At 42.4% G+C, this 52,439-nt stretch overlaps 1 protein-coding gene across 1 annotated transcript; it reads right to left on the bottom strand.

Annotated features, from left to right (window-relative positions):
• Positions 1–19,250: 19,250 nt before the first annotated feature.
• Positions 19,251–44,631, bottom strand: LOC113405153 (palmitoyltransferase ZDHHC3). The gene is made up of 7 exons (XM_026646072.1): positions 44,539–44,631; positions 38,564–39,005; positions 36,059–36,183; positions 30,135–30,231; positions 27,769–27,850; positions 23,113–23,243; positions 19,251–19,898 (listed from the first exon to the last, which is right to left on the bottom strand). The coding sequence occupies exons 2-7, from the start codon at positions 38,867–38,869 to the stop codon at positions 19,740–19,742; spliced, it is 900 nt and encodes a 299-aa protein (XP_026501857.1). The 5' UTR covers positions 38,870–39,005; positions 44,539–44,631; the 3' UTR covers positions 19,251–19,739.
• Positions 44,632–52,439: the final 7,808 nt, after the last annotated feature.

The following is a 52,439-nucleotide window of genomic DNA, read 5'->3' as shown; positions in this document are numbered from 1 at the left end:
TGAGGGTGGGAGGGATCAGGGGTGCAGTGAGGAGGGGGTAGGTCCCCCCTTGGCCATAGTTGGGGAGGGGAGGAGCAAGAGGTCCCCGCTTCTCCAGCAGGAGGGGAAATGGGTTGAGAAAGGTCCATGCAACCTCCCTAATTTTCTTCATAAACATCCCTAGACGGGGGCGTGCGCAAGGGGAAGGCAAGCAGGGGCACGGCCCCACCAATAATCGGCAGTGGATGCAGAACTCCTCCTGCCTGGGGCTGTGGCAGGGAGAGCAAGAGAGCTCTGCCCACCGCAGCCCTGGGGCTGAGGAATTCTGTGCCCCTAGCCGGGACCCCGGGGGTGGAGAATTTCTGCATTCTCCACCGGGCCCTGGTGCCAAGCTCACTCTCCCCGCTGCAGCCCCAGGGTGGGAGGAGTTCTGGGCTCCGCACCTGGGCCCTATGTCTGGAGGAGCTCTCTGCCCCACCCCCATTTTCTACTGTTTTTTTCTCCTAACATGCAGTGCGCAAACTCAGTGAGGTCATACATGTAATCCCATAACATGAGGTTACGGATGCACATGTGCCTACTTGGTTTGCATATGTTTTCCCCATAAGGTTAAGGAACCTGTATTCCAGGTGCATTAAAGGTACAGTTCATTGAAATGGTGAATATACTGCTGTTTATTTATTTGCATATGATGTATGTGCATGTGTTGACAGGGTGTAATGTGTATAAAATGTGTGTGTTTAATGTGCCCACTGAAAAGCAGTAAAATTTAAATTCCCGCACACGCCCCTGTCCCTAGAAGTCTCAGAGCAAGGTTGGCATCTCTGTTTGTCTGTTCAGCCTTGCTGAAGGAATGATACACTGAATCTAAATTGTGTATAGAAATGGGTGAAAAATGCTGAGTAGTTTTCATGGAAAAAATTGTCAATTTTGAAAAGAAAAATTTTTTTTTTGCAAACCAGTTCTGTATTGTGAACTGAGAGCTCAAGATGAAAGATCACTTCCTACTTCTGCAATCCAAACTATTGCCTAGGAGATGCCTCCCCAGACACGGAGAACAGGTAGGTTATCTAGGCAGCATCTGAATGGTTTAGAATATTTGAAAACACAAATCTGAGGTGGATGGAAATATTTAATTCTTTAATAAGTATAACATCTATTGAAGGCACAAAATGGAGTTACAAATAGCAAAACAGAACATTTTTAAATGCATACATTCCTTAACTGCATAGAACAGCTGCTTAACAAGACCCACAGATGTATATGAAATATAGGAGTACTTTACCCAGCTGTCTTATCCCTATCCCTGATATATTAAACATTTGTGCTGAAAAATCTAACATTTTTCACTGTATCATGTACCCAGAAAGCTGTATAACTCATTCATTTAAAAACACATTGTTGGTGAAATAGATCACTACCATAGGCTAATCAGTAATAGATCACTACCATAGGCTAATCAGTATTTTTATAACACTGTAAACATACAGTAGGGCTTTTCAGAAAAAAGACAACATTCCTACTCCAAAGACCTTACAATTTAAGGGACAGATCCTGCACATGCTTACCACTGGACATAGTGCTTTCTTGTGGAGCGTAGACCTGTTGATTATAAGGGGACTACTCTCAGTAGCAGTCAATACGCTCAGTAGGATTTGAAGGATCAGACACCAAGTTAAGACACAACTTGACAAGGGATGGTAATACACATTGGAAGGGGAAGGAAAAAAAGGGTTACAATGATAAAAACCTGTGGTTTTTTTGGTTAACCGTGAGTGTGTCTGGACAATTTGGTAAAAACAACAACAAAAAATTGTCTCAGATTGCCAGATAATAATGAAAGTACAGGCTGAGACAAAACAAGACTTTCCTATTGATTGTAGGAGACTGATACCGTGAAGATATTCTATCACTAGCTGTCTTCTTCAACAGAATCTCAGCTGGCTTTGAAAACACTTACATCACCTTCCATTTGGGTTACAGTAACTCCTCGCTTAACGTTGTAGTTATGTTCCTAAAAATGTGACTTTAAGCGAAACGATATAAGCGAATCCAATTTCCCCATAAGAATTAATGTAAATAAGGCGGGTTAGGTTCCAGGGAAATATTTTTCACCAGACAAAAAACTATATTATATATATATATACACACACACAGTATAAGTTTTAAACAAACAATTTAATACTGTACACTGCAATGATGATTGTGAAGCTTGGTTGAGGTGGTGAAGTTAGAGGGTGGGATATTTCCAAGGGAATGCCTTACTGCTAAATGATGAACTAGCATTTGGCTGAGCCCTCAAAGGTTAACACGTTGTTAATGTAGCCTCACACTCTACAAGGCAGCACGAATGGAGGGAGGGGAGACAGCATGGCAGACAGAGATACACACCCTGTGTGTCGGAGAGAGAGAGAGATGTGCATTGCCCCTTTACGTACGCTGACCCCACTCTAAGTACATTGCCTTTAAAAAGATCAGGAAGTTGAGACAGCAGCTGGGGCCAGCAAGCTCTCTCTGTCCTGAGCCCTGTCATGTCCCCACTCTGCTCTATATGGAGACGGGGTAAGCGGGGGACAGGAGGAGGGGGGAGGGAGACACCCTGACATTAGCCCCCCGCTACCTCCGTCCCCTGCACAGCAAGCAGGAGGCTCCCGGGAGCAGCTCCAAGGCACAGGGCAGGAGCAGCACACGGCAGTGGGGGGAGGGACAGCTGAACTGCCGGCAATTGGTAGCCTGTTGGGCGGCTGCCGCACAGGCAACTTAGGGAAGCAGAGAGCTGATAGGGGGGCTACCGGTCCATCCTGGTTCCAAGCCCCCACCAGCTAGCTCCAACGGGCTGCTCTTCCTGCCAGCAGTGGACAAAGCAGGCGGCTGCCAAACAATGTTATAAGGGAGCATTGCGCAACTTTAAACGAGCATGCTCCCTAATTGATCAGCAACGTAACAACGAAACAGCGTTAACCGGGAGGACTTTAAGAGAGGAATTACTGTATTTGCTTTCGTGCACCCCTTCGTTTTGCTTCTTAGTTTCAGGTAGGCCCAGAAACAGACACAACCACATAAAAATAATAAGGGGAGGAGGAAACAGAAGTAAAAATTAGGGCTGTCGATTAATCGCAGTAAACTCATGAATTATTAATGCGATTAAAAAAATTAATTGCAGTTTTAATCGCACTGTTAAACAACAGAATTCCAATTGAATTTTTGGATGTTTTTCTACATTTTCAAATATATTGATTTCACTTACAACACAGAATACAAAGTGTACACTGCTCACTTTATATTATTTTTATTACAAATATTTGCACTGTAAAAATGATAAACAAAAGAAATAGTATTTTTCAATTAACTGCATACAAGTACTATAGTGCAATCTCTTTATCGTGAAAGTGCAACTTACAAATGTAGATTTTTTGTTGTTACATAACTGCACTCAAAAACAAAACAATGTAAAACTTTAGCGCCTACAAGCCCACACAGTCCTACTTTTTGTTCCGCCAATGACTAAGACAAACAAGTTTGTTTACATTTACTGGGAGGTAATGCTGCCCACTTCTTATTTACAATGTCACCTGAAAGTGAGAACAGACGTTCGCATGGCACTTTTGTAGCCGGTATTGCAAGGTATTTATGTGCCAGATATGCTAAACATTCGTATGCTTCATGCTTCAGCCACCATTCCAGAGGACATGCTTCCATGCTGATGATGCTCGTTAAAAAAAAATGCGTTAATTAAATTTGTGACTAAACTCCTTGGGGAAGAACTGTATGTCTCCTGCTTGATTTTACCTGCATTCTGCCATATATTTCATGTAATAGCAGTCTTGGATGATGACCCAGCATATGTTGTTTGTTTTAAGAAAAAAACGGTTACTCACCTTCTAGTAACTGTTGTTCTTCGAGATGTGTTGTTCACGTCCATTCCAATCACGTGTGTGCGCGATGGCTGGAAGATTTTTCCCTTAGCAGCATCCGTCGGGTCGGCCTGGGCCTGGGCATCCCTGGAGTTGCGCCTTCATGGCGCCTAATATATAGCCCGACCCGCCACCCCTTCAGTTCCTTCTTGCCGGCTACTCCGACAGAGGGGTAGGAGGGTGGGTATTGAAATGGACATGAACACATCTCGAAGAACAACAGTTATGAGAAGGTGAGTAACCATTTTTTCTTCTTTGAGTGCTTGTTCATGTCGATTCCAATCAGGTGACTCCCAAGCAAAATTAGGAGGTGAGGTCGGAGCTGTCCACTGACTGTAGTACTGCTCTACCAAAGGCCGCATCATCTCTGGCCTGCCTAGTAATTGCATAGTGTGCGGCGAAAGTGTGTATCGATGACCACGTCGCTGCCCTGCAGATTTCCTGGGTGGGGACTTGAGCCAGGAAAGCTGTTAATGAAGCTTGCGCCTTTGTAGAGTGCGCCGTTATCGGGGGCGCTGGGATTCCTGTTAGATTGTAGCACTCGGTAATGCAGGCCACAATCCATGATGAAATGCGCTGTGTCGAAACAGGCTGGCCCTTCATCCTGTCCGCTACTGCGACAAAGAGCTGTACAGACTTCCTGAGCGGTTTCATCCTCTCGATGTAAAAGGCCAGCGCTCTGCGGATGTCGAGAGTGTGGGAGCCTCTGCTCCCTGCTACTCGCATGAGGCTTGGGGTAGAAAACCATGAGGAAAATGTCCTGGTTGATGTGGAACTGTGATACCACCTTCGGGAGAAAGGCCAGATGGGGCCTGAGCTGAATTGTGTCCTTAAAAAACACGGTGTAGGGCAGCTCAGACATTAGAGCCCTGAGCTCAGACACCCTCCGGGCTGAAGTTATTGCCACCAGGAATGCGACCTTGTAGGAGAGGTAGAGCAGGGATCATGTTGCTAGAGGCTCAAAGGGATGCCCCATGAGCCTAGAGAGGACCAAGTTAAGGTCCGAAGCAGGAACCGGTTGGCAGACGTGCGGGTACAACCTGTCGAGGCCCTTCAGGAAGCTACTGACCAGGGGGTTAGCGAAAACCGAGCGGCCCTGTACCCCCGGATGGAAAGCCGAGATGTCAGCCAGGTGTACTCTTATAGAAGACAGGGAGAGACTTTCCTGCTTTAGGTGGAAGAGATAATCCAAAATCTGGGGCACTGAGGCTAGCGCTGGGGGAAAGTCGCGCTGAGCTGACCAGATTGAAAATCTCTTCCACTTGGCCAGGTATGTGGCCCTAGTGGAGGGTTTCCTACTGCCCAAGAGAACCTGTCTGACTTGTTCTGAACAAGAAAGCTCAAATGTAGTCAGCCATGGAGCCTCCAGGCTGTGAGATGCAGTGACTGCCGGTTTGGGTGCTGGAGCTGCCCGTGATCCTGCGTGAGAAGGTCCTGGAAGAGCAGCAGGATAATTGGGGCTCCCACTGACATGTCTAGGAGAGATGTGTACCAATGCTGGCGGGGCCAGGCTGGTGCTATGAGAATGACCCGAGCCTGGTCTCTCTGGATCTTGAGCACGGCCTTGTAGACGAGCGGTATGGGTGGGAAGGCATATAGAAGTGGTCCCCCCCAATGGAGGAGGTACACGTCCGCTGTGGAGCCCGGACTGTGATTCTGGAAGGAGCAGAACTGCTGACACTTCCTGTTGCGTCGTGTGGTGAAGAGGTCGATCAGGGGACAACCCCACCTCTGGAAGAGCGAGGTGCGACGTCCGGGCAAAGGACCACTTGTGGCTGTGAAAAGACCCGCTGAGGCAGTCCGCCAGCTCATTCTGGACTCTTGGAAGGTACGATGCCTGTAGATCGACTGAGTGCTCTATACAAAAGTCCCATAACTTGAGGGCTTCCTGGCACAGAGGAGAGGAGCGTGCACCCCCATTTGTTGATATAGAACATCGCAGTCGTATTGTCCATCACGACCGATACACATTGACCTGCTAGATACGGGCGGAATGACTGACACGCTGGGCGTACCGCCCTGAGTTCCCTGACATTGATATGAAGACGGAGATCTGTCTGTGACCAGAGGCCCTGCGTCTTGTGGTCCCCCAGATGAACTTCCCACCCCAAGTCTGACACGTCCGTCACTAGCGTCAGGGATGACTGTGGGGCGGCGAAGGGCACTCCTGAGCACACCTGCTGAGTGTCTGTCCACCACAGGAGCGAGTTGAGGATAGGGCGAGGCAGGGTCACGATCCTGTCCAAGCTGTCCCTGGCAGGTCTGTAAACTGACGCAAGCCATGAGTGAAGCAGCCAAAGCCTGAGTCTGGCATGACGAACCACGTACGTACAAGCCGCCATGTGGCCGAGAAGTTTGAGACAATTTCTCGCGTTGGTGGTGGGGGACTGCCTGAGTCCCTGGATCATGACGTTGAGGGCCTGGAATCTCGCCTGCAGGAGGAATGCTCTGGCTTGGGTTGAGTCCAGAACCGCCCCTATGAACTCTAACCTCTGGACTGGGGACAGAGTCGATTTCGCCTCATTCAGTAGTAGGCCTAGATTCTCAAAGGTGGCTCTGATGAATGCCACCTGAGCTTCCACCTGAGCCCTGGATCGGCCTTTGATCAGCCAGTCGTCAAGGTATGGGAACACCTGTACCTGATGTCTCTGCAGAAAGGCGGCGACGACTGCCATGCACTTGGTGAAGATTCGAGGTGCTGCTGACAGGCCAAAAAAGAGGACAGTAAATTGGTAATGGGAACCATTGACCACAAACCTGAGGAACTTTCTGTGGTTGTGCGTGATTGCTATGTGAAAATACGTGACCTTCAAGTTGAGGGCGGCATACCAGTCTGCTGGATCCAGTGAAGGGATAATGGAGGTCAGGGAGACCATGTGGAACCTGAGTTTCCTCATAAACTTGTCGAGGTTGCGCAGGTCCAGGATAAGCCTGAGGCCACCTTTGGCCTTCGGTATTAGGAAATAACGGGAATAAAAACCCTCGCCTCTGTGCTCCAGTGGAACCTCCTCCACCGCCCCCCGTGCTATGAGCGACTGCACCTCCTGAATGAGAAGTTGCTCGTGAGAAGGATCCCTGAAGAGGGACGGGGAAGGGGGGTGGAAGAGAAGGGGAGGGAACAGAATTGGATGGAGTATCCCCTCTCTACCTTGCGAAGCACCCAGTGGTCCGAAGTTATATGGGGCCATGCATGGTAGAAAGGGGATAGTCGGGAGGAAAAGGTAAGGCAGGGTGAATCCAGTCTCTGGTCTGGTGCACTGTCCTCGACCGCACCTGCAAAAGGCTGGTTTAGGGCCAGAGGGCAGTTTGGGCTGCCTTGATTAGCAGAGGGATGTTGCCTTCTCCTACCACTCTGGTTCCTCCTCCTAGAATTGTCCTGGCGGTTCTGCTACTGGAACCTTTGAGGAGGTTGCGGGGGAAGTGTTTCTGCTGTGTGGCGGGGGTATGGAAGCCCAAGGATCTGAGGGTGGCTCAGGAATTTTTTAGGCTGTGGAGCCGTTTGTCCGTCTTCTCTGAAAACAGAGTCTCACCCTCAAACGGGTGGTCCTGAATTGTTTGTTGGACTTCATAGGGTAACCCTGAGACTTGCAACCAGGCCCCCCGCCGCACCATGTCACCCCTGTCGCCATGACTCTTGTGGCAGCGTCTGCAGGGTCTAAAGCTGCCTGCAATGAAGCGCAGGAGACCAATTTCCCTTCTTCCACCAAGGGGGTGAACTCTGACCGAGAGTCTGAAGGGACGAGCTCCGTGAACTTTGCCATTGAAGCACAGGTGTTATAGGAGTACCAGCTCACAATGTCCTGCTGGTAGCAATACGGAGTTGCAAACCACCAGTGGAGTAGACCTTTCTACCCACGAGGTCCAGCCATTTAGCGTCCCTATTCTTTGGGGAAGGACCTTGGAAACCCTGTCTCTCCCGCTGGTTAGCTGCATCGACCACTAGCGAGTCTGGAGGCGGATGGGAGTAGAGATGCTCAAAGCCTCTGGAGGGGACGAAATACCGGCGCTCATTGCATTTGGCAGTGGGTGGCAGGGATGCCGACGTCTGCCACAGGGTCTTAGTGGTGTCCACCACCATCTTTATGAGGGGTAACACTACCTGTGAAGGCCCCGAGGGTGCTAGGATGTCCACCATGGGATCTGTGTCCTCTACCACCTCCTTGGCCTTGATGCCCAGACCTTGGGAAGCCCTGCAGAGCAACTGCTGTAGGACTCTGTTATCCTCTAACGCAGGAGCTATGGTCGTCTCTGCCAACACTTCGTCCGGCGACAAGGAGGAGGAAGCGTGTGCCGGTAGTGGAAGCTCCCTACCGTCTGCCCTGGAGGTGACTCCCGGGGCAGCATTGGAGGAGGTTTGTTAGTGCATCTGGTGCTGGGCCCGTAGGCGTCGTAGCAAACATCGGCGTCAGCATCAGTCTCACCAGAGGCAGCTGCGTCGGCATGCTCACAGGAGCCACCGGAGTCGGGGGGCCCTGTGCAGACATTGGCACCGGGGCTATAGGTGCCTGCATCAAGGTCAACGTCGACAATGGTGCAGGCATGGGAGATGAGTGCATCGACATCGTGAAGGCCTGTGCCAAAGTTGGAGCCGAGCACAGTGCTGGAGTCGACGACGGGGCCGGAGGCAAAGGCGTCGGGACCGTAGGCACCGAGGGGTGGATTCACAGCGGAAGGTGGCACGGAAGTGGCAGAAGTGACTGAAGATGTCTATGAGCGTGGGTCCTGGGTTCCTCCCTGGCCCTGGTGATAAGCCCAGGGAGTCCAGAAGGGCCAATGAGGCGGGTTCTGCCACTGCGGAGGCCACGCCTGATGCTCCCTTCTGTCTCTGCCTGACCTCGCTCTACGGCTTCTGCTCCTACTTGAGCGGTAGGAGTCGGGCTCCAACTCAGAGGTCTCATACACTGAAGACCATGGAGGAGCTGATCCTCGGTGCCTCGAACGTCGAGAGCTCGGGGAGCGGGTAGGCTCTCTGTCAGAGCGTGTAGGCGCCGATGGACAAGGCGAAGGGGAGTGCCTCTACATCATAGCCAGCTTTCCCTTAGAGTGCACCAGAGGACGGGGCTCTGTCGGCGCTGAGGGTTCCTCCCTGGCAGGCGAGAACGGTGCCGTCAGGTGGAGGAGATCTCTGGCGGCCTGGTACGCTTCCGGCGTGGACGGGAGCTGGAGCTTTTGCGTAGGTGCCAGTGATCGAGGTGGGGTCAGAGTCGACTGCCTCACCTGGACAGGAGTCGACACGGCCCCGGAAGGAGACGCCCACCTGTGGTTGCACGTCTCAAGGCTTAGCTGGAGGAGAACAGTCGTCTGGCTTTTTCTTCTTTTGAGGCACTGGCGAGTGGGAGCGGTGCCCACTATCAGATGGGCCCCGTGAGGAGCCATGGTGGTGCCGAGTGTCCCTGGAGGAGTCCTTCCTCAGCGCCAGGGCGCTCTGTGTCGAGGGCGCCACCGTAGGTGTCAGATCTCTTGAGACCTGGTCGGAATGGGGGCGTAAGGCTGCCTCCATGAGGATCACCTTCAGCTGCTGTTCCCTTTCTTTAAGTGTACTTGGGTGGAACTTGTGGCAGATCTTACAATGATCTTTCTGATGGGTTTTCCCCCAGGCACCAAAGACCCGACGAGTGCAGGTTACTCTTTGGCATGCGCTTGGCACAAGCCAAGAAGTTCTTAAAGCCCGGGAACTGTGGCATACCACGGTGCCGGGGCCAGAGTGAGGGGGGGGGAACCCCACTACTATACTATACCAAACTATTAACTGGAGTACTACTAGGAACTAACTAACTATATACACGGAATAGAGAAGAAAACTTGCTGAGCAAGAGCCAAGGGAAGTTCCAGCCACCGTCACTGGCGGTAAGAAGGAACTGAAGGGGTGGCGGGTCGGCAGGGCTATATATTAGGCGCCATGAGGGTGCAACTCCAGGAGGTGCCCAGGCCGACCCGACGGATGCTGCTAGGTGAAAAATCTTCCAGCCATCGTGCATGTGTGCGCACACACACACCTGATTGGAATCGACATGAACAAGCACTCAAAGAAGAACACTTTCACTGCAGATTTGACAAAACACAAAGAAGGTACCAATGTGAGGTTTCTAAAGATAGCCACAGCACTGGATCCAAGGTTTAAGAATCTGAAGTGCCTTCCAAAATCTGAGAGGGATGAGGTGTAAAGCATGCTTTCAGAAGTCTTAAAAGAGCAACACTCCGATGCGGAAACTGCAGAACCCGAACCACCAAAAAAGAAAATCAACCTTCTGCTGGTGGCATCTGACTCAGATAATGAAAATGAACGTGTCAGTGGTCTGCACTGCTTTGGATTGTTATCGAGCAGAACCCGTCATCAGCATGGACGCATGTCCCCTGGAATTGTGGTTGAAGCATGAAGGGACTTATGAATCTTTAGCACATCTGGCACACAAATACCTTGCGACACTGGCTACAGTAGTGCCATGCGAACGCCTGTTCTCACTTTCAGGTGACGTTGTAAATAACAAGCTGGCAGCATTATCTCCTTGGCTTGCTGCAGCATGGTCTAGTGGCTAAAGCACTGTACCCGGCGTTTGGAAACCTTGGTTCTATTCCTGCCTCTACTATTGTTTTGGGGGGAGTGATAGCTCAGTGGCTTGAGCATTGGCCTGCTAAACCCAGGGTTGGGAGCTCAATCCTTGAGGGGGCCATTTAGGGATCTGGCACAAAAATCTGTCTGGGGATTGGTCCTGCTTTGAGCAGGGGGTTGGACTAGATGACCTCCTGAGGTCCCTTCCAACCCTATGATTTTATGAAATGTAAACAAAGTTGTTTGTCTGAGCGATTGGCTGAAGAAGAAGTAGGACTGATTGGACTTGTAGGCTCTAAAGTTTTACACTGTTTTATTTTTGAATGCTGGGTTTTTTTGTACATAATTCTACATTTGTAAGTTCAACTTTCATGATAAAGAGATTGCACTACAGTACTTGTATTAGGTGAATTGAAAAATACTACCGGTATTTCTTTTGTTTTTTACAGTGCAAATATTTGTAATAAAAATAAATATAAAGTGAGCACTGTACACTTTGTATTCTGTGTTGTAATTGAAATAAATATTTGAAAATGTAGAAAACATTAAAAATATTTAAATAAATGGTATATTATTAACAGTGTGATTAATCGTGATTAATTTTTTTAATTGTGCAATTAATAGCGATTAATTTTTTTAATTGCTTGACAGCCCTAGTAAAATACAAGAGTCCTGTATTCATACTGAGCAGGAACAGGTTAAAAAAAAAAAAAGGTGGGAAGAAATATATCCCCTTCAAACGGTCACCACTCCCAAAGAAGCTGTGATTGTGCTCATGTCCAAGAAGCAGCAGCACCTTCGAAACCCAAGAAAAAATAAGTCTGTCTCACAAGGTGAAGTCCTAGCACCATTGAAGTCAATAGACGTTTTACTTTCCCCTGGTATTCTCAGGCAGGTCAGAAACAGTAGCTGAAATCTCATACTAAAGCCTGTTTTTATATGATGACCACTCTGACTTCAAAAAGCTGAATGGCTTGTATCAGCACAGTCAGAGGCTTATCCAAAAACATTTATTTTAACAAATAATTAATGTACAGTCCCTGCAATCATTTTATTTCAGCAAATACGTAACACACGTGTGCCAGTTGTTCCTATTTTTCCCCAAGCAAAACAGATACTATTTCCCATTCTAATAATCCTCATTAGCCCTGATTTAACATTTCAAAGTAATTTACATTGCAAACATTAATTAGTCCTCAGATAACCCAGTGTTGCCATGGCCTTTTTACAGCTAGGGCAACTAAGGCCATGTCTACACTAGCACTTATGTCGGCAAAACTTTTGTCACTCAAGAGTGTGAAAAAAACACCCCCGAGTGACATAAATGTTGCCAGCATAAGTGCTGGTATGAACAGCGCTGTGTCAGCGGGAGACACTCTCCCATCGACATAGCTATCGCTGCTCGTGGAGCTGGTTTTATTATGTTGACAGGAGAGCTCTCTTCCGTCAGCATAGAGCGGCTACACGAGCACTCTTACAGCAGCACAGCTGTATCGGTACAGCTGTGCCGCTGTAAGCTTGTAAGTGTGGACATGGCCTAAGACAGAAAGGTTAAATGACTTACCTCAGGCCAAACACCAAGCCAGAACTACAATACACGAGTTAAAAGGTCCAGTCCTATTTTCCCTCCTTAAATATTCCCTTCCCCACCCCCATACTAACTCCCCATGTAGCTTCTTAAGTGTCCCTATTTGCCCTCTTGCTTTGAAGCACTGCTAGATACAAGTGCACTTTGGGTGCAGAAGAGTGACAGTTGCTCACTTTACTATAGTCAGCTACAACTATATCCTGATCAGTTTACAGAAGAGACATTCTGTTTGTTTCTGATGACAAAACAACAGCTTAGTATACAGAAGGGCAGATTTTCTTTTAAACTAAGCTGTAGATTGAGGAACAAACCCGATTCTTAATTCCTGTTGACTAGAGCACCTAGAAAAGTTTCAGATTTTCTCAATTTAAAAAAAAAAAAAAAAAAGAGGGGGGAGGGACAACTTTTCTGAAATATTTGCTCAAAAAGTTTTCCTGTTTTTCAACAAACTGCTTGTAGCAGCTGCCAGAATCCGGGCATACTAATCCACATCAGATAATAAGGGGATTAATTTATTGTGACCCTCACCCACGGCAGAGGACTAGAACAAAGAGAGTCTCTTTTCAGTACTCCTTAGTGTGTCAAGTCATTACACACTAAGGCCGTGGGGTTTTGTTTTATTTTAAATTCTGAACATTTTTCAAATCAGGTTGGTTGGTACAGGTTCCATCTGGTATCTCTTTAATAAATACAAATATCACCTACCTCTTACATCATAATGCCTTTCATCCATAGATTTCTATGCACTTCAGAGAGGAGGTATGTTTCATTATTCCTGTTTTAGAGAGAAAAACTGAGGCACTGAGAGGGGGAAGCAACTTGCCCAAGGTCACCTGACAGGCCAGTGGCAGGGCCAAAATATGGCTTCCCCAGGTTCTGTAGAATTAGATTGACAGTAACTAAAGTATCTGTTTTTATAAGGAAAAGATGACAGAAAAAGACCATTTAAAAAAAAAGGCTAAAATATTCCTAAAATAAACTTTTCTTCATTCATATTCATTTGCAATATAGAATCTGTGTAGGACAATGTAGTTTGATATAAAAGATTTTATTGGCCTCCTTTTAGGATGGCTCATACAACTCATTTATGACTTTGCCACTCATGAGCTGTTTAACCATTTCAACTCATGGTAATAAAGCTTTTATATCTAGCATGTATTCTCATGTAAACATTTACTAACTACAAATGTGTAACTATCTAAAGTATTCCATAGTGGTCACCTTTAAAAAGTCAACTTCTACCAAGAATTGACAGCTGAATATTTAAGATATTGACATTTAAGGCAATATTACAGCATATCAGATACACTCTTTAATGGAAGCTATTGTAACTAAGCAGGTTTCCTTCTTAAAAGCAATCCTGCTATTAACAGTAGAGTACAATTTCATGACACACTGATGAAGACTTGATCTGGCAGATTTACTGTGCTACCAAGATTCACATATTCATCTGTTGTATTTACCAAACAGTAGCGATATACCAGATTCACCTATTGTGTCTGCCACCGTTGCAGACTTAGGGCCTGATTCAAAGCCCATAGAAGTCAGTGGAATGGCCCCCATTGACTTGAATGGGCATTGGATCAGGCCCTCAAATAGAAGAATCTCAGGCAGTAGCTGGAGTTACACTGGGCTAAATTTATCCCCAGCACAATTCCAGTGATGTCAGTGGAGTTACACCAGGATGAATTTGCCCATCTGTTGTATCTGCCCTGAACTTTAAGACAGCTGAAACCTGAACTGGGAACCTCATGAGTCAAAGGCAGCATCAGTGCCTGTTGAGCCAAAAAAAGGAATCACTCCTTGAACAAACAATTGGGAACTGTGCAAAGCTGGGCAGTTGCTCTTTACTTAATAAACCTTTCCAATGGTAGAAATAGAGCTTATACGTTTCATCATTGGTTGGGCATTCAATAGAGATTTGCATTACTTCTACTAGGACTGCACCTGACTTCTGGACAAATATGTCCAGATGTTTTCTGCACCATGGCCCCTTAAAGCGAAATCTGGGCTGCAAACATTTAATTAAAACGGAGAGCTTGTGGACATTTTGGAGAGGATTTTGCTTATTCATTTAACACTTGGACAGCAGCCTCTTGTTCCAAGAATTGCTCAAGAGCCTCTTCAGTCACTATTTCAGGTGGAGGAACTGCTGCCACCCCAGAGGGTGGAGCCTTTTTGCAACTCAGGCCTGAAAAAGGATTGAACCAGCTCAGGGAGAAATCGCCACCAAAAGCCAGTTTCATCCCTTCCCAGCTTCTGACTTTTTCCCAAGTAGGCGTCTGATTCTTAAGGCGCTCGATACCCTGTAGACGAAAAAGAAGAGATTTTTATAATTTATTACTGGCCATTATCAGCACCCATTACTATAGGGGGGGCGCATGCATATGCATACATAATATCTATATCCATAGTACTGACTGTGTTGCAATCTCCGTTTAAGGCAGGGCAAAATGTTTTGTTTTATATTTTACTGATTGAATTCAGTTTCCAAGTTTGGCGCGCGTACACACAAATCTTCAGAGGAGAACAATTGTCGATGCCATTCTTGCAGTAAAAGATTCTTAATTTTTTGAGCACTCTCCCGTCGGCATGAGGTGGCTACACAGGAGACTTTACAGTGGCGCAGCTGCAGCAGTACTGCTGTACCGCTGTAAGCTCTCTAGTGTAGACATAGCCTTAAATTGTGAGTTCTTTGGGCCACAAACTGTCTTTTTGTTGTGTGTTTGTTTAGTGCCTATCACAACAGGGCTCTGGTCCATAAATGGGCAGCCTAGGCTTACTGAAACAAATAATAAATCTAGAGTAAGAACTTCCCCCATCCTTAATTAAATATATTGGGTCTTTATTAAAAATCTTCTCTCAGAACTCTGCTAAATACTTTCTTCTCATTACTGTGATGTTATAATTCTACTGGTTCTCTAATTATCCATAGATTCTTTCAGGAGAACTTGGCCGAAAAATCATCTCAGGCTTTGCTTTTATATCATCAGAGTGTAACCACCACTTTACAAGTAGTAGGCCTGATAAATAATGGGATACAGTAACTCCCCACTTAATGTTTTGATCTTACATCCCTGCTCAATTACAGAATATGCTCCATTGAAAGTTGTGCAATGCTTCGCTATAACGTCATTTGGCTGCCTGCTTTGTCCACAGCTGGCAGCCCTCCTATTAGCTCCCCTACACCACCCCCAACAGTGCCTCCCGCCCACCGACAGACCCCGCGGATCAGCACCTTCCCCCTCCCCCTGCCTGTGGCAATCAGCTGGCTTGCGGCGTTCAGGGGGGAGGAGCGAGGACTCGGCACGCAGGCTCCCCCTCCCTCCCCTGCCTCCCAAATGCCGCAAACCAGCTGATTGCCACCAGCAGGAGGCAGGGGAAGGAGGGGGGAGGTGCGCCGCATCCTCGCTTCTCCGGACCCCTGAATGTCGCAAGCCATCTGATTGCCGCAGGCAGGAGCGATGGGGGAGGAGCGAGGACACAGCGCACCTCCCTCCTCTCTCCCCTGCCTGCGGCAATCAGCTGGCTTGCGGCGTTCGGGAGGGAGGGGGAGCCTGCACGCCGAGTCCTCGCTCCTGCCTCCTGAATGCTGCAAGCCAGCTGATTGCCATGGGCAGGAGGCAGGGGAGGGAGGGGGGAAGAGCGAGGATGCGGCGTGTGGAGTAAAGGGGGAGGAGGAGGGGGAGAAGAGGTGAGTTAAGGGTGGGGGCTTGGGGGAAGGGGTGGTGTGGGCAGGCTGAGGGTTGAGCTCCCTGCCCCTGGTGCTTGCAGAGTAGGGGAAGCTGCTGCTGCTGCTGCACAACGTGCTTCTCCTAGCCTACAGCACCTTCAGCCTCCTTGCCTGCCTCATCTCCAGTGCCAGTGGGCTGTGCCTGTGTGGGGTAAGGTGGGGACACCTCCCAATTATAGTACTGTATTGTACGGCAAAAAAAAAAATTCCCTGGAACCTAACCCCCCCATTTACATTCATTCTTATGGGGAAATTGGATTCTCTTAACATTGTTTCACTTAAAGTCGGATTTTTTTAGGAACATAACTACGTTAAGTGAGGCGTTACTGTCTAGGTTTTCAGATAGCGGCAGTTGTAGTTTCAAAATAGAGATTTGGTATAGGCAGGCAGGAGAGGAAGATCACCATGCAATTCTGTGCATTAAACTGGAACCTTTTTCAGAGTTCATTTAGAGAAGTTTTCCATTTGTTGACACAAGTCCATAAGCCAGAATTTTAAAAAAGACTTTTGAGAATGCCCGTGGCCTAAACAGCTTGCAGAAGGGATGAGGAAATGTGTGGCTTTGACAACATATTATACATTCCAACGTGACGCCCTTGCAAACATAGGCACCATTACTATTATTGCTGCTTGGTGAATATGGTGCTCAGCTTCTGTTCTTCTGTCAAGCAGTACTGGAGACAGGCAATAGTCACACAGAAAAGCAATGCCTTTCTAGCCCCATTTAAAACTATTGTTCGTGTCCCCGTGAGAAACTAAGCAAGTCTGCTTCGGCGTCCTGCAATTGCGCTATTGGGGTGGTGAGCTTGAAGCACTTTTCAGCTTAAAGCACAGAAGCAGGTTTAGGTTCTCTGCAGTTTGCTAACAAACCCGGAAGCTATCTGCAGAGTTAGAACCAAACCATTACTATCCTCACTGCTGTTTATGGCATTTATTTTTAAGAACTAGTGCAAGTGTGTGTAAGAGGAAGGGAAGAGATGGGAAACCAAGCTCTTTTTCTACTGCTTAAACTGATTCCCAAACAGCAGAGCCTATAGGCCTGATTCACCATTGTGTTAATTCCTTTTTCACAGTTTCTATGGTGAACTGGAGTAACAGCCCTATAACTTTTCGGTAGCATTTTTTTTTTAACATTTTAGATCCCATGCATTATCTAGTAATTTAGGCTGTCATACAGTACACAAGGTCAACAAGAGGTTGTGCTAATTAGAGTGCAGTTAATCAGATAATCATATTGTGCAGTGCCCAGCAATCCATTTAACATTTGTATTCAAGACATGGAGATCACTGGACTATTAAAACTCTGTGTCCTGGTCTAATATGGTGTCACCTGTGCTGCTGTCAGGATGGTCTAAAGCAGTAGTTTCCAGTAAAATGACAGACCATTGGTCACTGTTAGATATATATATATATACACACAGTTCTGGAAATAGAGAAAACCATGGGCATTTCTAAAAGGTGTTTTGAAATTTCACTTAAAAGAAAAGTGTACTATATTAGAAAAAATATACAATGTAATATTTAAATTATTATATGTAATTACAACAGTTATCCTCAAAATAACCATTGTCTGACAACATTTGGATTTGGGAGAAAAAAAGTTTACCAAATTTAAGTCCAATAAAATGTTCTGGCATTTTAGCCACTCACGTAAACAACGCTGTGGCATGTAAATATAATTTCTATAATGCATGAGAAAGGCAGAAATGAATTCAAACTGGAACTTGCCAGTCAGAGAAATGTTAAAAGGTAAACTAATTTAGCAAAAATACGTGTTTTAATTTTCAGTTTTAATAATCTGGATTAATGTACTTGATTGTGTTTTTAAAATGTTACAGGGCCAGAGTCTCAGCAGGTGTAAATCAACAAACCTCCATGCTCCCACTGGCTAAGCCAATTTATACCAGCTGAGGATCTGGCCCATGATTTTTAACTAGACAGCAGCACTAATCAAATCCCCTATCATACCACAAATTAGAATTAAAGTAGTAAACATATTCTGGGGGTTTCAGACACACACATGACAATGGCTTTCCCAGTAGAGATCGATCATAAAGAAAAATAAGGGACAGTTGCAGGAGCAGAAAGACTTTTTTTAAGAACTGTGTGCATGCTAAAGGCATCTTTCTTCCACCAATGTCTCCTATTGCAGCATACAATGAGATCATATAATCCTGTGTGCATTCCTATAGCAACAAATTGAGATGATATGAACACTATTGTGGATTTACTCCTCAGCATGCAAGAGGAAAATATGGGGACTGTTTACCCTCTGGATGCAGTCAATGATAGCAATTTAACCACCTAAAAGTAGTTAAATAGCTAACAGTGCATTACTGATTAACTAATTTTTAAACTTTAAAACTGAGCACCAAAGTTACTTAACCTTCATGCTTCTCCCAGCTTAGCTGAAGATGAAAATTTAAAGAGGCACTACAAATTGTGCAAACATTTAGAGTAAGAAAGGGGCAGAAACAATTTTTGGAAAAGTTTTATTGCATTTGTTTTCCATATGGAAGCATTGACAGAATTGAAAAGATGCAGCATTCACATTACTTTCAAAGTGAGACAGATCCACTAGCCTTTTCCTCCCCATATTTCCCTCCCTCCTCCCCCATGGCTTCGATTCAGCCTAATAGGTCATTTTCTAAAATAAAAGTGTTTTTAAAAAATGAAAAGGTTACACCGGAATCCATGGCTACAGCTTATTTACATTTTTCCTTTGTTTATGATTGATTGATGGGTCCCACTGGCACTATGCTAACTGCCCCTTTTCAAAATGATTCAGAATATAATAAAATTCCTGCCCAGATATAAAAAAAATTAGTTTCAGTCACATAAGATTTAGTTTTACCTGAATTTGTTTTTGATGGAATGCCCTCTGTCCCTCCCCCTGTCAACCATTTACTGCACATAGTTTACTATCCACACAATCATGACAGTAGGCATGCATACTCCTTAACACTGACATTTCCCAATTTAAAATATTTATATGTATAAACATAAGAAGAGATTTACAAAGTTGTAAAGATGGAGGGTCCTAAGAACAGAAAATTAATTGCTCAGGTAGACCTACACAAACCATCAGTGCTACGCTTTTATGGCAAGTTGTCATGTTCTACATGTTCACACTGTTGAGTAGGCATCACTTCAACAGCTTATTTATCAAAGACAGACATACACAAACAAGATGATCTTAAGAGTTTTAAAATGAAATTTCTTTTTTCCTCTAAGTGTAAGGCATTTAACTGAGAGTCTTCCACCAAAGTTGCCATATTTTCCCCTAGAGGGGAAACATTTCCTACTTACAAGGGAGGGAGCAGACAAAAGAATGCCAGAAAGATGGAATCAATTTTGTCTCTGGAAACAAAAAAGGTGGTATTGGCAACATTTGTTTTAAATACTTTAACTGCATGTGACCACATTATTAATTGGCTCTCGCACAGCATCACACCCTCGTCTTCTACCTTTCAATGCTCAGTAAGCAAAGTGTCTATTTCTCAGCTAACGTCCTCTTTTATGAAAGAAACTCACTGCCCAGTCAGAGCTATACACACCATTAGGAGGTCCAAAGATGTCTGTGTAGGAAGATGGCACTGTTGGCACTTACACAGATACCCTCACAGTCTAGAGACAGCATTACAGTCTACTCGGTTAGCAGAGACAGGCACAACAGAGAAAGAGGGTCTCCTTCACATTAATTATGCCATACAGGAAGCAGATAGAAACAAAGGCCAGTAAAGTTAACAAGTTAAAAAAAAAAAAAAAAAAAATCAGAAAAAAAGAAGACACTTCAGCCACCAGAGACATAGTATTATCTAAAATTGCAGAATACAGGGCTTTTTTTTTTTCTCTGCAACGAACAGCCTTTAATAGACATAAAAAGAGTTTCTGTTTTACGTTTTGTTTTAAACATTCATATAAAAATTATATAACAGTAGTGCTGAAATGTGGTTTTATTTTAGTGGAAATTCTTCAGACCACATACTGGTATGGGTCTGCCTTTCCTTGGTCTGGAGTAGCAAATGGGCTAAGCCATGCTATAGAGAACGGATGGCCAAATACTGCTTTCATGTTCATCCATTTTGTTTTTTTAGCCCATCTTCTCTCTTCCTTTTTCAATTGTTCTATTCCCTGAAAACAGAAATATCACACTTTCAGTCAAGCACTTAATTGCTGTGGTTCTGCTTTCAGGAAAAGGATCTCTCAATTACCCCTATCACATGGATGGAGTAAGAAAATACAAATTTACCTATTGAGAGCCTTTCCTTTAAAAAAGGATAGGAAATATTCCTTGGGAAAAAAAATTATTGCCATTTTTTAAAATCACATTTAAAAATATGCTCAAACCTTTAAAAAATACCCTACAATTGTCACATATGTCAATTTTAAAACAGAAATACAACATGTACTTTTATTGGATGAAAGCATTACATATGCCTAAGTTGGATAAGGGAAAGTTTTATATGAACCCATTTATATGTTTGCAGACAAAAAAAACCCAAGATAATCCCTATAATGTTCCCAGATTCATCATGCAAGTTCAGGAAATGGCCTATGTTCAGCATGGCTGAACGTACCCAGTGCCTCTTAAAACTGCTACCATAACATGCATGGGCAGACAGCAGGGCGAAAGAGTTAAATAAGTATACTGAACGGAGAGAAAAAATGGATATTGGTTTAGTAAAGATTAGAGGGAGAGCAAAAATAGGCTTTCAAGCAATCAGTTGAAACAGTTCTGAATCAATCACGTAAAAAAATCCTTATTATATTTGCAATCCATAAAATAAATTAGGTCTTAAACATACAGCTCTTGTTGCTATAAATGCATTGTTTGGTTTTGCTTTCAGTAGAGAATGATAATCCTTGATTCTAGCTGTCTTTAATTTAGGGCCTTTTCGCAAAATCATCTTCTTCCCATGTATTGTCAATACATGCATCCCCTGCACTGCAGCTCAGTGCACTGTAGAACAAGTGTGTGTCTTGAACTCCCAGTCCTGGAAGTTACGTGCAAGCAGGAGTGTGGGCAGCTCCAAAGAGGTGATGCCATCTCCATAGGTAACACAAGGAACAAAATTTCAGGTTCTGTCAGAAACTGATCTAGTCCTTTTCTAGCAGAGGAGAATCACCACTGTGGGGTATATATGAGAGGGTGGGGTGAGGAGAGGAGATTCTCAGAGCTTGAGTCTGTATTGGAGGAAACCTGCTCCACCCCAACAAGATGCAAGGTGAAAGAAGTAAAAAAGACCACATTTAATAGCATTTCATTTCTAAGTGTTCCTCAGCATAAGAATCACATGCCAGATAGACGCAACCTTGATGCTAACAAATTGACAATGATGTGTAACACGGGTGGCATAGAAGAAAGTTGTAAAAGAATAAAAGCCTGCCCCTACCTTTAAAAACTCAGGACTCTATATTCAGGAACCTATATCCATATGTACAAAAATGATATATGTGACTATTTCTAAAGATGCCCAGCATGTATGAAAATCCGGGCACTTATTTAAGTGCCTAGCTTTAGGCACCCAAGTTTGAAAATTTTGGCCTGTATTTGTTGAAAATTCAGTAATGACTTCACAGACACCACCATTAATTTATATAAACTGATAAATTTTAATCTTGGTAGGAGCTAGTTGTTCAGCAATATACTCTCCTGGACCCTACTCAGCAGAAAATATCTGCAACTTTCCCTGGAACAAAGTAGACCTGAATGCAAGTGTCATGAAGCTAGCTGGGGAATGAAGACCTGAGAGAAGCAGACTGCTCTTGCATGGTCCTGAATGCCAGATTCTAACTTTGTTTAAACTCTCCTTAGACTTGCCCACTAAACACAGGGGTTCCCATACTGTGGGCTGCGGCCCATCGACAGTCCCGGGCAGTCTGCCATGGGTGGAGCTTGGGAGGACATTGCCCTGCAAACTGTATACGTTGGTGGAGTGCTGGCTGGTGATGACCCCTGCCCAGGGCTGGAAGAGCCCAGTGCCGCTGGCGGGTGGCAGAGGGCAAAGCAGAGCCGCCAGGCGATGGGCGGAGGGTGAGGAGAAGGGGCCAGCTCTGAGAGGCGACCGGCTCCCCGGGCAGTTGGATGGCTCCATCACTGTCGGGCCCCCTGGAGAATCAGGCCTTCGCCCTCCCCTCTGCCCCCGGGACTGGGGCTCGGCAGTGCTGCTCTGTTCCCACTTGGACAATGCTGTGATCGGGACCATCAGTTAATGGCTGGGCCCAACCTGAGCTCTTGCCTCTGCCCAACACAGGCAGCCCCTGAGCTCTTCCCTCATTCCCGGCAGGGGGTGCCTGTGAGGCACGACAGGGTGTTGGGTGGGTGATGGGGCAGGGCTACCAGGTGATGAGCTCAAGGCACTCAGCAGGCTGCTGAGGCAGAAGGCGTTGGCAGGGGCTGGCAGTGGCCCCTTTGGCCTCTTGCTGGCCCTGGTCCCTGCTGAGGCGAGGGACCCCGCGGTGCCCCTCTCTCTGACAGACACGTGTTAACAGAGGGCCACAGTGCCCACTGCAGCTGCCCAGGTGGGCCTCAGGGGAAAAAAGTTGGGAAACCCCTGCACTAAGACACTCAGCAGTGGCCCCTTTAAGGTTGTCACTTCCCCCAACCTACCCAATTAGGGAAGGGCTTAGACTTCTGTTAAGCTATGACAGATACCCTGAGCACGATTGGTGAAGTCTGATATCATTCTCAAGGGTAAAAATACTATTACCAGTCAGGGACTTCACCTTTGTTGAAGAGGGCAGGATGCAGTGCTGAACAAGGGACTCTAGTGTTTCTGTGTAAGCTCCACATTGTTGCCTTAGCATCCTGGATAGCTTTCATGGCTGTGGAGCACAGCAAGGGTGCTGAATTTCTGTGTAGCTGCAGAGAGCTCCCGATTAAGTAAATTATAGAAAAGCCTAAACTGGAAATTTACAAAACAAAATTCTTTTTTCCACCTCATTGGTCTCATCTTTGCTTTTTAACACTTGAAGCTGTAAATAGTAACATTAGGTACTACCCACTGGAATCTTTAATGATTTCTTAGCAGCAAACACTCCACAGGGAGTCTGTTGTCTAAGATTCCCCATTCCACTGGGGTGAAACTCTCTGCAGAGTAATCCCAGTTACTTATGCTTGTTAAGATAAAAATATCACTCACTGTTGCTATAGTTGCAACATCCCCACACTACTCAACTTCTTATGCTAGCCATCCAGGAGTGACCTCAGCCACTGTGCAGGCTTAGTCTGCTTTATATCAGCAACAAAGGCTCCATGCATGCTAGGGCAGTGAAGCAGAACCACATGACATTTCACAGATCTTACAACTGTGAGCAGGGGAACGCAAGACCACGGAGAACTCACCGTTTCATCAGTGCAGATGGAGTGTACCTGGGTCCCAAACATTACAGATGTGAAGATGAGAAACAAGAGAGCCTCAAAACACAAGAGGATAAGAAGGATCACTGTAGTTGGTGGAGAGAAGGAGCTGCATTCTGTGAAAACATATGACAAAACAATGAATACTCAAAAATAAGGGACTAAGGAACAAAGCCCACACGTAAAACTACAAACACGTGTTACTAAGCAGTAAATTCTGCCATTGATATTACGTATCAGATTATCTCAAGTTCTCAACAGTTCGTCAAACAAAGTTCTTCTATCAAAATAAGAAACTGACATGACCGCCATAATCAGAGGCCTACAGAAAGGGTATGTGATTCCCAAGGAAGTGGGATACTGAGATAATTAGTACTGTTAATTTGAAGAAAAAGAAACTTGTGCTGTGATATGTATGGCATGCAATTTTCTTTTCCAACTAAGCCCCCCTCCAGTGCTCTCACCTGGACCCTACCACTTGCACATTCTATCTGTAGAGTTTTTACTAATTTTCTCTATGATGAAGTCAATTAGGAAAAGGCACCTCAAGTTAATGGTGAGGACACAGAGGAAACCAGAGAAGATTACTTCTGTAGCACCAATTGTCCATTATAAAAAGCACAGCATGTTCCTTTCATAACTGACTTTTGAAGACTGAGAAGGGTTATATATTCTTGGTTCTCTCAAACCCATCCCCTTTCCCCCATAAGGTTTATCTATACTGCAATGTCCCTGCAAGGTTAAGCAGGGTTTAAAAGGATAGCTGTGAAAGTCTTATGACTGGAATACTGGTATAGAGGGATATAGCTTGTTCAGGAAGAACCGGCAAGAGAAACAGGGAGGTGGTGTTGCATTATACATCAAGAATATATAAACCTGTTCTGAGGTTCACAAGGAGATGAGGGGCAGAAAGTCTCTGGGTAAAGATAAAAGAGGTAAAAAAAATAGGAGTGATGTCACAGTAGGGGTCTACTATAGACCTCCAAATCAGGTAGACAAATATCGATGAGGCATTTCCTGAACAAACAATAGAAATATCCAAAACACAAGACCTTGTAGTAATGGGGGACTTTAACTACCCAGACACCTGTTGGAAAAGTAATACAGCAAAACACAAAATTTCCAATAAAGTTCTTGGAGTGTACTAGGGACAACTTTTTGTTTCAGATAGCGGAGGAAGTAACCGGGGGGAGGGGGGGAGGAAGATGGAGGAGGGACAACCATTTTAGCTTAATTCTGACTAACAGGAAGGAATTGGTAACGAATCTGAAGGTGGAAGGCAATTTGGGTGAAAGTGATCATGAAATGATAAGTTTTATAATTCTAAGGAAAGGAAGGAGTCAGAGGAGCAAAATAAGGAAAATGGACTTCAAAAAAGCAGACTTTAACAAACTCAGAGAAGTGGTATATAAGGTCCCATGGGGGAAAAAAAAATCTAAGGGGAAAAAGTAGTTCAGGAGAGCTGGAAGTTTCTCAAGGAGACATTATTAAAGGTGCAACTGCAAACTATCCTGATCCAAAGGAAAGACAGGAAGAATAGTAAGAGGCCAATATGGCTCCATCAGAAGTTGTTTAATGACCTGGAAATCAAAAAGGAATCCTACAAAAAGAGGAAACATGAACCCATTGCTAAGGAGAAGTACAAAAGAACAGCATAAGAATGTAGGGACAAAATCAGAAAGTCTAAGGCATAAGTCCGTAGTGAGGGACATAAAAGGCAAAGAAGAGGAGGTTCTTTAAATACATTAGGAGCAAGAGAAAAAAATGAAGGAAAGTATAGGTCCTCTATTTAGTAGGGAAGGAGAGCAAATAACTGATGAAGGCGGAGGTGTTTAATGCCTATTTTGCTTCAGTCTCCACTAAAAAGGGTAATGATGAGCAGATACTGAACACAAGTAATACTAACAACAATGGGAAGGAATGCAAGCCGAATAGGGAAAGAAACGGTTAAAGAAGATTTAGATAAGTTGGTTGTATTCAAGTCAGCAGGGCCTGGTGAAATTAATCCTAGCATACTTAAGGAACTAGCTGAAGCAATCTTGGAACTATTGGAATTGTCTTTGAGAACTCATGGAGGTTGGGGAGGTCCCAGACAACTGCGAAGGGCAAACATAGCACCTATCTTTAAAAGAGGAACAATGAGGACCAGGGCGGAATTATAGACCAGTCATCCTAACTTTGATACCTGGAAAGATACTGGTACAAATTATTAAACAGGGTTATAAGGAATAGCCAGCATGGATTTGTCAAGAACAAGTCATGCCAAACTAACCTAATTTCCTTCTTTGACAGGGTTACTGGCCTAATGGATTAGGGGAAGTTATAGACATGATATCCTGATTTTAGTACGTCTTTGACATAGTCCCATATGACATTCTCATAAGCAAACTAGGGAAATGCAGTCTAGATTAAATTACTATAAAGATGGGTGAGACACCGTACTCAAAGAATAGTTATCAATGCTTTGATATCAAACTGGGAAGACATATCTAGTGGGGTCCCGCAGGGTCAGTCCCAGATCTGGTATTATTCAGTATTTTGATAACGGAGGAACGTACGCTTAGAACATTTGCGGAAGATACCACGCTGGGAGGGGTTGCAAGCACTTTGTAGGACTGGATTAGAATTCAAAACAACAAATTGGAGAATTGCTCTGAATTGAACAAGATGAAATATAATAAAGATAAGTGCAAAGAACTTAAAGAGGAAAAATCAAATGCTCAATTACAAAATGGGGAATAACTGGCTAGGTGGTAGCACTGCTGAAAAGGCTCTGAGTGTGACAGTAGATCACAAACTGAATGAGTCAATAATGTGATACAGTTGCAAAAAAGACTAATAGCATTGTCCTGCTCTACTTGGCACTGGTGAGCCCTCAGCTGGAGTAGTGCATCCAATTCTGGGCATTACAGTGTAGGAAAGATACTGATAAACTGGAGAGAATCAAAAGAAAAGCAACAAAATTGGTAAAAGGTTTAGAAAACCTGATCTATTAGTCTTGAGAAAAGAAGACAAAGAGGGGACCAGATAATCTTCAAATATGCTAGGGCCACTATAAAGAGGAATGTGATCAATTGTTCTCCATGTCCACTGAAGGTAGAACAAGAAGAAATGGGTTTAATCTTCAGCAAAGGAGATTTAGATTAGATATTAGGAAAAACCTTCTAATTATAAGTGTAATTAAGCTCTGTAACAGGTTGGACAAACACCTGTCAGGGATGGTCTAGATTTATGTGGTCCTTCCTCAGTGCAGGGGGCTGGACCTGATGACCTCCTGAGGTCTCATCCAGCCCTGCATTTCTATGAGTCTAGGAAAGTGAGGGGGAAAATAAGAAAAAAGAAAAATGATACAACAAACAAAATTTAATTACTAGCTTATGAATTCATTCTAATATATTCTCAAAGTTCTGTGAAATCCAATAATGAGAACTGCTTAAAAACAGTTCTCTACCCACAAGTAAGCCACTTGCAGATATTGCCCTGACCAAGGATTCTAAATTTTACCAGACACCTAATACCCAGAGGCCAATACAAAAGATGAGGACCCCATCAATAGGGTCCAGGACCAGCAGTAACAACAGAAGCTCAGGTGCACCTCCCAGCTGCTTTCTACCAGGGTCCTATCCCTGAATCCTGCTCAGGGATTCCATACCTGAAGAAGAGAAGGAGCACGCTCATTATGAGCTCTCTAGAGCCTGATTATTTTGGAGAGGGAAAGGAACCCTCCTTTATTTTACCACTTTCACAGCCTCCTTCTGCCCACACTGGGCAGCTCCAAATTTTATCAGTTTAACTCTGTGCCTGCCTGGCAAAGTTATGAGCTGCAGGCTTGCAATGCATTAGTTCCTATTTGTAAGATTTTCTTCACAGTTCTAATGACTAAAATTGTAATTATTTTGAAGTGAAAGCTTAAATCCTGCAAAAATTGAAACATCCTCCTGCACGCAAACACACACACACACACACACACACACACACACACACACACACATCCATCCACCCCCTCTCCAAGATAAACTTTTCTACTTGGTATTGGCAAGTGGATTTCTCAAGCCCTGGCTCTTTTTAAAAATAAATCAATCTACCTAACTACTGTGGATTAAACCTGATGGTTTAAAGCAGCTTTGTGAAATTCTACTCATTGACTTGTCCAGCATGAGGTGTTTTATGTTTTTGGAGGGCAGGGGAAGTTGTTTGAACATGTGAGAGTGCATTTTTGCATCTGAGCTGATCAGTTTTCTCAACAGTTTTGTAGGGATCGTTTCCATTACCTGATTTAAAAAGAGCACATGCATTCTCCCCGTCTCACTTTAGCATGCAGGAATTATCAGTGACACATTCATGTAAACACTAATATTTTCCTATGTACTGACATGGAGCCTTAAGAGTCTATCTGTTCTCCACGTTATGTATGGTGTGTGTTTAAGTAGGACTTAACCCTTCATGACAGAAAATTCCTAACAGGATAGGTGGAATTTTAAAATTCCAGGAATGGTCACAAAAATAAAAAGTAGCTCATAATATTAACAGCATTCTCTGGCAACTAGCAGTAAAAAAAGCTGCCCTTCCCCTAAACTATATCACAATGCTTTCTCTACAGGTTAATTTGGTATTTGAAAGGAATACTTCGTCAATACTCACTTGTCCAGTCTTCTTCAAAGCAATACAGGAAGTGAAATCCCACCATGATTAGGGCATGCATGGAAATTAGTGCTATATACATCTGAAACACAATGTATTTAAAATATTTTTAAGCATAGCTGTAAAAGCTGCTTATACACATATGTCCAAATAAACTACATTTAAAATGTTACGGCTGCAAAGTCGAGCACTCAAAAATTAGGAAATGCCAAAACTAAGGTAAACGGCCTTAATTTGGCCCCCTTGTGTGTATGCATTCTGATACAATCTAGTTATATGATAATAACACCTAGCCCTTATATAGCACTTTTCATCAATGAAAGGATGGTCATACAAAGGAGGTCAGTATCATCATTCCTATTTCACAGATAGGGAAACTGAGGCAGAGAGAGATGCAGTGACTTGCCCAAGGTCACCCAGCAGGACAACAGCAGAGCTGGGAACAGATCCCAGGTTTCCTGAATTCCAGTTCAGCTATCTACCCACAAGGCCATGTTGCCTTTCATATACTATTTGTAGTCTCTACTGCACAATATAGTCTCTACTGATAATGTGCAAAATGAGATTTTTAGAGGCTCATAGCTTGGCCAAATTTGGGTGGATTTTCAGGGAGATAGCAAACGGCACATCCCTGATACCAGGACAACACTGTCAAATTTCAAGTCGCTGTTCCAAAGCATGGAGGTGCTAGGGCTTTTCAGTGTAACAGTTGTAAGTTTTTGGTTTTATTTTTACTATTGGCAAAATGTGTTTTTCCTTGATCTCATTCTGAAAAATAGCTAAACCATTTTCATTGAAATTTAAAAATAAAATAAACAAATAAATAAATAAATTTAAACATGAGGCAGACACTTAGCATGGAAAATTTTAAATTGTTACCTATAGGCATTTCTACCCCCACCACTTGCAACATACACACATATACGTAGGAAGGTTTTCATTGTAGTGGTATAGAATGAGACAAATACTAACAAATATGGGAACATAATATCTTCCAAATGAGGTGCAAGTGAAAGACAATGGAAAAATATTTTTCTTTTGATGCTTTTATATGCTACCATCCTTTCTCCTCCTGAGTCCTTAAAAAGATTAATAGAAAAACTTGTTTCATCTTTTCCTCAGACAGATTAGGTGTTTAATATAGTCCATTTTGAAAGAGAGACTCGTCAAATTTAGCTGAAACTGAAATCCAACATCCCACATTCGGGATGAACCAGCTAGGAATTGTATTCCAATCTGGATATTGAAAGGAGAGATATATTTATATTTCCCATTCCTCTCTCTAAAGCTAGTACAGGCTTAATCAGACAGAGGAGAGACTAGTCCAGTGGAAAAGTACCTGGTGTAAATATTTTCCTGTTTTCCCAACTAAACTAGGTATTGTGCCGCAAAAAGAAAGTTGACTAGCTGTGCCTCTGGCAATAGCAGAATACACCATACAGTGAAAAGCAAATTAAAGGGTTCATACATTTATTTTCAATTCTTACTTCAAGTCTGACTGAAGACTTGCACTTATTTCCTAATATCATAACAGACCATCTTCTACCTAGAGATTTACCATAAAAGATTACTGATAAAATGGAACAACACTAAAAGTCAATTGTGCAAGCTGTAATATTCTCTTGACATTAATTTTTTGGGTGAAATCCTGGGATTTTTGTCATTGACTTCAATGGAGCCCAGATTTCGCTGTTTACGTGGTAATTAAGTTTGCACTCCCATACTTTTGCTCTATATACAGTAGATACAGTACACAGTAAGAAAATCAGAAGCATTTCTGCCTGATTTTTGAGTGCCAACATTGGCTACTTACAAGTATAACCCTTGTAATCCCTGCCAAAAATATGAGGTTTCTCTCCACCCTGGCAGCAAAGAGGTAACAGCAAATGCAATAAGGAGGCACAATCTTATTATTATTTGTATTACTGTAGCATCTTGGAACCCTAGTCATGGACCTGAACTCCATTGTGCAAAGTACTGTATAAATAAAATATTAATACAGAACAAAAAGTCAGCCCCTACCCCAAAAAGCTGATTGAGACTTCACTATTATTACTGTGGAGTATTTTGTGAGATATATTTACTGCTACGCTGTGTATTATACCAACTAATGCTACACAATTGACAAAATAAATGGCAAAGTACCTTTGGTGATGACTTATTCCTGTTCTTTTATTACATTTGCTCCCTAAATTATTTAATTTTGCTAATTTGTAATATATTTCCCAGTTGTGGTTCTACTTAAAATAAATATTATATATATATATATATATATATATATAAATATAATCTTCACAGCCGTTTAACAGTCATGGAATTTCATTGTCTCTGGTTGGACAGAAAAATTTACTCAATAAACAACTTACTGTAAACAGTACAAAGTACTTCTGGTTATTCTCTCCTACACAGTTATTAACCCATGGACAGTGATGATCCATTTTCCGAATACACCTCTTGCAAACACTGAAATAAAGAACAAAAAATCTTTATAGTGTGTGGTTTTCAGAAAATACAGCAAGAGTACAAAGAAAATATTGGGCACCTGGAAAACACACACACACACACACACACACACAAATTTGGCTACTTCTGTTCAAAATTGTCAACCATCCTATTGTCCCTAATTGCAGTCGTGCCAAAAGTAAATGGCAAATCACAACAAAGTAACATTATGATTAATGGTTCCACTAATATACAGAGATTGAACATTAAACTTAAGCAAATGAAATGAAATTGATTTAATCTAGTCTGGGTTTGACCTCCGGGCTCTGTGAGAGTTTCAAAGTAGTAGAATAAAAAATAAAATCATAGGATACAGCAATGGATAAACTTCTCAGAATAACCTTTGTAACAAATTACTGAAATTGTTCCTATTTATTAAATTTACTCTGACAGGAGCTTTATTAAAAAAAAATGGAAAATTCTAATTATTTTTTCAGAAAAATACCTGACAATGAAGTCAATCAGGCACTGGATTAATTTACCAGTGGGAGTCACTGAGACACCATCACCACAATTAAAAAATTAGATTTTAAGCACTCAGCAAAAGTGGGCAGAAGCACTAAAGTAACTATTCTAATTACAAATTCTAAAAAATAAAAGCTGCAAATGCATACTGTGCTTAGGAGTCAAACAATCAAAGATGATTAATTCATTGTAATGTTAGTTTCTCTTCGTTTACTAGTCACTGCTGCTTCACTGGCATTTTAAATCTCCAACTAACATCATAAAAGCCTTTTTGCTCTTCTATCATATGATACAGCAGTGAAGAAAGCCAGTCCCCTGGTGCTAAAATGCACAAAAAAGTATGAAAACCGAATTTGAAAATCAGGAATATGTGGTTTCACAACAACCCTCACAGGATTTAAACAGAGAAATGGAGGGTTCTGCTTATTATATTTTTCTTATTATAAAGTTAAACTGTTTTGACCTTAAAGAAAAAACTCAAACGCTTAAAGAAACTAATTACAAGAATGCACTGACAATAAAACAACAACAAAAAAGTTAATAAATATTAACATCCCTATTTTGAAATAGTCAAGTATTTATTACAGATCTTGGAAGGAAGCAGTCCCCAAAGGCAAGAAATAAAATTCCCAAGATGCAAATAAGCAACTAAGATCTTGATCTTGGATGTCAGACTGGGCAGTCTCAGGACCAGCAGGCTTTGCAGGATTGGGCCCTAAGATTTTTTCTCCTCAAGCAGACAAAGTTACTCAGGTCAATATTTGCCCCCAGATTAGTCATCACTAACACAAGAAGCTTTGTATTGCAGGAAGTAGCTTAAAGTTATTGTGATTTAAAAATATGTGTATTTAAAAGGGCACCCTAACTTAAAAATAAAATTAGTTGCTTTAAAATTGTCCTTTTGATGACACACACCACCTATGGTGACTAAGATAGACAAAATTAGTTTTTCCGTCGGTTTATTAGATGTGTGCATGTGCACCTTTGGGTATAATCAGTTTTACTGTCTTATTGTTTGTCAGTTTCATGTCCTGTCTCATGCACTATTCTGCTGGTAGCTCACATGCACATTCTTCCCATCACAGCAGTAGAGCCTGTTCTGTGTATAAGTCCAGGGCTAGAGAGGCTCTTCTCTTCCCTGGACCGCTGGCTATAGGCCCAAGAAAGACTATTCTTTACTCCCCAAACCTCTACAGAGGGCAAGAGAGCACTATCAGAAAGAGGTAGGGAGCAGGGCATGCCCAGCAGTACCTTCATCAATGAACTCCCATGTGGGTGCAAGAGAGCACAAGGAGAGTAAGGGAAGCCTCTTTCTTTCCCTACACTCATTCACACAGCTAGGGAGTACCGGGAGGCACAGTGAGGGAGCAAGTCGTCCTCTTCATTACCCCTTGGATCCGTTTATGAGCCAGAGGGCATACCACAGGAGGAACGGGTGCCCTTTCCCCAGGCTGCTCCACAAGACCTTGGAGATAGACAAGATGACTAGCTGGGAAGCAGGTATCTACCACCTACTCTCTGCAGCACTCGGGGGGAAGCCAAGAGACACTGGGTTGAGAGGCGAGGGAAGGAGTCCCCTCCGGAGGGATGACGTGGAGCAGCCAGGCCAAGAGGGGAGAGAGACAGTAACCCACTCAGGAGTCCTAAGGAGTAGGGATGAGAGGCAGCCAGGGGCTGGAGCTATGACATCACCTGCAGGAGCCAATGGGGGGACAGGGTAAGAGCTGGGGCTGAAGTAAATTCCAAGAGCTGAGACTAGGGTAAGGCAGGGAGTGGGAAGCAGCAAAGACCCTCCACCCTCAGACGCTTCAGGCTAGATGGCAAAGACAGGGCCAAAAGGTTAGTAGGGATCACCCTTCTTCCTTCCCAGGAGCAGGGCCAGAAGGAGCAGTTAGTTGCGTGCAACTGCCTCATACAAGCATGTGAACAGCAGGAACTCTCAAGCACATGGCAACCAACACCCTCTGCTGTGCATGCATATGATCCTGCTGTGAGACACCCACACACAGAACAACAGGGAAATATTTATTTATTTTAAAAGATTCCCATGGACTTCAATGGGCATTGGAGATGGCCTGAGAACTAGTGATGTAAAATGTTAACCAGTTAACCAGTAAGCATTAGTCTTACCGGTTAACCCACCTTAACTGTTAACCCCTGGTTAACATTTTACTTCCCTAGTTAGCAGAAAAGGGTTGTTGGTGGTGGAAGCTATAGCTCCCCCAAATCTAAAGAGACAGATGGCGGCACAAGGCAGCATAACCGCCCAGAGTGAAAGTAACTGCAGTCCTTTCATGGAAATCCTCTAGGAATACACTGGGGGGAAGGGGAATGATGAAGCTCATACAGATCCTTTAACTACTTACTGAAACAAAGTAAGGGGGGCGGGGGAAGCCCCAACTCTCCACAACAGGTATAATTTAGGTTCCATAATTTTGGTTTGTCCTTTGTAAATCAAAATATGGAAATGATTCTAAATCTGAAATTAAATTACCTGTATTTAAAGCAAGTTTTAAATTAATTTAGTAGTAATAAAAAGGGCTAATTAAAGCCAAAGTCACAAATGCCATCAGGTCTGTGAATGAAGACACTAGTACTTTGAGACATACCACATTTTATGGACTTTTCTCAGTTCACTCTTTTACCCATTTCTCTTCCTGTTTCATTCCCACTTACCCATACCGTATATCACCGATTATCTTGACAACAGAGGACCCAGTGACAGACTAGCAAAGTAAGATTTAATACAATCAGAGCTATATCAACCTTCTGCAGTCTTGCTGCTTATAACTGCAACTATAACTTTAATGTGCTCACCGTTGAGCAGTGTGCAACAGCCTTCCTTGTATTTATACACCACTCTCCCAGAAAAAATACTTTCTTTTAAATAATAATATATTTCATAACTGTGAAAAAGTGATTTAAAAATAATTAAGATATTTTTATGCCTTTTAAAATTTCACACTTGTCATGGACAAGTGACTGACATTCTTGAAGAAATTTGGTCCACAAATAAACAATGACAAAGAAAGTAATGTGCATGACTCACATGTCATTTTCAATTGCTTTTAACCACTGGTGAATAATTCTTGTTCAAATGTGACTGTGACCCAGAGATCTCTTTGTACCAGATGGGGGTACATAAGGGTTAGAGGGATCCTCTTGCCTTCACAAAATCCCCTGGCAATGATTTCCACAGGTTGACTGTGCGTGTGTGAAGAAATACTTCCTTTTGTTTGTTTTAAACCTGCTGCCTATTAATTTCATTTGGCGACCCCTAGTTCTTGTGTTATGAGAAGGAGTAAATAACACTTCCTTATTTACTTTCTCCACACCAGTCATGATTTTATAGACCTCTATCATATCCCCCCTTAGTCGTCTCTTTTCCAAGCTGAAAAGTCCCAGTCTTATTAATCTTTCCTCATACGGAAGCCATTCCATACCCCTAATAATTTTTGTTGCCCTTTTCTGAACCTTTTCCAATTCCAATACCTTTTTTGAGATGGGGCGACCACATCTGCATGCAGTTTTCAAGATGTGGGCATACCATGGATTTATACAAAGGCAACATGATATTTTCTGTCTTATTATCTATCCCTTCTTAATGATCCCAACATTCTGTTAGCTTTTTTGACTGCCGCTGCACATTGAGTGGATGTTTTCAGAGAACCATCCAAAATGACTCCAAGATCTCTTGCTTGGGTGGTAACAGCTAATTTAGACCCCATCCTTTTATATGTATAGTTGGGATTATGTTTTCCAATGTGCATTATTTTGCATTTAACAACACTGAATTTCATCTGCCATTTTGTTGCCCAATCACCCAGTTTTGAGAGATCCTTTTGTAGCTCTTCGCAGTCTGCCTGGGACTTAACTACCTTGAGTAGTTTTGTATCATCTGCAAATTTTGCCACCTCACTGTTTACCCCTTTATCCATATCATTTATGAATATGTTGAATAGGACTGGTCCCAGTACAGACCCCTGGGGAGGCACCACTATTTACCTCTTTCCATTCTGAGAACTGACCATTTATTCCTATCCTTTGTTTCCTATCTTTTAACCAGTTACCGATCCACGAGAGGACCTTTCCTCTTATCCTATGACAGCTTAAAATCTGACTGTTGCTAGATGCTTCAGAAGAAGTTAACAGAACAGAGCAATTTATCGAGGGACCCTTCCACCATCAGCCACCAGAGTTTTAGGGACACCCAGAGCATAGGGTTGCATCCATGACCATCTTAGCTAATAGCCACTGATGGACCTATCCTCCATGAACTTACCTAACTCCTCTATGAACTTACTTGGGCTGTGTAAAGGGAGGGCAGGAGAGTATCAGCTTCTGATGCTCGCCTCACAGCACAGTCCAGGTGGGGAAAGTGACCTGGATGCAGGGAGTCCCGGCATTGCTCCTCACTCCTCTGATCATAGCCTCCTAAGGGGGTGCGGAGGAATGTTGGGAGGAGGGGACGAGTAGTATCTGTGCATCACCGCTCACACTCCCGCCCCACATTCCGCTGCCGGGAGAAATCTGGGCACCCCCCATGCGTCACCTCTGCGAGTTTGCAGCGCTCCCCTGCCAGCTGGCAGCCCACACCTCTGCACTGCCTCACAGCACCCCTCTTTCCCCCTCCCACCATGGCACTCTGGGCAGTCGCCCTCGTGGCCCACCCCTGACTCTGGCTGTGTGTGAAGTGGAGCTATGTTCTAAGTATTAGTAAGAATTAGTAAGCTGTGGTGTGCTGTTCCTTTGAGACAGCAGGCCTGGTAATTCTGTGAGTGTCCAATGAAACAGGGGCTGGACACTAAAGGGGATTCTCGCAGGACTCAGGGATTGGTGTGTCCCTATTGCTAACCTGTAAAGAGAGCACAAGACCTGGAGGGAAGTGCTTGTGTTGCCAGTAGGGTCAAGGAGCTGACCCCAAGCAAAGTGCCTCACAATCAGAAAGCATCATAATGTCACAAGGCACAATATCAAAGCATTCTGGGACATGCTACATTTTATGGTCTTCGTTGAGCACTGGGATTTTCAGAGGAGCTTAAGAGAGTTAGGCACCCAACTCACATTAGGGTTCAATGGGAGTTAGGTGGATAAATCCTTTAAGCCCCCTTGAAAATCCCATCCTACAACATGTATCTGACGAAGTGGGTATTCACCCACGAAAGCTTATGCTCCAATACTTCTGTTAGTCTTTAAGGTGCCACAGGACTCTTTGTTGCTTTTTATATCCTACAACAGTACACTGGTCCACCACATAAGTGCTTTCTTTTAATCCTGAACCACAGCATCACATCATTAAATCACAACACACAAGTGACTGTACCTGCAGTGATGTGCTCTGTCTGGTTTGATGCTACAGCATTTTGGACACTTATAAACAACCTGTCCTGGCTTCAGCTGTAAGCTCTCAATGAATTCTTTTGTGGCATTACCTTTGGGCACAGCACCCTGGAAATGAAAACAAAGATTTCAGTACCCACAGTGTTCGCCAATAACATCAAGAGACCCAGTTCAAGCTCTTGGAAGGGAAGAGAGGTGCAAGTTTCCCTAACATCAACCACAATATTTCAGAATTTGATTGACCAAGAGAAAGATACAGAAAGGACACTATTGTAAGGCCATAATATAGTACATAAATAATAAGCAGGGTGTAATCCTTATCTGTTTACTTGGACGTATCATCTGACCTTGTGTCACAGCAAACTGGACATATGCATGTGTTCTCATAAAAGTTACACAACTGAAATGTTTTTGCTTACATTAAATGTTGCGGACAAATATATTTTGCATGTGTTCATAAACGTCCAATTTGTTTAGGGTTTTTTAAATGAGAACTTTTAGAGAGATGTTAAGTATACAAATACCACTTTAAAAAAAAAAGGCCCAGAAAAAAAATAAGACTAGGTAACATTCTTGCATTCACTATGATGGTGCAGTTTTTGAATTCTCCCCTTAAATATGCATCTTTAATATTGCTGAGTTAATGTTGCTGAAGGAACCTTAACTCTCAAAAGACAAGAAATTAAAGATCTCTAACCTTAATATTAACAATTTCACTGCAAAAATTTTAATTAAAAAAAGCCGGAAACATACCACATGAATGACTGCTAGTGTGGAGGTACATATATAAACAGGAGCCTACATTAAAATAAATCTTGTGTTAGGAAAGTAACATTACAATTGACTTTTGGTGGAAGAGTTTTTATAGCAACAATGCTTTCAACTACATTTTTGACACTGGACATGCTCTTCCCTGTAGTGATTGGCTCTTTGCTCTAGCCCCCCTGCTTCACAGTTTCCTCACCTCTGCCTCACTGCACCTATCCTGTCCTCATCATATCCCTTCTATGCCCCTTCTTTTGTCTTTCTGTTTAGCTGATGCGCTCATAACAAAACCCAACCAAAGAACTGACAAAAAACCTCAACACCCATTAGCCCCTCCGCCAGCCACCATATATAAATAAATGTGGAACTAACATGACATTTACTTATCACTCTACTTCTGCATTATGTCCTTTTCTCCTACCCTTTGTCTGCCTGTTCTATTTAGATTGGAAACTCTCTGTGGCAAGAACTGTCTCTTACTCTATGTCTATACAGTGCCTAGCACAATTGGACCCCATTGCCTGTTGGTTCTTAGGGGCCCTACTGTCTTTCAAATAATTTACAATAAAAAAAGAAATCCTTCAAAATATGAACTGTATGTAAATTGCTGCAGTGCTGTATTCCTGAGTCTGACGACAGAAACCTTGAGCACCTCCACTCCCGCTCATAGTTTTGCGAAGCAAGAGCATTATGAAGTGACCAAGAGTCAACTTTACAGTAAACAACAGTGAAACTGCCCAGAACTAGGTCAGTTCCCTGCTGATGTTCCTGAATAAGATGCAAGCTAAGCAATAAATACAGCCATTCGAGTTTTCATGGTGGGGGGTTTTATCCACAAAATGGAGCTTGGGGGAGGGATCAGTGTGGCAGAGACCCTTTCAACATTCCCAACACCAGCCACTAGACTCTGAAGGCAGAAGAGACAAAACTTACTCTCCTTTCCGTCAGCTAGAAGAACAATAATTTTAAATTTAATCTACTAGACAGATATGAAAGACAGGGCCATCAAAGAAGATTTAGGGATAGCACTTTGATAAAAATCCCCTTCCCAACAGTTCAGAGATGCGAGGAGGAAGGAGGGTAGGACTGCGTTTCTGACCAGGGCAAAGTCCCTGGATACTGCACTATCCATCTTGTGTTTCAAATCTAACCTTAGAATGTTTAACCTTCCAGTTACGAAGAGTCTGATACATTTTTGAAGCCACAGAGATATGGGCTGATATTATTAGGGGGATTTAATGCTAAAACAGACCAACAAATTAGTAGGTATACTCCAATAATTTCAGCTAAATCATTAATATGAAAAAGAAGCATAACATTTTTATTACAGAAGTCATCGTAATTTTTTCCCTACCCCATTCCGCTGTAGTGACATTTGATGAGACAGACAATTGAAACAAGTTTTTCTAGCTTTCCGGCTTGTCAGGTCATGACAAGCCACAAACAACATATCTAGTACTGGTGAGTAAAAGGGTGGTAGTCTCTCTCTCTCTTCCCCTTTTCACACTAATAGGAAGCTGTTCATACCAGGCTCAAGAGAATCTGAGATTCGGTCCTTTACATTTGGTGAGTTAATCTGACACAACAGAATGATATATTAGCATACCACAACACCAAGCTTACTGATCACGATGACACAGACAAGTTATTTAAATCTGCTATTCACCAAGGGCCCAAGTTACTCTATATCTGGCAGGCAAGAAAAACGTAACAGTATACTTACCGGATCTGATAGCATAGCTCGAAAATGTGAAGCCAAAGCCAGGAAAGCCAACATGTTGAACAATATCCCATTGATCACACTATAAATATAGTCTCTTGATGGAACTAACATAACAAGAAGGACTACAAAGTCTGCATAGAAGACAAGCATCCAGGTAACAACAGCACATGCAATACCACAGCCATCTCGAATAAACCACATTGTTCCCAAGGAACTATGGCTAGGAGGTGGAACACACTTGTCTGGCTGGAGGTATTCAGGTTTCCTCTCAATATCTCTGAAGCGGTGGATTGGAGTAATCATCATAGATTATAATGTCCATACTTGAATGTGAAAAAGAATCAAAAATAGTCGTCTTCTGCTTTACAAATGAAACTCAGAAAGCTCCTTCTACATAACGGTATGAGAAGCATGTAGAAGATTCCAGGCTGCAGAAAGGGAGCTGAAAACCAAAAAGAAAGTCAATAAATATAAAACTGTGTTTTAGAGATAATCTAACGTTTATAGAGAACTTCTTGTCCAGAAGGAGCCCAAGGGCTTTTCAAACTTTATCAGAAGACTTATAAATTATACATAGGAATCCCTTAACCCACCACTGCAATGCATCCACTGCTGGGGAGAAACGCTTCAACTATTTAACAAAACACAGCACAGCAGTTAGGTAGGAGCTGGTAGGAGCAGCTGCAGAAGCAGCCAAACCAGGGACTGCAGCACTGGGAGAGAAGTAGGTTAAATGGGCCCAGCCAGGGCCGCTCCTCCCCCTGGCATCCCCTCAGATGCACAACTGTGAGATTCCGCCACACTCTGAGGAAACTACTGCCCACCCTCCACACCTGGTCTTGGGGAAAACCTGCAGAGAAAAAGCAGCCAGAGACTCCAGCTGGAGCAGCAGCCAAATGTTTGGGCATTCAGAGAACTTTGTATAGTTCTGACGGGACTTTCTCTGCCCTGTGCTGATTGGCTGTTTGCTCCAGCCCTCTCCTTCACTGTCTCTTCACCTTAAGCTTTACTCCACCACCTGCCCCTCTTATCCCCTTCACCCCCTTGATGTCCCCTCTCCCCTTTTTCCTTTCCATTTATGTTATCCCCTCCTAATTAAACCCACCAAAAAAAAAATTTAAACATTTCCCAAAAGATGTTAGCTATCATCACATTGTTCACTCTGCTTTCATGTTAACACCCATTTCCTTCACGCGGTGCCCGTCTTGTCTGTTTAGATTGTAAGCTCTTCAGGGCAGGGGCTGTCTACTACAGTACTCCGTGTCTGTACAGTACCTAGCACAATGGGGCCCAATCCAGTTGGTCTTTATGCACTACCATAATGAACATGATTAATAATAATAAAATAGGAAGTGAGGATCATATCCAACTGAAACAGCAGGGGAATTTAACTCTGTAGAACTTTCTTACTCAAACTGAAATCTGACCATGTTCCAATGTTAACAGCTTTAACAACACTTACATAAAAATGCATGAGATTTTTAATTACCACAAGAGAACAGCTCCCCAGTTTCACATCTCATCCAAAAGACTGATGATCATATACGTTGCCCTATAAATTACGTGTAACTGAACACATGGTATTAACAAGCAAACTACATTCAGCCATAGCAACACAAATACATCCTATGTGGTAGGCAATTTTTTCCCTAGACCATTTGTTACAATTTCCGAATCTTTTCTTTTCTGTATTTATACCTTCTTCTTCAATATCAAACTGGAAAAATCTTCCTACAGAAAGCTACATTGGGAGATTTCTAACATTCAGAAGAAAATGATTTTTCTCACACTTTGTTGAAATGGGTCACTTTTGCCAAAATGTAGCGAGGTCGGTTGTATACATGATTGCTATGTTTGGTGCATATTGACAACATCGACCATCTGGTGAGGATGACTGTCACTAACAAACCCTTGAGCAGGAATAAATTCCCCAATAGAATGGAGTCCTTTTTCCCCCATAAAGAACATGTGTTCTAGTGCAGATAAAACAATATCAAAACAACTGCTAAGGTATCTGGTAGATTCTGAACTACAGCACGTTTATCTGGCTTCCATTATAAACCACTATTTCTAGGATTTTATCGCCCTTTTAAAAAGGATCTATATTACAGTTTCCCATTAAAAGTCAATATCTTAGTCTGGAAATATATATTTTAAGTAGGGTTGTCGATTAATCGCAGTTAACAAAAAAAAATTAATTACGATTAATCGCAGTTTTAATTGCACTGTTAAACAATAGAATACCAATTGAAATTTATTAAATATTTTGGATGCTCTTCTATATTTTCATATCCATTGTATTCTGTGTTGTAATTTAAATCGGTGTATATTATTTTTTATTACAAATATTTGCACTGTAAAAATGATAAACAATAGAAATAGGATCTTTCAATTCACCTCATACAAGTACTGTAGTGCAATCTCTGTCGTGAAAGTGCAATTTACAAATGTGGATTTTTTTTTTGTTTGTTACATAACTGTACTCAAAACCAAAACAATGTAAAACTTCAGAGCCTACAAGTTCACCCAGTCCTACTTGTTGTTTAGCCAATTGCTAAGACAAACAAGTTTGTTTACATTTACAGGAGATAATGCTGCCCTCTTCTTATTTACAATGTCACCAGAAAGTGAGAACAGGCATATTTGCATGGCATTTTTGTAGCTGGATTTGTAAAGTATTTATGTGCTAGATATGCTAAACATTCCTTTGCCCCTTCATGCTTCGGCCACCACTCCAGAGGACATGCTTCCATGCTGATGCGCTCATTAAAAAAATAATAATGCATTAATTAAATTTGTGACTGAACTCCTTGGGGGAAAACTGTATGTCCCCTGCTCTGTTTTACCCAACATTCTGCCATATATTTCATGTTATAGCCGTCTCGGATGATGACCCAGCACATGTTCATTTTAAAAACCCACACACTGCAGTTTTCACAAAATGCAAAGAACGTACCAATGTGAGATTTCTAAAGATAGCCACAGGACTGGACTCAAGGCTTAAGAATCTGAAGTGCCTTCCAAAATCTGAGAGGGATGAGGTGTGGAGCATGCTTTCAGAAGTCTTAAAAGAGCAACACTCCTAAGCGGAAATTACAGAACCCAAACCACCAAAAAAGAAAATCAACCTTCTGCTGGTGGCATCTGACTCAGATAATGAAAATGAACATGTATCGGTCCGCACTGCTGTGAATTGTTATCGAGCAGAACCAGTCATCAGCTTGGACACACGTCCCCTGGAATGGTGGTTGAAGCATGAAGGGATATATGAATCTTTAGCACATCTGGCACTTAAATATCTTGTGACGTCGGCTATAATAGTGCCATGAGAATACAGTGTCACCTGAAAGTGAGAACAGGCAAACAAGAAGCAGGCAGCATTATCTCCTGCATATGTAAACAAACTTGTTTGTCTGAGCAATTGGCTGAACAAGAAGTAGGACTGGGTGCACTTGCAGACTCTAAAATTTTACATTGTTTTATTTTTGAATGCAGTTTTTTGTACATAATCCTACATTTGTAAGTTCAACTTTCATGATAAAGAGACTGCACTACAGTACACCTCTACCCCGATATAACACGACCCGATATAACACGAATTCGGATATAACGCAGTAAAGCAGCGCTCCGGGGGGGGCGGGGCTGCGTGCTCCGGCGGATCAAAACAAGTTCGTTATAACGCGGTTTCACCTATAACGTGGTAAGATTTTTTGGCTCCCAAGGACAGCGTTATATCGGGGTAGAGGTGTACTTGTATTAGGTGAACTGAAAAATACTATTTCTTTTGTGTGTGTTTTTTTACAGTGCAAATAGTTGTAATCAAAAATAAATATAAAGTGAGCACTGTACACTTTATGTTCTATATTGAAATTGAAATCAATATATTTGAAAATGTAGAAAACATCCATAAATATTTAAATAAATGGTATTCTATTACTGGTTAACAGTGCGATTAATTGCGATTAATTTTTTTAATTGCTTGACAGCCCTAATGTTAAGATTTTAAAGTCAGTGATTTTTTAAAAAAATAAGAGAATAGTTTTATTGACTCAAGTTTTTTTTTTTTTTTTTTTTTTTTATATTAGCTAAAAATTGAGATAAGAAAATCTTGGCAAGAGAGCAATCAATTTGGTTTAATGACTTAATATTTTCAAAAAGTTATTGCATGTGTACAGTAGCTGCTTTTCAAAGTCTAACATGCCAGGTGTGTTTTTAAATCCAGAGACAAGTCAAAAAAATGTTACATGATGCCAAAATACATATGTACACAAACCATAAGTGCTCCTAAAGAGCCATTGCCATCCTTCAATATAAAAACCCACCTTTCAGCAAAGAGATTTTAACAGTCCCTCTCTCCTCTGTATCAGGATGGAAAAATGCACTCTTCCATTATTTTTTTTGTTTTTTTGCAGCACCTTCCAAATAGATGAGTAATCCTAATATTTAGAAGTAGATGCAGAAAGTTAACCACTTGTAGAGGACTATTAAATGCAAGGTAGAAGGGACTGTTAAAATCTCTTTGCTGAAAGGTGGGTTTTTATATTGAAGGATGGCAATGGCTCTTTAGGAGCACTTATGGTTTGTGTACATATGTATTTTGGCATCATGTAACATTTTTTTGACTTGTCTCTGGATTTAAAAACACACCTTTCAGCAAAGAGATTTTAACAGTCCCTTCTACCTTGCATTTAATAGTCCTCTACAAGTGGTTAACTTTCTGCATCTACTTCTAAATATTAGGATTACTCATCTATTTGGAAGGTGCTGCAAAAAAACAAAAAAAATAATGGAAGAGTGCATTTTTCCATCCTGATACAGAGGAGAGAGGGACTGTGTGTTCATCAAAAGTCAAATTGCTGAGTTTCTAGAGACAGAATGTATGCTGTGCCTAGTTTTCAGTTTAATTGTTAAAACCTGTCCAGCATCTCAGATACTCGAGATGGGTGTTAAAGAAAAAGTAGTCAGAAATACAGAAATATTTAGGACTTAACAAAACATGTTGTCAGAGAAACTTCATTTATTGTCTAGGTGAGAAATCAATGCATCTGCTGATCTGAAAACTTAATGCTGGATCCCAATATCAACCTGCATTACACAGGATGTGCATTTTAACTGAAAGGGTCCTCATTGACTTGGTCTGATCCTATGAATAGCTGTGAACTCCCTTAGACCCTGATTCTGCAAAATAGGTCCATGCTTAATTTTACTACCAAGTATTAATCCCATTGATTTCAGTGGGACTACTCATGGTAATAATGTTAAACACGTGAGTAAATTCTGCAAGGTCAGGGCCTTAATTGTTAGATAATATTACCATTGCCACTACTTGAAATCTGCCAACATTTAACTTTCTGAAGTACATATACACTTTCTGAAATTAGAGAATCAGAACGTTCCCATCTTGCCTTGGAATTTATGGTGACCTAATCTGACCTCATGCATAACATAACCCAGAGAGAGACAGAGACAGAAAAAGAATCTGACTTCTTGAAAGATTTGCAAATCTAGGTTATACTTAAAAATATAAACATGATCTCAGGTATAATTGTATCATTTCCTTTCACTTCAGTTTTTTTTAATTAAAAATATTTAAGAGACACTGTGGTTGTGCGAGTTTCATAGAAGCTATACCAATTCATTGACACTATTTAAAGAACTGCCAGATGTGGTACTGAAGTAATACTTTTTCAGTAACCAAAGGGATTAAATGCATGATCATTTATCTCACATCCCCAGCAGCTAAAGGTATTCTAGACAGGAAGTATACGGCTTTAAATAACTTAGTCTCAATAAAAATGTCACAAAAGAGCAAAAATATATGTTTTTAAATATACTGGAAACAATAACTATTTAGGAATCTGAATTTACCATTTCAACTGAAAGCTTCAGTGATTATACCTATGAAAACTAAATGAATCTTTTCAAATAAGGGTCTCTACTGTGATAGAAACTGGAAAGGAGGTTTATTTGCGTACCTGTAACTGTGAAAGGGTGATCTTGCTGCACCAGTTTTATGCAACATAAATCTTCTCCGTATCTAAGATGTGCCTGCCAAAATTTGCCCAAATGAATTCTACCAAGGGATCTGTTGGATAATTATAAAGAGACAGAAAACTTTAATGTTTTCTAGTTGCTTCTGTTAAGACTAAAGCGCTCTAGTTGATCAACAGGAGGGGAACTCATTGCCCTAGTTTACACTGAGAATTTTTAGCAGTTCAGCCACATTTGGTCTAGCCCCTAGGTGCTTCTCTAGTGCCAGCAACATGGAAGCAGTAGTACAGACTGGACATAGGTATTTTTAACACTTTGATTTCAACTTGCTGGAAGCAAGATCAGATGACACATAGGAAAAAGTTTTTCTGGCTTCACTAGCATTCCTTTCATTGCTAGCACTAGCGGAGCTGCACCGATGGTAGGACAACAGTTTGAGGTTTTCTTAAAAATTCTGTCATAAAAACAATTTTTCTGGGCAGAAAAACATTATAACCATGTTAAGGAACACTAATTTAGCTTAGGTACCTATCAAGGTTCAAACAACCGTGCTGCAAACTCCCATGATTTTATCACGAGTCACATGATATTCTTCTTACAGCTGCTACAGCTCTTGGAGTCAATATAACATCACTGGGTCATACCTATGGTTCACAAAACTGTGTTCATGTGGTTATTTTTATGTTTATGTTTATATGGGCTATAGCTAACAGCTTTATGAAAAATCAACTCTTCTTAGCCAATACATCAGAGGCCAGAGTTTCATTTCTTTGATTTGAAGCGTCTGGTTTTGGGTGGAGGTTTAATTGGAGTTGTATATTTCTGAAGGAAGCAGTTGAGCAAGGATATGAATATGTAAAGGGAACTTTTCCCTGAGGAGTAGGGGGAGGTAGAAATCAGCCAGCTTCAAAGGCAGGCCTGGTTTGTCTGTGAGGCTGAAAATCAGGTCTGGAGACTCTGTTCTGACAGCAGCAGATAGGGCTGTATCTAATAGGCAATGAGGAGATATGGTTGTTTAAGAGACACAGAGCCCGATTCTCCTCTCATTTACACAATGTAAATAAGCAGTAACTCCACTAGTCAATGGAGTTACATCAGTGTAAGTGAAAGGAGAATGAGGCCCGTGGTTTCTCAAACATAGAGATATGAATATTTTCTGTCCTAAGTAACAAAGAGCTTTGTTTGTGGTACACTATTTCTCAGAGCAGATGGTAACAGTTTTTGTTTGAAATCTATATAATTTCTGTATGAGTTTACCTTGCATTAGAAGTTATTTTGCAGAAAGAATCAATATATGGCATTTGGCATTGTTTAAAGCACTAACTACATCACCATCTGTTAAGGGCATTTCCACCTTGCTTTGTTCAGGAAGAAGCTAACAAAGAAAGGTGAAGTCAGTGCTGGGCTACCTGTCTAATGTAAGGATGCATTGGATCAGGGTGAACCATGTCTAGTAGCAGGAGACTGGACATAAAAAAAAACTAAGGGCCTGATCCAAAGCTCATTGACGTCAATAGGCATTTGATTAAGCACCTGAACAGATCTACGGCAGTTTCAGAACGTTCAGTAGCATTTAAGAAAAAGAAATCCTACACACACCGCATTTTAACTGCCACCGGAACAAGGAGGGCAGAAGTTTTCTTGTTTCTTAAGATCTTGTGGGCTTAGAAAGGGCTAAAGAAACATCAGCTACTCAAGCTGCATAAAGAGAGAGGTATAAATCCTGGAAATATAAACACAAAGGAGCTGATGACCAAAACAGTGAACGGGGACATCATGCTTTCTGCTACTAACTATAAAGCTTTACAAGATGTTGGACAGGATAAATATCACTGGTCTTTTAGACCAGCTTTGCTATTTTGATGCTGGCCCAGGACTTAAACTAGCAAATTCCAGACCTAACACCAGTGTAATTCACAATATCCTCCACTCCGCTGCAGCCGCCAAAGGTACAGTCATCATGAAAAAGCCTGCTTATGTGATGAATAAGGTTTTCAGTCTCCATTTTGGGAAACATACTGCTGTAAAGAGCGTGTTACCTGGAGAACCACAGTAGTAAATGTTTAGTGTTGATCGTAAATAAGAAGCTGGAACTTACAACTATAATTTCCAAGAGTGTCCATACAAGGTGTGTTAAGGCAGAAAGGGCACTCTGAGTTAAAAGACTGGAACAGAGAGAAAATGCTACAGCAGTTAGGGCTCTAACCTGGGACTTGGAAGACCTGGGCTCAATTCCCTAGTCTGCCACAAACTTCCTGTGTGACGTTGGAAAAGTCACTTAGTGTTTCCAGGTCTCAATTTCCCCATCTGTAAAATGGGAATAAAATTTACCTCACCGGGATGTATTAAAGACACTCATATACTAAAGTCATGGGAGCCATATAAGTACCTAAAATAGATACAGCATGACACATCATGCACATTTTAAAAAAATAATCTCTAAACAGTTTTTAGAAATACCCTTTCACTATTTCATTTCTATTCAAAGAATGAAGCTGCTGTGAAAATTATTATTTCACAGCAGGGGGGCCTGTTTCATTATATCAAGTTGGACTGTGAGAATCTACTTTCCCACTAGAAAGCATAGAAAAATCTGATATCCTTGAAGTTGTAAGGTAAATTCTACAGATTAACCCCCAAATTAATTTTAAAACATCATCTCTAACCTAGAATTTCTTTACTGCAGTTTAAGCCTAGTATTTGTTTGCTGAGACTAACTCCCAAGAATAATTAATCCCTGTGCTAATTTTAATGTTCCTTTACATATTTGTATAGCTTAATAATTTTTGTTGCTATCCTCTGAATATCATCCTTTAAAGTACAGTGCCCAAATGTGAACACAGTACTCCAAGTGAGGTTTAACCAATATGGAGTACACCAGGGTAGTTACTCTGCATGTTATATTGCACTTTAGCAACATGACTATCACAGCCGGGGTGGGTTTTTTTGCAAAAGCGTTTATCACACATTATAACACCTTGATCTTCCTCTCTCTGGCACTGTACTACTACCTTCCCATTATTTCTTCATTCTATATTTGCGCATTTGAATATCTCTTCTTTATGTGCACTTCTTTATCTTACCTTTACAGAATCTCAGTGTACTGATTTCAGCCCATTTGTTTTATTTCTGAAGACTGTACTGCATTTAAACCTCATCCCCTCAGCTTAGCACTATCTGCAAGACTGACTATCATACTCTGCATATCATCATCATCCCAGTCACTGATGAAAATACTGACAAGTGCCCCACAGCACCCCATTCAACACTCCTCCATTCATCTGAATGGAGCATTAACACAATCTTTTGTGTCTCTAGTCTACTCCTCAAAACAGCTATATGCTAAGGATTTTCTAGAGACTTCGGCTATCCCAAAGCCTGTGGTAGCAAGTATTCTGACTAGTTATCTACTGCAGTGGTTCTCAACCTTTCCACCAGACAACTGCACCCCTTTCAGGAGTCCAATCTGTCTTGTGTAGCCCCAACTTTCACCTCACTTAAAAACTACTTACTTACAAAATCAGACAAAAATACAAAAGTGACACAGCACAGTAGTACTGAAAAATTGCTTATTCTCATTTCTACCATATAATTATACAATAAACCAACTGGAATATAAATATTGTACTTACATTTCAGTGTATAGTATATAGAACAGTATAAACAAGTCATTGTCGGTATGAAATTTTAGTTTGTACTGACTTCGCTAGTGATTTTTATGTAGCATGTTGTAAAACTAGGCAAATATCTAGATGAGTTGAGTACCCCCTGGAAGACCTCTGCGTACCCCTAGTTGAGAACCACTGACCTAGTGGATGATATATAAGGGGTCGCTGATAAAACTTACTGCACTGCAATATCAATGAGACTGCAAGCAACCTTCTGTTCCTTGGTTCATGCACCCTGGAATATATTCAACTACAATTAGGATAGTTTTAATTTCTAATCTTCTCTAAAATGACCTTAAATTTGAGATTAGCCTGATCTAGAGCATAGAACAAAGAGGATCCACTAGCTACTGTTAGTCACATCTGGACTACTTTACCTGGTCAGCTTGTAGAGCACATTTTTCAGGTAAGATGTGATCTAGTATTACTATACCTCTTTCACAACTAAGGGCAGGAAAGTAGCATTCCGAGATATTATACTAAGATTCTTGTTACACTAAGGCCAAGTATACACTACAGACCTATGTCGGTATAACTATGTCGTATAACCCAATGAGCATGTAGTTATACCGATCTTAACCTCCTGTGTAGGCAGCGCTACGTCAACAGGAGAGCTTCTACCATCGACATAGCTATTGCCTCTCGGAGAGGTGGATTAACTATGCTGATCAGCATAAGAGTGTCTTCACTTAAGCGCTACAGCGGCACAGCTACACCAATGCAACGTTTTAAGTGTAGACCTGCCCTAAGATAAGAAAAACTAGTCATTAAAAATGCAAACAAGGGAACAAGAATGTCATCACAAGACAAGTTCCCACATCTCTCGTACAGAAACCTGTTAAGATTTGTAGTCACAGTTTCTTCTCTTAACCTAATCAGAGTAAAGAGAACAGTCCATAGGAAAGGGGAGAAATTGACAACTTCCTACCAAAGAGAGAGCAGCATAATAATTCTGTATTCACTGCACTATTATACCTGGTGAAAAGCATTTGCCCTCTTAAACCCTATTCCTACAGCTGGATTAATAAAACAGATATTGTCATGAAAACTTCTCTGTGAGGGACTTCTCTTATTAAGCAAGTTTTTAAATAGGTATGTGTAGTTTATCTATAACTGCAGCATTTAAATAAAAACTAAGAATTGAAATAGAACCTTTATTATGAAAAATGATGCAAAATATTTCTAGTAAGAATTAATATGCTGAAAACCTTTGATTTATTTAGAAAAATCAAGTTTATTTTATGATAAAAAATATCTGCAATTGCATCAAACTTCTGGGGTCCTTGTCTCTAAATTTCTGTGAACATTTTGTCCAAATGCAATGCTTCTTATTAGATCAGTCCCATAGATGAAATGAGAACTACTCATGGTAGTACATTCTACAGTCAAACAGCACTAGTGTTTGTATGACTGGCTCTTTAATGCACTTTTAAAGGCAATGACAGAAACAAACATGTAGCTTCACTTTTACATAGAAGTTTCAACCTTGACAGTCGTCATCTTATTTTAAATAAGCCTTTTTTGTTGCTTTCATTAAACACTGAAAAACAACTTTCACTGAAACTGCCTCAAGATCCTATTGTCTTGTTGTAGGCCAGACGTGGGCAAACTATGGCCCACGGGACCATCCTGCCCGGCCCCTCCCCTGCTATCTCCCCTTCCCCGCAGCCATGCCACCGCGTGGGCCACGCTCTGGCCCACCGCTCCCGCTGGGCAGCATGGGGAGCGCAACTGGCTCTGGCTGAGTGTCGCGGCTGTGAGCTCCTGCTGCTGGTAAGGGGGCGGGGGGGGGTTGGGTAAGGGGGCAGGGGTCCTGGGGGGCAGTCAGGGAGCAGAGGGCAGTTGGATGGGGCGGAGGTTCTGGGGGGGCAGTCAGGGTGTGGGGAACAGAGAGGGTTGGGAGTGGGAGTCCCGGGGGGGCTGTCAGGGTGTGGATAGGCGTTGGGATGGCACTCAGGGACAGGGAGCAGGGAGGATTGGATAAGGGGGTGGGATCCCGGGGGGCAGTTGGGGCGGAGGGTCCCGGGAGGGGGTGGTCAGGTGACGAGGAGCAGAGGGAGGTTGGATGGGGGTGGGAGTCCTGGGGGGCTGTCAGAGGGCAGGGGTATGGATAGGGATTGGGGCAGTCAGGGGACAGGGAGCAGGGGGGTTGGATGGGTTGGGGGTTCTGAGGGGGGCAGTCAGGGGGCGGGAAGTGGGAGGGGGCAGATGGGGGCGGGGGCCAGGCTGTTTGGGGAAGCACAGCCTTCCCTACCCGGCCCTCCATACAGTTGCGCAACCCCGATATGGCCCTCGGGCCAAAAAGTTTTCCCACCCCGTTGTAGACGGCAGTCATTTGCTGTAAAATATCAACACACTTTCTATGTTACCCTCATAATGGAACAATATGCCATCATAATTTGAGTGAAAGCCTCTCTCTCCCTGGCTTATCTGCATCTTCATCACCTTGAAAGTCCAGCACAGTAGTCTCATTTGTGTGTCTGAAAAGATACTTGCTCTTATTTGGATTGGGAGCCAAGAAAAATCTAACCGAATTCTGATCTGCACTCTGGGAACAGATTCAAAACGACGGCAGGTGAAAGATGAGTATTTGTGATTTCTATTCCTAGGTTTTCTCAAACGCTGAAGAGTTCTAGTGAACAATACTGAATTTATATATTTATGGAAAAATTATTCTATAATAATGTTGAAAGAGCTCTAGAAATATTTAAAAGTATTAAAAATAAATCAATAGGAATTACTTTTCATTAACATACAAAAAAATCTGTTATCCTTTTTAATTTATCAGACCCCTTATAGCAGTGGCTCTCAACCAGGGGTACAAATACTCCTGGGGCTACACAGAGGTCTTCCAAAGGGTACATCAACTCACCTAAATATTTACCTAGTTTTACAACAGGCTACATAAAAAGCATTAGTGAAGTGAGTACAAACTAAAATTTCATACAATGGCTTATTTATACTACTCTATATACGTTACATTTCAGTGTAAGTACAATATTTATATTCCAATTGATTTTATAATTATACTGTAAACATGAGAAATTAAGCAATTTTTCAGTAATAGCGTGCTATGACACTTTTGTCTTTTTATGTCTGATTTTGTAAGCAAGTAGTTTTTAAGTGAGGTGAAACTTGGGGTACGCAAGACAAATCAGACTCCTGAAAGGGGTTAGGGTGACCAGACAGCAAATGTGAAAAATAGGGACGGGGGTTGTAGGTAATAGGAGCCTATATAAGAAAAAAAAAACCAAAATTGGGACTGTCCCTATAAAATCGGGACATCTGGTCACTCTAAGGCTACGTCTTCACTACCCGCCGATCCGGCGGGTAGCAATCGGTCTATCGGGGATCGACTTACCGCGTCTCGTGAGGACGCGGTAAAATCGATCCCTGATCGCTCTGCCGTCGACTCCGGAAATCCACCTCGACAAGAGGCGGCAGCGGAGTTGGCGGCAGCGCGGTAGCGGTCGACTTTCCCCCGTCCTCACCGCCAGGTAAGCCGACCTAAAATACGCAACTTCAGCTACGGTATTCACGTAGCTGAAGTTGCGTATCTTAGGTCGGAACCCCGCTGTAGTGTAGACCTAGCCTAAAAGGGGTACAGTAGTCTGGAAAGGTTGAGAGCCACTGTCTTATAGCATCATAGTTTTAGAATGGCTTATACATACAACTGGAGATCATAGCTTTTATACAGTAGTATATTGTTATAAGCTCCAATTAAACATCAAATGATGTACAAAGTACTTTTCAGATGAGTGCACATGTTTAACTGTTCAAATACTTGTTAAAGATCTCACCAGCATTCAAACTTCTTTATTTTAATTCAATTCTAGGTTGCCAGGACACTGTCCAACTGTGGAGGCTGCAGAATTTAAATCCCATGGCACCTCATTAAAGGATGTGTTTATATAATGTTTTGAACAGCATTGTTCAGTAACACAAACAGTGCTGGGATGCTGAAGGCCTAAATGAAGTAAAATAAACTTTTAAAAAATAGTTAAAAGTCTATTTAAAAAGAGACATCTTCCAGGGCTGCTGCATGGGATTTACCTTTTAAACAGTGCCAATGTGAAAATATCAGACTGGTGCAGAACCCAAATGCCAAATGTATGTTCCCTTGGCAGAAACAGCTCTAGTAAATGATATGTTGGGGCCTGATCCTGCGCTGTTTGAACACACCCCAACTTCCCCACATTTCCAAGGACTTCAGTAGA

The sequence above is a fragment of the Terrapene carolina genome, unplaced genomic scaffold, assembly GCF_002925995.2.
Source record: "Terrapene carolina triunguis isolate 2854851 unplaced genomic scaffold, T_m_triunguis-2.0 Scaffold34029, whole genome shotgun sequence".
Classification (NCBI taxonomy): Eukaryota; Metazoa; Chordata; order Testudines; family Emydidae; genus Terrapene; species Terrapene triunguis.
Note: the sequence above shows the minus strand (reverse complement) of the source record. Positions and strands in the feature narration are given on the sequence as shown.

Excerpts from the sequence above, each read along its gene's own strand:
- LOC113405153 (XM_026646072.1), bottom strand. The coding sequence starts at position 38,869 with ATGATGATTACTCCAATCCACCGCTTCAGAGATATTGAGAGGAAACCT. Across the intron at positions 27,851-30,134 it reads AGTACTTTGTACTGTTTACA|ATGTATATAGCACTAATTTC; the intron begins GTAAGTTGTTTA and ends ATTGTGTTTCAG. Across the intron at positions 19,899-23,112 it reads CCATCTGCACTGATGAAACG|GGAATAGAACAATTGAAAAA; the intron begins GTGAGTTCTCCG and ends TTCTGTTTTCAG.